A 72,089-nucleotide genomic window follows, 5' to 3' on the forward strand; every position below is an offset into this window, starting at 1 on the left:
AGTCGACCCGCTCTTCCAGAATATCAGAATTGTAATCCTCAAAGACAATAAAGTCATTGTATTGAAGATTGTTTCATCTCTTCCGGTCTTGCGGATAATTGTGTCTTTATCTAAAACCAGCGAACCCAAACAATTGCTCTGCATGGCTGCAACCCCAAGTCTGGCTGCGGTCTTTTGGCCCCGGTGTGCTCAGTTGAGTTCAGGTGGCGATGGCCTAATCTATTCAACAAACAACAGCATGTAATGTTATTTCTGTGACTGTGTCATGCAAAGGGAAGCCAGAGGTTCCCGTTCCATTGGTTAGTAGTGTCATGCGATCCGGTAATCCTGTCAATATTCTTGCACTTGCCTTGGAAGTGTGAATGTTCAACCCGGTCTCAAGGCAATTTGATCATGTGGTCACGAATATTTCATATTTTGAATCATGCTTGGGGTCACGAAAATCTCCTTTATTATGTTTTATTTGAGCTTTTCCGACACGTTATAACATTACAGCCACACAAGTCACTAATTCCACCAGTTTGCATCAATTTTGTTTTTTCTTATTCACACTCCTGTTACCAAGTGCTCTCTGCTCTGTTTCCCGACAAATTCACAGAGAGAAACGAGCACAGACTCATAATATGTGCGTGCATTTTATTGGTTTAAATTTGTCCGAATCAGTTTAGTGAATGTGCTATGGTCAACTAACTTTTAAACAGGCATTGTCATCGGCTACTGAGGTTGAGTATCGCTTTATGGACCCCAGGTACAGACAGACCAGCGGACCTACTTCTGAACAGGTAGGTAGTGCTGCCCCGATGTTAATATAAATTATTTTAGTGCTCCAGTGCGGTTGTCGCACTTTTTATATGTGTCGTGTTACTGCTTTCAGTTGATAAACACTTCAGGAAACTGACCAATGTTTTTAGACTCAATAACACGTCCAGGGAAGCTTGAAGTGTTTTATTCAGAGTGAAACAATAATACATGAGCACACTATCGATGTACAAACGTGAAAGACGTCCAGTAATTACTAGTGATGAACAAATTTCAGGAATGTTCATCTCAATCTCCTCTAACACATTGTAAATGTCTTACAGGACAAATTGTAAGACCATGACATAACATGGCCTAATTCTTGTTACATTACTTAGAATTCAGCCAGCGTTTCTTCGTACTTAGGTTTCTCAGAGATGGAAAAGGAGCAGGGAGAAGAACAGTTCTCATCATTCCTGGCCCACAACACCATTTTTCCTGAATTTTCTAATTCATGATTTTATCATAAAAGACCAGCAAAGAAAATCCCTTTTTTACACTCTGGGATGACCAACAGCAGATCTCTCCATGTGATATCACCTCAGAAGGTTTTCTTGGACCGAAGATCTGTTTCACCAACTGCTGCATCCACCTGTGAAATAATGAGAAAAAAAGTGAATATTTAAAAATGATCAGATCACCACATCAACCCTCCTCACCCTGCCTGAACTTTCCTATTCACCTCATTTAATCTGTCAATCTCTATGACTGGTCTCTAAAACTCATTTGTTTTCTCTTCTTCTGCTCCCGCACCATCACCAGTCCTTCTGCCTCGCTCTCTTACGTGTACACGCATTTATTGTTATGCATCTACGGAGCTTCATTCCTCTCCTCTCCAGCCAATACCTCCACAGCTTCTCCTCTCACCACATCATTCCTGGTGCAATCTTAGGATCCACTTGAAACCTTCCCTAACTCCTGCTGCATACCTCACCACTTTCTGTACTCATAGTGGACCTCACATGCTTCTTCTTTTCGGAAATCTGCAAAGTCTCCTCTAGAACTTCAAAGACCAGTGTAACTGCTGACCTTCTCTGTACCTTGCTATAAACATCCACAGTGTAAATGTTATGGGTCCCAGGATGGTCAACCGTAGCGAATACTGTCTGCGTGCAGATGAAAGAAGAAAACACAATCAACAGGTGTCTCGTCTGGAGTCCAAGTGGCGTCTGATGAAACGTGTTTCCACCGCGCTGTAACACTCGCAACTCCGACCCCAGACAATAATTCCGCCTCAACACCTTCTATCAGTCATTTAAAAAACTTGCAAAACTTCAAAAGAACACTGAATAGCCAAACGATCAAGATTAATAAAACAGTACATATTTGACTTATTGTGGTCACCTATTAAGGAATGCCACATACACCCCAAACAACAAAAGTGGCTCCCAACACGAACAACATCTAAACTTCAAGGGAACACTGGACTAAACACCAGACACAAACTACAATAACTGCATTGTAGGCATCCCTTAACTCAGCAAAGGCACAAAGGAAAGTATGAATAGTGTGTATGTGGTGTGTAATGGAATGGTGGATGGTATGACAGTGAGAATCTGGGATCACAGTATGGACTAAGATGAGCATTAACAGCATTCACAGAGGGGTAAGGCTGATACGTCGGTGTGCCAAGTGAGGTGAACGTCTTAGCTGGCCTTTTCTCTCTCGTGGACCTTCGTAATGGGATGGCGACGTCATCTAAAGTAACATCACTTTCTTGTGGGCATGACACTTCCAACTCCTTTCCAACCACATTCACTACAATTTCTGCTTCCAACTCGTTTTGATCATTGTCTCGTTCAACATTTTCATCAAACTCCATTTGATCAGGCTCTCCAAGATCTAACTCCGACTGTATTTCAACTGGTGATAGTCTCCCTTCCGGAGCATCTGAATTGAAATGGGCTTGTCTGGCTTGGTGTTGTACCCCTACAGATGTTCCTAAACTCGGACAGGATCTTTCCTCCACTTGGCCTATTCTGCCTGCTTGATGTTGCTGTTGATTCAATCCATTTGGAGTCTGGAAAAACACTGGGGTTGTAGAACTAGGTACACTTGTTCACCTCTTTAACCAATACCTCCCTGGTCTCTCATCATCTGACTCAGATGTGTCAGAGTTATCCACTTGAGTTATGACTGATTCTCTGTCACCATGTTTTCGCTTGCGAGGTCTTTGCTGTGTCGGTGGCTGAACTTCAATTGGAAGATCATTCACTAGTAAAAGCAAGTTCCTGTGCAGCGTCCTGGTTTTTCCTGAGGCATCATTCTCTGGTTGTATTACATATACTGGGTTATCTGTCAGTTTTCTCTTCACCACATAAATTGTCTTTTTAAGAGCGCAATTTTCCAGGTCCTTCACGTTCCCCGAGATTCTTAACTAAAACTCTGTCATCTGGTTTTGGTACAATCCCTCTCATTTTCTGATCATAATAGGACTTTCCCTTAGCACAATACTAAGGGAGCGCATACCCCTTTTGAGTCTAATTTTCTGTCTTTTCTCATAACTGAAACAATAGATCCACAGGGAGACGGGGATGTCGTCCATATAAGCGAAAATGTGGAGAGTAACCTGTGGCTTCGTAGCGCGTACAGTTATATGCATGTACTACCTTTGCACGGTGTTCCTTCCATGATTCTTTCTCTTTGTCTGTCAAGGTACGAAGTATCTGAAGGAGCGTTCGGTTAAATCGCTTAGCATGGTTCCCTTGTGGGTGGTAGGGAGATGTTCGAGAATGTCTCACTCCAGTCAACTGTCCCAGGGTCCTAAAGAGCTTGTTTTCAAACTCCCGCCTCTGATCACGATGAAGCTTGTTAGGGAATCCAAAAGGGGGAATAAAGTTTTAAATTGTATATTCTTTCCGCTGCAGTGCGACCAGCCTTCTTTTACGCTTGTGCAAATCTTGTGAAATGATCGACTATGACTAATATGTACTCATAACCCCCCTTGCTTTTCTCAAGGTGTAGGTAATCTATACAAACTAGTTCCAATGGTGAGTTAGATGTTAAGCTGCTCATTGGGGCGCGTACATGAGTTGTGGGTTTTTTCTGTCTAATACAACTGCACTTGTCCTTGCTTTTCTTCATATAAGGCCAATAGAACCTTTCACGAGCTAAATGTAACACTCTTTCTGTTCCAATATGGGCCATATCATCATGGAGATGCGTCATTACCTCTTGTTGGTACTTCAGTGGTAAGACAAGTTGTTTTCTCTCTGGTGTTTTCCTGTACATCACTCCATTTTCCAGATAAAAGCGGTTCCACTCGTGGAGCAGTTTATAAGACCCCCCTTTTACAGACTGCCAAACCTCATATGTGAGTTAAGCATTGGAGTCTTTGAGTTTCACAACATCTCCAATGACTGGATCTTCTCTTTGAGCTTTAGCCAAATCAGCATGACTGATTTGTGACAAGGGAGTTGGAAGTTGAGGCATTGCATCTGCGAAGGACACCCACAAAGCAGCAACCCAGGCCACATCTTTAGCTTGAGCTACTTGCTTTCCTTCCCAAACAGCTTTTGTCACTTCCTGAGATAACTCCTCTGTACACACAACCACGTACTTCTCAATGTCAAGAGGGATGTGGGACAACGTATCAGCATCAATATTGACCTTCCCAGGTCTGTACTAGATGTCAAACCTAAAGTCTGCCAGTTTTCCCACCCACCGATAACTGCATTCAACTTTGCTGTACTCATAGCATAAGTCAGTGGGTTGTTATTAGTGTAGACTGTGAAATGGGGTGCGTAGAAGAGATAGTCCCTAAATTTTTCACACACTGCCCATTTTAATGCGAGAAATTACAGTTTACCACTGTGCAAGCAATATTTTTTTTCTGTAGGTGTCAATGTTCTGGACCCAAAACCAATCACTCTCAGCTTTCCCTCCTTGTTCTGACGCGTCTGTATGAAGCACAAAAGGTTGTTCAAAATTTGGATATGCCAAGATGGGTGGTTGGGTGATCATTGGCAAAGCTTTGGACAAATGAACGGTAGTAGCTGAGAAAGCCAAGAACTCGTCTTAACTCACTCACAGTACAAGGGGCTTTCGCCTTCAATGCTGTAACCGCCTCCAAGTCTTTTGGGTCGACTCGTATGCCTTCAGATGAAACAAGGTGTCCCACATATCGAACTTCATTTTTGAATAGTTTGCATTTCTCGGGGCGTAACTTCACACCATGCCGCTGAAGTGCTTTTAACACTTTACGCACTGCCTCAACGTGGCTCTCAAATGATGGTGAGTAACAAAGGACATCATCAAGATAAGGTATGCAGCACTCGTCTCTGAGCTCAATTAAAATTTCCTCTATGCTCCTTTGAAAAGCAGCTGGTGCAATTAACAGCCCAAATGGGATTCTTGTCCACTCGTACGAACCCCAGGGTGTGGCGAAGGCAGTTAGATGACGAGAGCCCTCAGCCACAAAACCCTGACGGTAAGCTTTGCCTTGATCAAGGATTCTAAACCATGAATATCCCCCCAATGTGAAGAAAAGTGGGCACTGAGATCAAAAAGATTAGGAACCCCTGAACTAGACCTTGTACAAATAAACACATGCACGTACACGTTAGTCTTTCTATCTTAGTGAGGACTGTCAATGACACAACGCTTTTCCCAGCCACCAATACTTTACTTAACCATCCAAAACAAGTGGCTAACCTTAATCTTGCTAAAATTGTATTATAATAACCTAGTTCTTGTTCTTGTTGTTTCCCTTCAAAATGAGTGTGAATAAGAAAAAACAAAATCAAAGTCAAACTGGTGAAATTAGTGACTCGTGTGGAGGGGTGTAGATTAAATATTCGTAGCCACATAAACGAATTGCCTTGAGACCGGGTTGGAATGTGTTGTTCTTTCACACTTCAGTGCATGTACAGGTGATGTTTCATCTTGCGGACGCCATAGATACAGTTATTTTTAAAACATGGAAAAACATAGTTACTAGGGCCCCTTTTCAGTTAGTAATTTCAGCCCTTTGAATCAGATGAAGGAGACAAAACACTCATTCTTGGTTTATTTATTTGAATATCCCCAGAAACCCCTCATATCTTGTTCCTGAATTCCAAGCTAAACTCTAGCAGATGCAAATTCCCGGTGCGCTCACAGGAAGTTCAGAGTTTTACAACAAACAAAAAATGCTTTCCAAAGACTATATAAGTTTAACCGTTGCTTTTGTCCTCATTCTGTCAGTTCGAGATCATGGTTCTCAGTCACAAAAGGCTGGAATGCACTTGGAATGGATGAGATGCTCATGCATTCATTAAATTTCAAAATATGTTTACCCAAAATGGCTTATTGTGACGAATGTGTTCGGAAAACTTGATTCCTGATATCAAGAAGTACATGTAACACTTGCAAAGGATTATGAGATTGATGATACCCTGGATGAAACAACCCCATCGGACCAGATGAAATGATGCTGAAAGTCTTTACACTGAGCAAAAAATCAATTTATCGCTTGACAGCATAAAATTCAGCAATAAAATCTTTTTTTAATATATATTTTTTTAATTAAAATATCAGTAAGCAGGAGCTAGAAGGTCAGGAAAAAATGATAACACAATGGAGATGGTGTTTGTCAGGAAAGACACTTGAAGTCGCAAAATTGCAACAGCAACATCATAGCATTTGAAACAACCCACACAAACCCACATTCACTCCTATGGCGTAATATATCTATGTTGGGAAAGTGGGACAGTCTCTGTTTGTTATGTTCCGTGTTTTTCTTGCGTTTTTATTTTGTTATTTCCTGTCTGTTTTTTTTTTCCTTTGTTCCCCCCCGCTGCATGGCAGCGCAGGTGGAGCTCGTCCGATGCTAAAGCCGCACTGATTTCTACATCTGGATTCCAGTCTGTGCTGCCTGATGGTTGTTCCACATCCTCCGGTAAAGTCCTCCTCGAAATCAGTTCTTCGAAAATTATCTATTATTGTGCACGTCTTTGCTGCGTTGTGCGCTGTGGGAGAGTTTTTCTTACTCGTGTCTTATTTTCTATTGTTGTCTTTTTCTGCCTCGCGCCCGTTTGAGTGTTCCACCACTGAACGTTTTTTATTTTTTGGGCCTTATGTGTGTATCCGAGTGCGATTTTGGTTGTCCTCGTTAGTTGGCTTGATATTAATTCGCCTCTCTTCTGTTTTCAGGTTTTTCCCCTTCCTTGATTGTTTCCCTCGCTCCGCGTTTTGGATAGCGACGTCTTTAGTTCTTTGTTTCCTGTCTGTGCCCTGTTATTTTGTTTTTTGTATATTAAAGCTTGTTAAAACATACCTCGTCTGTGTCGAGTCTTCTGTAAGCCAGCTACAACCTAGCACTTGGGTCTGTTCACCTAAGCCAACCATGACACTGTTACTAAAATGCATGGCTGTTTGATGGGCTTCAAATTGCAATCTGACATGGCATAGAACATTGAATGAATGGGGCACCATCCCAAACACTGTTTTCACTGTCTGTTAACTTGTCACGCTGCCAATGTGTCAAATGCAGCGCTGAGGCTGCATTTGTCATCAGTATAGGAAGGAAAAGCCAAGTTTCCCAACATCAATATAGCTCAATATATCTGCTGCAAATATGAAGCTTGATGTAGTTACTACTTTACACAAGCAGAGGGTACACTCCTGTAGTTTCAATCTGAGTAATATTTCAGTGTGTGTTTATATGAAAGTTTTGCAGTAAATAGAGTTTGAATCTGGCCCCAGTCGCAGAGATGATGGCGGTAAACTACAAACTACAACTGCAGTGGTAGCCTAACTGAGAGCAGGTTAGTGAATTTGACTGACTCAAATTATGTAGAGGAATATTGAATCTCTGATGACGAATATGCAGTGAGACAGAATAGTAATGGAGACAGCAGTAGTGTTCACAGTCCCACTGTAAACGACGATGATGATGTCCTGCCATCATTGCTGCTTCAAAGATGAGGATTCTCGCTTGTGGATCAGATAAATATCTTTAAAAGTTATGTAATTCATTACGGCCGGGCGCCTGGTGACATAATGTAAGCATCCCAAACTTTATCATTTCCAGACCCCGGGGCAGAGCATCATGCAAAGACAGAGGTTGCCATAAGACAGACAGACAGTCCGACCCTCTGACAGTCTGAAGTGTCCGGTTCTGTCAATCTTGTCTGCAAGGGCATGAACCAGACACAAAATATGCAGTTTTGCCTCCTGCTCATTTTGAAGAGGGGGAGGATGGAACGACCACAAGATGACCTGTGAGTGGTACACTGATGTGGTACGCCCATGTTAAACAATTTCGACCTTTCAACATCCAAACACTGGAGATGTCTCATGTGTACCAAGCCCAGCTTCACCACTGGGTACGCCTCCAGCAGGGTCATCATACACTGGTCCAAGAGGCACACCGTCATCCTGCGAGAATGAGGATTGCAGAGCGCTCTTCTGGTAATTGACTGCGGGACCCAGGCATTTGTGTTTCAATACCAACGCTTTGTGCTTGAGCACCTCCCCCCAGGACGTGGCCAGAATGAGCCAGTCATCCAAGTAAGTCAGAATTCTTGAGAATTCCGGAGAGGTTCCAATGCCGTGTCCAGTACTTTGGAAAAGGTCCTGGGAGCCAGAGAATATCCAAATGGTAACCGGTTGAACTGGTTACCATTTCAACCTGATGTTCTCCCCCTACCACGAACATCAGGTAGCGCCTGTGACGTGGGAGGATGGGGATGTGGAAGTTGACGTCTGTTAGATCCACAGAGGTCATCCAGTCTCCCGGTCCGATACACTCGAGAAGTTGTCATATTACGATGTGAGTGTTTAGCCTCACATCGCGCTTGGTCTCATTATCATCCTCAGGGAAGACATTGAGACCCATCTCTGTTTTGTAAAAACGGCAGTCGTCCTCCTTGGTTGCGTCAGCCCAAACCAGCCCCCTCGCGGCCGGCGCCTGCGCGAAAGGACGGAACGCGGACATCGGGGAATTGGGACTCTGAGGAGTCGCGCTGTCCCACATTTGAAGCTTGCCCGCATGTGGCGAACTTGCTCAGGCAAGTCCAAACATGTGGGACAAGAGTCCAAGAGTTGGAGCAGTGCTAAGCCCAGGCATGTGACACAGGCATTGTGGTGGTCTACAGCCTCCAAACGGAAGTTACACAACTTGCATGGACGAGACATTTTCGCGAACCGTAACCGGAGGGTTGTGGCAAGTCGCAGGCTGAGTGGAAAACGAGGCTGAGCAGCGGAAGACGAGAGGTGTTACACAGACTAGGTGATAGCCAATCAATCGAAGTCTCAGGCCAAGGTCAGTGCCACGATGTGATTTAACCAATAGCGAAGGCCGTTAGAGGTCGAAGCATATATGACATGAACTGTGTGTGAATTGGTGTCTGGGAGAGGTTTTATGTATGGTTTTATGTAACTTGTCTAGCTATACTTGTGGGGACCAATTCTTGGAAACGCATTTCCTTGTGGGGACCTTTTGCTATTTGGGGCTATTGTTGGCCCCCACAAGGGTAATCCTCAATTACAAAATAACAACTGGAACATTATAATTCATTTTAAGATCGCTTTAGGCCCAGGTTATTTGCTTTGGATGGTTAGATTTAGGATGAGAGGCTAGGAAAAGCCTTATGTCAACGACAGGTCCTCACAAAACATAAAAACATAATGTGTCTGGGCCTGTTTTGCCATACTTGTGTAGGCATACAGTGAGTACCAAGTCTTTTTAATCAACAGAGTGAGGAAAGTTTTGCAAAGTGAGGACATTTTGGCCGTTCCTCACATTGTAAAGCCTCAGTTTGATGGTTAAAACTACAATACAATATTGACTTTGGTTAAGAGTAAAGGTTAAGTTTAGCATTTTTTGTAGACTTAGACTTAGACTTAGACTTAGACTTTCTTTATTGTCATTGCACAAAACATATTACTATATGATGGCAACGAAATTTCGGTCCGAGGCCTCCAGTTTCCAAAAACAAAACGAAATGTCCAAAAATAAATAGATAGATAAATAATAATAAAATAATAACAGATAAGTGCCAGTCCAGAGGATGTACAATTGAACAAATAAACAGTATTGCAGCTACTGTCCAATGTTCAGCAACCTGACAGCACCAGGAACAAAACTCTTCCTGAGAGAAGATGCTGGGGATAGGATTATATCCATGTGTGTCAGTGACGGTAGTCACTAAGATGTGAAGACAAACGTGTATGTGTGTGTGTATGCGTGTGTGTGTGCGTCTATGAGTTTAAAACTTCTATATATATATATATATATATATATATATATATATATATATATATAGAAGTTTTAACTTAGCTGAGTCATTATAATTTAATTTAAGTTTGGTTTTGGTCCCAGTTAAGGTGAGCCATTTGTTTTGGATGGTTAGGTTAAGGCTGAGAGGCTGGGGAAATGTGTGCATGAAAGCCAGTGAGAGGTGTAACAAACCTGTTTGTGTGTGTATTGCTGCGCTTTTATCTCTTTATCTCGTGGAAAGTTTTAACCAACAGAGTGAGGACATTTTTGCAAAGTGAGGACATTTTGTCCAGTACTATATATGTCTATAAAACTTCAAAATAACTAGGTTATTATTACTAGGTTTTCTTTGTGGTTAAGAATAATGCCATTAGTTTTGGATGGTTAAGTTAAGGATAAGAGGTTTGTATAGCATTATGTCAGTGTCGGTCCTCTCTAAGGTGTAGGGTTAGGTTAGAAAGTCAAGCACTTGTGTGTGTGCCGATTTTAGTCAAACACATTTTTTCACTGAAAAATCGGACTTGAGCAGTGGTGAGAAAACAACCCAACATTGGTGGCAGAAAGCTCTGCGCTAGGCTCACTGTGATACATGGATGTCAGAAGATCTTGAAAACATCGCAGCCAGGAGGATTGTCTTCTTTGAGCACTCAAATGTTGTGAATGTGTGCTGTAATGAGAAGTTGTTTTTGTGTCTCAACATCATATATTTGACCATCGAGGCCAATACTCCATTAGATAAGCTGAAAGTTCTGCATTCTTGCAGCTCTTTTTATATGGTACTCTGATACTCCCACACTTGCTCTGCAAAGGTGTGGGGTACAGTAACACAAGACCACTGCTTCTGCTACAGAAGAAGGCTCTTAGAATAATGTATAATGCAGATTACAGAGCAGATCACACATACCAATGATCTGTTTGCAAAAGCAAGAGGACTGAAGTTACCTGAACTAGTAGACAAACAAACACTGCTGGTCATGTTTAGAGACAGAAATGGACTGCTACAGGATCATATCCAAAGACACTTTTAACTAACTCCTTATAAGGAGGAGCAGAGAAGAAGAGGGAATTTCTACCAACCATATGCTAGAATCACACTTGTGGGTTTCAAGGAAATGTATCTGACACAGAAACTGCTTGAGTACTCTGGAGAAGAGACAATAAAGATTCAGAGTAACTGAAGGTTAGTAACACACAAAGGCATAAAAACAAACACATGTACAGACAAATAAAACACATTTTTCACTATCTCACACATACCCACAGGCAAACACACACATTTCATCGATATTGCAAAATTAGATGTCCATATCGTGTTACTGTGTGGAATTGGAAACTGACGATTGTTTACAGCACCAAAACAAGATCTGTTTTAAAGAATTTTGAAAACAAGCTATCCAGAGAGCATGTTGTCCTTTATTTGTGAAATGTGCTGCGATGCCATTGCAAAGTTTTCTGGACAGGAGTTCAGGAGAGAACAGTGTCATTGTGGTTTCTACTGTACATATGAGCACCCAGTAGATCTTTGAGCTGAAAATGCTCATCATCTGCAACAAACATAACCTGTCCTCCACTGTCTAATCTATGCAGATGAGTTAGAATCGATGTTAATAGGTGTACTCAGATACATTCACAGCTCACATTCCATGAAATAACTTTCCAGCATAAATGGAATGCAACAATCAATATGTTTGAAATCCTTAGACAAATGTTTAACTGGCTCAATAGTGCTGTTAAATGTGTGTCAAGTGTGTTTCAGTGTTAGTTTGTCACTAACTGTGGGATCTTGCTGATCCGGACTGGAACTTGACTGCAAGGCAGAAATGCCTCAATGATTTCTGGGTGTGCCGTTTTAGCTTCTTTGTTATCTTCATTAATCTTCTGCATCTCAAATATTCTGCGGGTTGACACATGAAGTGGAGCGCGAGCCTCGGCAGGAGAATGTCGTGAGACCTGCTCTGAAAATGAACCAAGTGACCCTCGCCTCCAAGATTTCAAAATAATGATTGTAATGGGATCCATGGAAGGCACCCAGCAAAGCTGAATAACCTTTCTCTGGAGTTCATGGTGAGCTGTTTGCGGAACTATAAGTTACTGATTTACAAGTCATGCAACTGACAAATTCTGATCAGAGTCACACACAAACTCTCAAATTACAGAATAACTTTACATATACAGATGATTTCCTTTTGATACGCAGGAAGGAGATATATATATATACAAAAAAGTGGTTTTCATTTTAGGGATGCGTTATTCATACAATATTTTAATATTGTCCATAATAAATATGAACTAAAGAGTGTGGTTGCTTGTGGGACTGAAATAAGTATTCATTCATACATGAATATACAGTAGAAAATAAATTGTTTTCAGGCGAAGCGGCGATACCGAACTGGGAGTTCTCTTCTGCCTTAACAGGTAGGGGCAGTAGGCGGAGCCGTCCAGAGGGTCTCGGCCTGTTTGGCAGCCAATCCTCGGTGAGCAGGCAGCCGCGTTACCAGCAGAGCTGCTGGTCAGGAGTGCTGCAGCTCCAGTACTCACTTGATAAACCGGCGTGTGACGACGCACTTGACGGTGACTTTTCTCCAGCTACGTCAGAGATTAGCGAGTGTTCTGCGGGGACAGGCTGTGCAATCCTCAGCAGTGTTCTGAGACTGCACGGCCGGTTCTTCTCCACCAGGACCGTCACCCTCTCTGGGCTTCAAGTGACCTTCGCTTCCCCCCGAGTTTGGACTATACGGACAAGACTTTAAAGCACTTTCTCGTCTTTCATTGAGAAATGGCGGCAGAGAAGGAAAAAAAGAGGTAACAAGTGTAACATTCGCCCTTTTTTCGCTTCTTCTGAAGACGTGCCAGAGTAGTCGAGTTAAGGTCCGAATCAGTGGCTGTTCTACAGGGAGACTTGTTGCTGCTACTGATACTTGGCCTGCTTGTATTTACTTCCTTTCCTCTACTTTAATTCATTTATCATGTTGCCTTTTCTCTCATTCCCTCCTTGTGGCCATGAAACGACTTACCTTATATTAAAGGTTGTCAAAAATAATTTAAAAAATCATCAGTAATTTCATATCGCTACGTCAAATGTGAAAGCGAGTGTATCGCTCTTGCTGCGCAATATAAAATAAGTGCCACGGAAAAGGTGTCGTTCCGATGAACGTCGTAGACAATAACAATACGCCATATAAAAACTATGAAGTTACATTTACCTGGTTTTAATAAGACGACGGCAGTGCTGAAGTACACGTAAATAAACCTTCATTTCTTTAAATTACGTATTTCGAGCCAATAGAACCAGAGTCGTTTGTGATTCGTCTTTCGTGAATTTGTAAGAACCCTTGAACCGTGTAGGTCGATTACAGCAACTGTCGAGAGTGACTGAGATGATTATTGCTTTGTTCGGTTTTCACTTGGACTATGAAAAGTGACTTGACTGACAACGTACGTGGTTCAGTTTGTTCAGAATACGCACGAGCCCTTCACTATTCCGCTTTATATTGTACACTCTGCGTGAATTTCTCTTTTGTTTGGTCGAGTTCGGGGTCCTATTTTCCATGGTGTTTACTGTTCCCGTTAATACGTTTTATACTTGACGATGACGTAACCAGCAATACTGCGTCACACGGTCCTTTAAGTTAGTCTATGCTTTTTTCATTGTTATTTTTACAGTCAGATGATGAGCACGATGGAACAAAAACAAACGCTTGCAGATGTTTATTTGAGTCTTTTTCACATCTTGTTAAGAAAGTTGAGCTGGCACGGGGACTGATCCCTTGGTCCCAGTGGGGAATACATCTCAAGTTAATTTTCTAGGAGCATAAGTCTGATTTTCCATCTATATATACAATACTTGACAGAACAGCTGCCTTTCTAAGTTGTGTTTATTAACAACAAAATGTATCATTAACTGGACTAGATATTGTGCGATCCATTAAGTTTGTTCATGTCCAGAACAGAAATAGAAAAAAGGCCTGCTTGCATTGAAAAAAAAAAAATCATTGGTCATCTGAGCTCAAATGCTACTTACTTCGATGCCACTTCCCCCACCAAACGAAGTCCTCCCACCCAGATGAGGCTTAAAATACAGGAATATTCCTTTATAGAACAGCAAGATTTTTCGAAACAGTTTCTTCTGGTCAAATTGTTGAAGTGTGCTTTACCAGAAAATTTGATTGTATGGAAATTTAACTCATTACAGCAGCAAACATTAATGGCATAATAGACCTTCGTGACAAACAAGATATACAAGAAGCACTAGTCCAAATTAGTGGATGTACTCAAGGTGTTCACAAGGAAGACAACAGCTTTTATTATGTCCGGCAAGCGGTTTAGATTTTGATGTCATTGGTTTGTCTGTCTGTGAGTGTTCAAAATGACCTCAAAATGTGTGGATGGATTTGGATCAATTTTGCAGGACATATATGAAGAGTCCACAGTTTCAAAAGGTCCTGACGGAAACCCTGTTTGTTTTCTACTGTGTCTTGACGGAGAGCGGAGATGCCAGTCTTACTCCTGTAATCACTTAACTACAGCAACTGCCTCCAAGTGGCCAACTAGAGACATGGCACACGGAGGCTTTGTAGTCCTGTAGTGGACTGGGACTGCCTTGTTTGCAGTAGTTCACTTCAAAAGTCGTTTACTTTTTCAAAGTAACTGTAGCAACATTGGAAGTTAGTTTCAAATACCGGGATTCAAAGATAAGTGCTAATTGATCAAAACCAAACTAGCTGATATCACAAACAAATGCTGTTATCTTCATTGTTTCCTCTTGTTATACAGCTGAAAGTCAGGGTATTAAATAGAACTGCTTTGTTAAAACCTAGGATGTTAGGAAACAAACTTTCTAGCTGAGGTTGAGTATCACCGCCTCGTTACAGCACTTGAGTACAGTTTTGTGCCTTATTTCTTGAGCATTAAGGTGTATGCTGTGCTGACTGTGTAAACCCAGCGGTGCAGGCACCATTTTCAGTGGAGGTTTAGAATACAGGAAAACATTTCATCGACAATTCCCACTGTGGACCCTGTTTTCAAAAGTTGTCAGAATCAGGTAGCGACTGCGCCATTGTCATGTATATAAAACACTGTTGTGTATTCTACAGTGGAACCAGGTATAGCAGCAAAAGTTTCACCTTCTCGAACACAGCATACAATACACACACAAATACAGTACAGGTCAAAGGAGGAGATTATAAGAATTCGCTCACTTTCTTTCTATACACTATAACAGTAGATCTACGGTATGTTGATGCGCTGATTCGTCAGTCAGTCAGTCAGTCAGTCTGTCAACGCAGTGCTGCCGTGGTGTGTGGTGCTCCTCTTCCCACTCACTCACAGCGAATAAACCGTTCAAATATCCATCTGTTTTGTAAACCTGGTGCGCCTCTAATTTGACCACACACCGTCACAACAGAACGGTGAAGTGTTCCTTGTCAGAATATCCATCCATCCATCCTCATTCGCTTATCCGTTGCCGGGTCGCAGGGGCAGCAGCTTCAGAAGGCCACGCCAAACGTTCTTCTCCCAGGCAACATCCAACAGCTCCAACTGGAGGATCCCGACATGCACCCGAGCCAGTGTAAAGATGTAATCCCTCCACCTGGTCCTGGGTCGACCCCTCGGTCTCCTCCCAGCTGGCCGTGCATGAAACATCTCCCCCACTGGAGAACAAGATAGTTTGAGGCAGGAACCCATTCCTTACCTACAATCCACCCTTTTCTGGTTGAGAGCCATGGCCTTGGACTTAGAGGTGCTGATCCTCATCCAGGCCTTTTCACGCTCAGATGCAAACCGATCCTGCAAGAGTTGAAGGTCGCATCGCGATGAAGCCATTAGAACCAAATCATCTGCAAATAGCAGTGACTGGATCCTCAAACCGCCGGTAAACCATCCATTCCAGAGCTCAGCCTCAAAATCCTGTCCATGTAAACCAAAACAGGATTGGAGATAAAGCACAACCCTGGCGGAGACAGCCCCTCAACCAACACCCATCGCCTTCAGCATTTTTGGACAAATCTCATCAACTTCTGGAGCCTTGCCACTGTGGAGCTTTTTTACTACCACAGAGACTTCAGCCCGAGAAATCGACAGGGACTGCCCATCATCCTCGAACTCCATCTCTCTGGAGAGTGGAATGTCCATGTTAAGGAGTCCCTCAAAGTGCTCTTTCTAACGGCCAATTAAATCCTTGATTGAAGTCAGCAACATTGCATCCTTACTGTAAACAGCTTGGCCAGAAGTCTTCCTCCATGGATTCTCCATACTCCTTCCACACCCGCTGTTTAGCCTTAGAAACAGCCAAAGGAAGTAGCCCTTCGGGCCAACCGGTACGTAGTTACTGCTTCAGGAGTCCCACTCGACACAAGGTCTCAATCAGACTCCTTCTTCCGTCGGACGGCTTCCCTGACGCTAGTGTCCACCAAGATGTCCTTGGGTTACCGCCCCTTTAGGCACAGATGACCTTCATGCCACAGCTCACCACTTAAGCTTCAGCGGTGGCGGCTTTGAACACCGACCACTCCTACTTGATGTCCCCAACCTCCAAAGGGATGCAGGAGAAAGCTTCCTTCCCATACTAACTCAGACTCCGTAACCCACAGTGAGGTGACGCTCCGTTTCCCCAGAGCTAGCCAACCCAGCACAGGCCCTGTATGCAGATGCAGCCCTCTTCCACTGCCACCCAGATGATAGCGCTCACGACTCATGATATGTTTCCCACAGGTGGTGGGCCCATGGGATGAGGATGGAATGGATGGAGCATCCATGCAGCTCCTTCAGGATGTGGTTGACGTGGGTCACCTAGCCACCAGTAGCTCACTGACAGGCCCAACAAAGAGTGCAATTTGTTTCTGCAACTACCATGGCAAAATAAATAGATTTTTAGCCTTCTTGAAATATTCCCATACTTTGGGACTGTTTGGGGTCATGATGGTCACGTAGCCTTTGTCATTTTCCCCCTTATTGCGGATTGTGCGAGAATGATGACTAGACAACTAATGCATCTGTCACAGACTAATTTAATAGTTGGTTATAGTCGACTAGTTTTTGCCCTTCTTGATTTGTGGGACAAAAATGTGCATCACCGCGACCCTTTTAGGATAATCTTCATTGTCTATTATCAGATGTCTTTGATCGTATTTCGTCCAGGTTATGGAATCAGGTTGGAATCTGTGGTTGAAGGCAAAGTGACCTTGTGTTCCCTTGTTTTCTTTTTCTTTTTGTGTAATAAACGTGTTACACCAACTTGACCTTAATATTTCTGATCAGAAAACTGTTTAATCTATTAGACAAGTGTTCTGGTTACCACACTTCTCCTGCTAGCTTGGACAAGCGGTGAATACTGACTGAATGAGTGAATAATTTATTGTGATAATTATGATGAAATGAAACACAACATTCATTCTCTCATTCATTCATTGTCAGCAGCGATGAGAAACAGCCAAATCTTGCATAATAATGCTTCCTCAGTGCAGCTTTGTCTCACAATTTGGCAGCGTTGTTTGCTGATTGACGTGCACACAGGCAAAAAGTGTTTGAATTAGTTGGTGTTTTGGGCTTTTTCTCCCTGCAGTTTGCCATCGTGACTGTTAATCAGATCAGGCTTAACAGAGCAGGTATTAACACCGGACACTGGGCGCTCTGTCCATGACCAAAAAAGTAAACCGGGCAAGAGTGTGATGCTGAAAAAACTGCTTTTAACGTAAAAGCAGAGACACAAGTGTATGTGAACAGCAGTGGTTATATTTTAAGTGAAATTTCAGGACAGTTCATCTGTCCAAAATCTGGTCGCACTGTGAGCATTTGTGGAGTTGGAGTTGGAGTTGACTACAGCTGCTGGAAGTGTGGGTGAAATTGAGAGAATCTGTGGCGAAAATGCATGGATCTTAAATACAGCTACGGCCATATATTACACAACTTCAGCAAAGTGAACAGGCATAATGTGTTGGTCACAGTGTATTACACACTTTGTTCTCAGTTTATAGCAGAAATAGAATTGTCGCTGTGAAGGCATGTTTAGTCAGTGGGACTGAGAGTCTGTTTGATGCTCCAATCTGTGATGTCAACTCAATGTGCACCAAAACAGCTGCTGACAGACTGAGTCCATGATCTGTGACTGACTACTGGTTAGACCTGCACAATAAAGAGTTAAAAAAATTGCCATTTCGATTGTCTGATTTAATTTTCAGTTAATTTCGCCTAATATTTAATTTACGAACTGACAGCATTTGCTACTTTCCTTTGCGAGTTTTACGCTCCCAAGCTGCGCTGAAAGCATCTACTTTCTGACTTCCCACGCTCATGGCTTCACCTTCAGCCAATGATATAGTGCCTTTTTCACTTGTGATGTGAATGCGGTAGTGATTGGATAGCTCAGGGACTGGATAGAAACTGAAGGAATATGGATGACAAACCGGGAACTAGTTACGAAAATCATCCCACCAATCAGTCTCAAAACTAACTTATTCCAAAAAAAGGCTAGCATTCTGTTGTGTGGTTGTATTTTGGATTCAAATGGGATGACAAGTGTCAGTCTCAAGTGATTTGCAAGACGTGCTTTTCACTCGTCGCAGCACCGCAAGGCACCGCATGTCATCTGTTTGGTGCTGCAACTTTGTTTTGTCATCGTTTATGCATGCAATAAACTTTTTTATTTTATGAGGCAGAGAATCGTATATCAATTCCTAGCTAAAAAAAATGATGATACATATTTTCCTGATATAGAACCAAATGCACGTTTTTCTGATTTTTTTTTTGTCATAACTGTTATCTCTCGTTTCTGTGCAAAATTGTGCTTTTTTATTGTGAAGCATTTAAGCATTTAGTAGTCATTTTTTTTGTGGGATCCTTTGGAGAAGAAGCCACTGCTTTGATTAAAAAACATCTATACCTGATCGCTATTTCTACAGTTTCCACAGAGATTGGTGCTGTGCATATGTTCGTGAACAGGAAATACAATATTTTGGGAGTGGTCACTACTGTATGTATATTGATGAAGTGGGAGATAGCACCCTTTTCATAATTTTGTCCAGATTCAGCATTTATTTATTTATTTTCTAGATATTTGTCATCAGGAGATTGTGCTGGGGGTGGACTGAAGAAATCTGCGCTCTCTGAATGCTTTCATACTCTAGACATACAGTATTTGAAACAGGCAGCTTATTGCCATAGAAAGAAGTAATAGTGGCTCATGAAGCAAAAATATTTTTGTTTTTTCTATTATAGCTGGGCGTTATCTGGATTACCCCTGTCACAGTTGTCACTTTATAACTGAGTCCAAAGTTGAAGACAATTGGCGTGATTCATTTGTATTTATCAGATTGTCCTATTCATGTCATGTATTGCAGAATGTTCTAATTGCCCAGACTCTGGTACCCGACCCACGAACACTGTTTCTGGACTAATTGTTGGCTTTAACTAATTTTTTGTACAGTTTGTCCTGACATCGGTTTGGGAGGGCTTGTGCGTGTGTGTTTCGTGAATGCGTGCACATGCTTGTGAGTGATGTGTTTCGAGAACGCTCTGTTCCTCAGGATCACAGATTAGCTTCTGGTTCATTGTTGAGCTGTGTTTGTGTTTGACCGGGCGCCACAGCCACAGGAAGAGCTGCTGTAAGCTAGGAATGCAGTGTGGGTGTTTGTGTAGCCATTGCAATTACAGATGCCGTACGTTTTGAATAATTGAGTCTTTTAACCCTTTAGGCGGCAGAGTTTATTTTTGCTTATGGTTATGTGTTTTCACATTTCGGCGGAATGACACTGTTAAATGACAGCCCATCGGAGCCAAATTTCGTCATCAGAGATTAACTTGGTACCTGTGCCACAATGAAACTTTCAGTCTCACTTTCAGATGCAGGGATCTCCTGGGCAGCTTGTTTTCTTGGATGTCCCTGATTAATAAAATATTTTTATAATGATATGTTCCCTAACTACCAGCTACGGTGTTTATAGTTTTGTTCATCTCCTTTCCAATATTAATGCAAGATAAGCATACAGTTGTATCAGCTGTGTATCTTTGATTGTTTTCCAAACTTCCAAACATTCATTAATGACGTTTGAGGTGCTGATAAAAGATTTGTGTTAGGGATTCTCCGATCTGTGTTATTGCTGCCGATCACCCATACCGATCACATGGTTTGACAATGAATTTGTAATCAAAATGACGAGACCTTCTGTGTACATGTTGTGAAAAAATGAACTTAAATTTTAATTCAGACACATTTTTATATTCCTCTTCAAAGTGGCAAAAAAATAGGAAAACCTTGCTGAATGCATCAATTATTCTGTCAAAAGGACAACTGAAAAACATTTATTTTGATGTGAAACATCGCAGGTGAATCTCTAGAGACTGTGCTATGTCCATGAAATACTTACATACTGTAGCAGGATTCCGAGATGGAGAGTACTGCATTTATGAACGTTTCCACTCCGGATGTTTTCAAAAACAAAACGACACCTGAGAAAGGCTGGTCTTCTAGCTTGGTGAAATTAAGAATTATTTCTTATCATTCCCAATTCATGCTTCTACCGGCGGGTGTTGCTAAGCATCAGCTGCACTTTAAACTGCTGCTGAGGAACTATGGAGCTAGATCTCTGCTCTGCTCATACGAATGTGTTTTGGTTATTGTACACACAAAATATACGATCAACCTCTCTGCCGCTCTCTCAACATAACTCAGCATAAGTCCGCGCTCAACCTCTCGCTGTTTGCTCATTGTCATACGCTCGAGCTCAACTTTCATGAGCCCGGAAAACTCTCCGTGCTCTGTCAAGTGCTGGTGCTTTAAATGGCATGTTTAATTGTGACGGGCTTCACAGCGTTATCACACACAGTAAAAAATGTGATTTTTATCTTAGTACTTTGTAATATGGTAAAGCCCAAATGACAAAGACCTTACCTTAGCTGGTGTTGAGTGGTGGATGAGTGGTGAAGGCGGGGAATGTGGGGAAACCTGAGGCAATTAAAACAGTAACCGGCAATATAGAATGTTTTCAAACAGAATTGGCATGTACGGTGTCGGAAATAGTGTTGAGAGAGATGGCTTTCGCGGTCAGCCATGTTTGTTGACTACCTCATATAGTGTTTGGGTTCTGCTTTGTAGTTCTGTGTATTATACATTTAAATAATCAGAAATTTGGACATTTATGGATCTATTCATAACAGTTGTTTTGTTAAGAATGTATTAATATCTTCATATTATAATATTAACAGTAATGTACTATTTTGCAAGTGATATTGTAAAGAAAAAGAAAAAATAAACAGCCGGGCAATTTATTTCTCATCTGTTGACAAACATTTATCCGCTTATATTTTTAGTTATTTATATTATTGTGCTGTCACTCCCATTGTTTCTTATCCTGAAATAATCTGAAGCTGGACAATAGATCCTGATTATCCAAAGAGTAGGACAGTTACAGTGATTAAGTCGTATTTATTGGCTATATATATATATATATATATATATATCACTACTTTGCTTCCTCTCAAGAATTCGTCAAGTTGGAAGATCCTCAATACTGCAGTTGTTTTACGAGGCAAATGGAAACACTCCATCTTTCTCACAAAATGTGCCGCTGCACGAATTCAACGCCTGTATCCCTTTCATTATGACACAATTTTCTTTCGAAAACCTTCTCTTCACCTCAGAGAGAAGCACATCAATAACTGGAATAAATGAACCTGTCCAAAATGACTGCTTTTCTGTGCTGACTTGTCTTACTATTGGAGTGAACAGGTAATGCCCTTCAAGTCTAGAGCTTCGACTGACCTGACAACCTGGAGGTGTAGCATTGATGTTGCATTGCTCAATAAGAGTTAGAGCATTGTCCCAGATGTCATTAAAGAGAGAGCCCTCTCTGTAACTCTCTAATGTGTCAAGAGACTCACAGCTGTGCCCAAATCAAGTTGGGCACAGCTGAGAAATATCTGACAGGATTGTGAAATATCTGACAGATATTGTATCTCACCAAGAACACTGAATGAAACATGTGAATGTTACAAGGAGGCTAACAAACTTGAGATCTATTTGGGCTAATAAACTCTGTCACCGTTTTGCTCCTTTGATATTCCTCTGATATTTCTTTCAGTAGACGTATGATGGCTGGCAATGTGTCTCTCACTGTCTTGCAAGCATCATACCTACATGTCCACTGTGTCTCTATTAGAGCTGAACGATTTTGGAAAATAATCCAATTGCGTTTTTTTTTCTCTCAATGTTGCGATTGCGATTAAATGTGCAATTATTTTTCAAGGTCCTCTTCTCATGTATTTTACAGCAAACACAACTAATAAATCAATCTGTACTATAATAAACCATATGTGATTCAGTATATATAATTGTTCTTCCTTATAGGCTATTCTTATGTTAAGATAAAGGCAAATGAAGCATGAATTAAAATGAAAGATGGTTTATTTGTCTACTTCAGTCAGTCTTACTAAACTGATAAATCACACAAACTAAAGTGCATATTACAACAATAATGCAAACCAATATGTGGCTTTACCACTCTAACACGTCCAACTCTTCATGTAAATGTAGATCGCACTTTTTAAGCACTGTCTGAACATAAACAGCCCATAATTAGTATAAAAAAAAGCCGATTGGACAAGAGACGTCACGTGACTACCGGGAACTCGCATGGAGTAACAGGCACGTATTGCCGCCACTTCTGCGAGTGCACATCAGTTTTATTTACAGGTGCGAGAAGAGGTGCAAAAGGGTGCACGCACATACGGATCATGTTCTACGAGTATGTGGAACTTATGCACCCGTTTTGGCGGTGGTTGAGGTGGAAAACTTAGCAATGTGTCACAATTGCAGTTTCAAAAGCTCGTGTTTAGCCACTTGTATCTGTGCACTTAGAAAATGAAGGCGAAATTACTTATCGTGTTTGTATGAATGTAAATCTTCTTTTTACACGCACGTGCCACGGGGTTTACAGATGCAAATGTGCAGTTACACGTATGTGCCTCTGACGCATGGATACAAGTCTTGTGTTACGGGTATGTGCCACTTTTGCACCCATTTTATCTTCATAGTCAAGCCGTAATTTAGAGCTCAATGGCTAAAGCTCACCGTTGCACTGCGCCACCACGTGAAAGTCACGTGACCAGTCAAATCGCAGCCTTAAGGTTAGAAAATCAGGTTTTATCATATTGCGGTATAATCGCAAATGCAATTAATCGTTCAGCCCTAGTCTCTATCAGTCTTTGTAACTCTCTTGGGGGCCCCCTGAAACATCTCATTCTGTACCTCAAGCCATCTTTGGTGCACATATGACCCTGACAAAAAGACAAAAAGAAGTCATTAGCTTCAGGGATGCATTTCACGCTGTCAAGTAATACTAAAAATTTTAACAATGTGCATTGCAGTGCACATAAAAAGCTAATGGGGCCTCTGATTTAATGCGTTCTTGCAAACCTTTGTTCTTTCCACTCATGGCTGAGGCTCTGTCATATGCTTGACCAACAAGGTGTTTTTTATAGTCAAGACCATGCTTCTGTAAAATTTGTAAAGTTAGGAAGCATCCAGGCGCTGTGCTGCCTCAAAGGCAAGGAAGCTTTCATACTGACCCATTGTATCTAATAAAGGACATCTGTTCTTTCTTGCTTAGTTCTTTAGTCTCATCAACCAAACTGCTGAAAGCCTCACTTTGGGTAACTTCACTAGTAATTGAAGTGCAAACCATTTCAGCTAGACCAGGGGTGGGCAATCCGGTCCTCAAAGAGCCGGGTGGTGCCCAAGATATGTTGCATTTCTTTGACTTGCCATTTTTCTTTTGACTGTGGGAATGTGTGAGCAGGTCCATTATACCGAGAAAATTTCATTTTTTCTCACCTTCTGATTCCTCTGTGCAATGTTCTGCGTAGCTGTGAGGAGCAGGGTTTTTCCAACTATTTTAGTGTACTCTCTATTTTCATTCACTAATTTATTATATTCTGCATTTAAGGTGGCTTGTGCTTGCAGTGGACCTATCATTTAGCCCATGCTAGCATCGCATAGTATGTGCTTCAGATTTGGCATGGCCTAAAAGTCCCCATCTTTGAAGGTTGCCTTTTTCCAATTTTTGAACGCCTCTTCAGATGTAAATACCGAATCACCTGAGGAGGGGAGACTGAAGAGCCGCCAGGCATAACAGATGGCAGAGTCTTTACTCTGAGAGTATTCCAGCCATTTATATATGTATGTTATACCAGCCTTTAGAAAAGCTTGATAGGGAGATATCTATGATGAAACAAGAGGCAAAATCAGTTATTCTGACATTAAAATAATGATAGTAGTGGAAACAATAATAATACTGAGCCACTCTCCATAGTAATTATCAATTATAGCTGTAATGACAGCAATGTAGGCCTTTCTATTCAGACTAATAAAACTGAACTACCAATAAAAAATTAATCAAGTTTTAAGTGATTATATCATGATTTGTAATTTAATGGAAACATACTATAAACATACATTTCTTCAGATAACTCTAGGCTGGCCATCAGTTTCATTATCAGGGCCACACAGTCATAACTTCACCAGTTGGTCCAGGAACAGGTCGAACACCTGTTTTTGTTGGTGCTGACTGTCCTTGGTTAGTGGTTGTCAGTTCCTCTCCTCCATCCTCCTCCTCCTTCTCCTCATCTTCCTCCTCATTAAGGCTCTGTTCCTCCCCTCTCGTTTCTTTCACACCTCCTGTTCGAATTTTCTTCTTAAAATAAGAAGAGATGTCTGAGGACCCTCTCTTCATCGTCTGCAAATTGACATCACATATACAAGCAGCAGCTGATGTTAGCTAGCCAACTCAGTTCTACGTGTCAAAAACATGTGTTATGACTTATTTACTTACTGGTAGTTTTCTCTGTCTTGTCTCTGAACTCTGTTCACCGCTGAGCCATTGCAGTCACAGAGTGCAACAGCAGTCAGTGGGCGGGAGCTACTGTGAGTGATGGAAGGTCAAGAGCGGCTTGCCTGGCTGGCCGGCGTTAAATGCACAGCATTTGGGATGAATCATTTGGACGAATAAATCATTTCATATGAAATGTATAACTGACGCCTCATGCGACTGGCATGGCCACCCCTGGCCACCCCCTGGTGGCGCCACTGCATACATATTACACGACGCATTCATACAATCTACATACTATATGCACTTCATTTCGCCTTCCAAGAGCGCTACATAAAACCGTGCACTCCTTTGCTTGTCACTCCAAAATTGTGATACAGAGAAGTGATTGATCCACAGGCAGAACATACATCTCTCCCTGTAAATTAGGAACGTGTGTTGAGTATGTCCACACAAGCAGTGACGCATGCGCAGGAGTATCGGGATATTGTGCTTTCATCAGCAACAAAGCATGCATAATTAATTAATTACATAATAAAAGAATGACCAAATGTCGTTCACAATTGAATGAAACTACAAAATAAAAAAACAGTGCAAACTTCCTGCCATTACACCCCCCATAAGTCCAAGTAGCGTATTCTCAGTGGATTCCTCCATGTTTGTTGTTGTTATCGTCCTAGCTCCAAGATTCAGCTAAGTTATTGTGGAAAATAGTTAATAAAGTTAATAAAATAAGGGGTCCTCATTGCATCCTGCCTAAAAGTAGGGTGTCCCAGTACAATTGCCGTATACACTGCACCCAGGTGTATAGATGCCTTTCTAGCTTGATTAAATTCTGATATGTAGAAAATTCTCAGGAAGGTCATCAGTGCAGCTGCAGCTTCTTCCCATGCTGATGTGACACTCTAACCCCGAATTTCCACCAGGAGCGGCAGCATAGTTTTGAATTTCTACCACAAGCAGTGCAACTGCGGAGAAGCGCAGCAGTTCTCCACTCAGTCAGTCGCAAGATCTTGGTGCATTAAAAGAGACCAGTAATCGATGATGAGATCGCTCAGTAAACCAGTAAACCCAATTGTGGTATCACAGACTAGAATGAAATGACTGAATGTCTGCAGCCGCTGCGCATGTGTTGAGGAAGCGCTTCATTGAGCAATCGATTATGAATAATAAAAAATACATGGCATGACAAGTTAAGTTCATAATACTATCATGCGAAACGTTGGACTAACAAACTTCGATCACGTGTTATCAAACACAGATATGAAGATCATCAGATATGAGTTTTCTTTTCATTAAACGTGCTTGAAACTACGATCATAAACATAAAATCCTTCTAAATCTCCTCAAGCTGCTTTGACTGTGTCTGTGTTTCCCTCGCAGCAGTTATGGAGCGGGTCATAAATTAAGTGATCAATTTTCTTTTGCTCTCACAGTAAAATGCGAATAACTAAAACACTCTAACTTGACGCATGTTGCTCCGCAACAAATGAAATCCTTGCCGATTTGAAGTGGTGCTGCAGCAGTGCAGTAGCGCAGAGGAGGAACAGATCACATGTTTGGTCTTGGCTGTTGTCCTGAGTGCATCTCTATGCTCTGTTAAAATGGTGTCTATTGCTGTGGTTTCGACCAATGTATTGCAGTTCCTCAGAGGCCAAAAGCATGTGGTGTCACCGTTCAATGTACTAAGAAGCGACTAAAAGTAATTTACATGCATCTATAGGTTTTCTGATGGCAGGAGGTTGTGTATAAGTGCATATCAAACTGATTTGCAGTTAGTGAGATGCATAGCACTATGGTGTTTAAATGCTGGGACTTTCTTGGCTTGCTAAGTGATAGAATCAGAGTACTCTGCTCCCGAGGTCACAGACTTTTCCACACTGTAAAATAAGCGACCAAAGAAGTGGCCTGTGCTGTGTGTTTCTTTCTCTACACTTATCGGTGTCTGTTAGAAATCCTAATTACTACATTTCTACAAAAGTTCCTTTATATCTACACTTACTGATCCTTCAGTCCACCCACTCATTCTTCGTGTAGATGTCTGATAGAGACATCTATTTGTCCCCACATTCTTAGGCCTATCCAACACAGAACTTGCACAGTAGTCAGTACACTTAACTCCTCTGTGAGGACACAGTTGTTTCGAATTGATGCTTTCTCCAAATTGGAACACTTGACTGAACACTGGTCTAAACAAATTTCTGCCAAAAGGTCAGAAATTCGGAGTGGAACTGCCATTTTAATTTTAATTTTTTTGTGAAATTTGATTTAATCAGACAGAACTCCGCCTTGCTCCATTGACTCTGCCTTGCTCTGATCTAGACTTTATGGTGAAGACACAGTGTCTGTCAACCGCATCTCTCTCTGGTCAAATATCTTTCATTTTTAGCAATGGACTTCATTTTTAACAATTGCAGCAGCACTGTAACAATGCTGTATACGTTTTAAATGTGTGTCTCTATATGTATATTATGTATGCAGAACACACACATTAAACAAGCAGGCTGATCGATCGGTGCAGCCCTGTTAGGAACCTTGTGGTAACATTTCAGTGGTGCAAACCGCTGAACCTTCCAGTCTGTTTTGAAACTTTGCAGTGTTACTAAAGTAGGTAGATCAGTCTACGCTCACTTTGATTTATGATCGGATTCAAAATCTGATTGGTTAGCTAAACTAGTGCTGGCTGGCACACCATTTCATACCAAATACCGGTGTTTTATGCTATTAATTTTTCATATGCCGCAATGAGAGTGTAGTGGAACATCACACCGCCAGAAATTGTTAGAGACATTGTTAGAGATAGGTCTGTTTTGCACTTTCACCAAACAAGCAGCATGTGGCCGCTCAACCTGTGTTGAGCATACAGGTGTTGCCAGGCTTTTTGCTCGGATTTTGAAACAGGGCGTCCAAAGCCCCGCCCCCAGCCCATTCCCCTCCCTACACGCCAAGTCATCGACTAACAAGTGGCTTTGTAATAGAAAAAGTATAAACATCTACAAAAATAACTTGAAACTGGGGGGTTACACATTATGAAAAAATAAAAATCAATATATTGCCAGTAACTTTTTTAATTCGCTGTATTAATGAACCGCTGAAGAACTCAAGTCTCACACACACAAACTCTCTCCACCTTCACCTCTCAGACACCGCTTATCCTCATGTCCTTGAGTTTCCGTCCTTGAGAGCGGAAACTACTACAGAATATGATAATAAAAAAGGCATTGTTGCCTCTATTCCCAATTGTTTCTGAAGTTGTAGAACACTGAACCAAATAAACATTGTGTTTGCTTGTGTAATGTGGTAACAAGCGCTTTTTCAGAATCATGGTGTGCAGCTCAGAAAGTCCATGACACCTGACTGATCAGGAGCCCTGATGTGTATTGTCAGAAGTGCAACATATGACTGATCCTGCCACTCTATACCTTCTCCTAATGAAGATTAACAGACAGTTCGTGTTAATTTAGGCATTTTAGTTTTTTTAATTCAGACTGAGAAACATGTCATGAAAAAATAATTATCTGCAGTGACCTGTTAGCAGAGCCAGATGTCAAGTGAAATAAACTTGAAAACACATTCTCTTACTTCCATGTGGAATGTGTGAAGAACATTTAGATTTTTGAGTGGTAACCACATTTCTGGAAAAAGTGAACAGTGTCCACAAAATTTCACATCTGTTTGATAAAAATAATGGCGCCAATGATCAATTATGACATTATATAAATATAGTCTTCACTCTTCACTTTACCGTAACTACTCACAACTGTTACCTTGAGTAGCCAATTGGTTTACTGAAGATGTCTTTTTTCACTATTTTGACTGCATCAGACATGTATTATGATTCCTTCACTTCATTAATACTAGTGTGGGTATTTGTTTTTCTACAATATTCACTCCTCATGTCATTGCTAGCTGGTGGGACTTGCTAGCTCACTGGCCATGATGCTTAATGGGAGAAACATTTTCAACTCTAGATTCAATCTTGTTTTTTTTCCATGTGACAGGGACCCAGAAGCCTCTTTCACCCGTGACCTTGAAAAATCGCAAGCCCTGGAGCAGCTTCAGGCACTATGGCCTTTCACTCACTGATAATTGCAGTAGATCAGCCATCAGAGTGAAAAAACCCGGTTCTGCCAGGAGAGCTCAAATGTTACATAAGACTAGGTGTACTTTTGTTCCCAGCCTGTGTGATATCACTGGTTCTGTTCTTCATTGATCTGTATGAAACTGAAATGATTCAAATTTTTGAAAATCCAATCCAAAGTGAGTGACAATAACACACAATCGACAATTGTGAAACGTAATTAGAATGTAGAGAAAACTAAAGATTTCCCACGTTTTTTATAAAAAAAGAAAAATGATAATAATGAATAAAGGTGGTGCAATGGCGAGCACGGCTGCCTCTCAGTTAGAAGGTTTAGGGTTCGAATACAGCTCTGGACCTTTCTTTTTCTCCCACAGCCTTAAGACATGCTCACTAGGTTAATCGGACACAATTGCGTCTTGGTGTGCGTGTGTCTGTGAAAGACGTGTGTGTGCCCTGCAATGGACAGGCAACCGGATAGGCTCCAGCACTCCACGCAACCTTGATCAGGACTAAGTGGTGGTTAACTGAAGATGTATTTATCAATAAAGAATTTTAGATGTGTGACCAACCTGAGTTCGGTTTCATCGTGCAAATTTTTATATTGGTTTTTGGTTCATTTTGTTCCAACCCCTTGCAACATGTCCATTAACGACAAGCGGCGCATATTATTTTAACTGAGAAATTGAATTGTTTTTATCCCTCCTTATATTCACATTCCCTTTCAATGATTCCAACTTTTTTTATTGTTGTTTCTTCCTTCTTGTTTTTCTGTTGCTCATTTTGCTGTACAAAATCATCTGAGTTGTTTACGGGGATATTTATGATCTTTGCCGTTGAATATAAAATTGTATAAATGAGGACCATTAATGAATGTAAATGCACCTTATTGTTGCGTGTGTGAACTTCATTCTATTTATGCATTTAATTATAAATCAGAAATCATCACTGATCTTTGAAGCCACGTGTCGTCCTTACACTACTGCTGTTTTCTTACTCGGGTTAATTTATTTAAATACATACAGTCACATGAGTGAGGTCTTTCATTGTTACACACCCTGAAGCCTGCTAATGGAACTTTTTTTTTTATGGTTGTACGGTTTATCGAAGCTCACTCTCCTTTGGTTCCCATCCTCCTGTGATTCAAGATCAAACGGCCTTTGTAGATTTTCTGGTAGTGATCTATTTCTGGCTCTGGACATGACAAACAACGTCTGGCATTCTCTTAGAACTCATAAACCTGTCTGGCTTCTGTGAAGAACATCAGAACACAGTGCACGATGGAAGTTAGATGATTGATCGTAATTGAAAATGTAGTGGCCATCTGTTTTGACTGGACTTTGCATGGTTATAATCCACTCCATAGCCCCTGTCTGACTGAGGAGACGAAAGTTCAAAGTTGAAATTTGGCTTATAACTGCTACATATACTAACGTTTTTTTTTTTTCACCTCCAGGAACAGCTCGGAGCGACGCAAGGAAAAGTCTCGGGACGCAGCACGTTGCCGTCGCAGCAAAGAGACTGAGGTCTTCTACGAACTTGCGCAACAACTGCCTCTGCCTGAAAGCATCAGCACACACTTGGACAAGGCTTCCATCATGAGACTGGCCATCAGCTTCCTGCGGACGCGCAATCTGGTTGCAATGGGAACAGGTTCGCCTCCATATACCAGATGCACATATCACAATGATGTATTCAGCTGCTGTTTTTCTTGCATTCAACGGTTTGTGAATAATACGTATGTCTGCTCAAATTTCCTGCGGTCTCCATTAAATTTAGAAATAGAGGAAACTGCTAAAAATGACTCCATTGTTCAGAAATTCGCAGGCAGCATGTCGACAAAGGCAAAAGAAAGTCCAAAGACAGTCAAAATGTCCACAAGATAGTTGAAGTGTCTCTCGCATCATGAAGATAAATTAAATGTCTATGTCCTTGTCTAGGTATCATTTCCCAAAAGTTTATTAGCAGCTGTTTCACCACTTTTCCACTTGACTAGTTGAAAGACACCAGCAAATATGTATTCAATGAAGATAATATATATACTATTTTAACTGCAGGCGAATGTTTTATAAAAATCTGAGGCTACAGCTGAATAGATTTATCATGACAGTTATGTCTGTTGAAATGGAAAAAGCCAAGTCTGTGTATAGGTCACCCATGGTGAGAATCTGAGGGGGGTGCAATTTTGGAGGCACATTCGCGGGTACAGGGTCTGATGCAGCAGCAGATTGACTCTTATCAAAAAGCCTTGATTGCTCTGAGATGGACAGAGATATTTTGGAGGAAACTTGGACCCACTGCTGTTAGCCATAACAAATGATCGCAGTGGCGCCACACACACCCACACATACAGCACAAGCACACACCTCAGTTGTGTAACAAACCTTCTGATGGTCTGATAATACAGCATTGAAATATGTTTTAGTACGAGTTCACTGCTTGTTATTTGTAGATGGTAGTAAAGGATTTTAGTGGAAACAGATTTCCCCTCAAATTGGCTCTATTGTGCATTTCTTGTTCCTCAGTAGTCAAATCTCACGCTGATTTACATCTAAATAAAATTCAAAATGTTTTTGTAAGTGATGTTTACAAAATGCAGCCTCACTCTGAATGCCCCAAGTTACATTGTAAGAGCAACTAGGACCCAGGAAAATGGTGGATGAACTGCTCAGGCAACTCTCTTCTGGTGTCAATTGATCAAAAAAGTCAATCACTGGAGCATTTAAAGTAGACACACTTATAATGAAGTTGAACCACATGTCGCCACACTCCCGATTGAGACACTGATTTGAAGAGCGTTGCTGTTAGTGTTCCTCCTTCCTTTTTTCGTCCATATACAGAAAACTGGTGGCTCTCTGTGTATGCGAGTGTGAATGAGAGTGTGTGAGTGAGTGAGTGTGCAGTACTTAACACTATGCTCCTTCACCGTAATCGGCATATGCGCAAGTCGAAGAGGTTTTTCTGCAACACAGCAGGGAACCCATACTCATATATAAGCACTCATATAAATCATCAAATATGGACTCATGGGTGCAAGAAATGCAGCACCACAAGCTCATCGACATTAATGAGACCAATGTCCCTGGAAAAGTTGCTTGACCAGCAGGATTTTTGGTAGGATTTTGCAACTGGGCGTCCATAGCCCCACCCTCAGTCCATAACCCCATCACTTCCGATTCCCCTCCCAACACACCATGTCAACTACTGACATAACAACATTCTTTTGAAAAAAAACAAAACAAAACAAAAAAAACCCACTATTTATACATAAATACATAAAAGCTCTCAGTCTCATGGAAGGGTCTCCTGGCCTGTTGCTTTTCTTGCACTTTTACATAATTTATATAATGATTCTTTCCCTTACGTCAATTTATGCAAGATACAATTCTTCATCTCACGATAAATTCGATAAACACGCATCGCACTCACCCCGCATCAGTTAGGGACCATCACCAAACGGTCCAAGTTCAATAGTTCAATAAGACAATGAAAAACAACCATTTTAGGAGAGAGAATTGTGAAAAGGTTTTTCATGACACAAGACAAAGGACTGACAATTTGTATAATGATATTGAGAGTAGAATATGACTAAATGAGCATTTATTCACATTATTTCTAATATTTCTTAAATAGCATCCAGGAAATGTGTCCACATTGGTCCATAGTTCAAGTAAACTGTTAAGAGACATGAGATGCAGCAAACACACAACTCAGTTTAACCCCTGAATAAAGCTGGCAGAGCAGTCTGTCAGACACGACCGGGTTCTACAAGAGATGTGAAACATCAAATTTCTCATCTACATAAACAAACACTGATGTTGGAGACAAACTCCACCAATAAGTTTCATCATAAAACAGTTTCATCAGAAACTGTAGTGTGTCCAACACATGGAATAGAATGGAAAAAAATGTTATTATTGCTGAAAAGACATTTACCGTGATCAGCTAAAAGCCTTAGTCTGATGTATGACTCTGACGAGCTTGTTTCACATCTGTTTTTTTTGCATGTACATTTTGAAGTATTATATGATTTATGTTGAGATGTTTTTAATCAGAATCAGCCATATTGCCATGGCCAGTGGGGATCCCACCAACTAGGAAAGTGCTTTGGAATAACGTGCAGTGAAAACCATAATAATGGTAGTAATCATAATAATAATAAAAATAAAATAAAATAAACAGAAACAACTAATAAATAAATAACCCACAAACAACAAGAACTTATCACAAATTCATCAATCTGACGACTGAGAGGAAGAAGCTGTTCCTGTGACAGGAGGTTCTGGTCTGGATTGAACGCAGCCTCCAGCCAGTGGGAAGAGGTCCAGACCATGTCATGGAACAGTCCATGACCAAGGTGAGAAGAGTCGGTTCTGATCCGTCCTGCACATCCCTCGGTCCTGGAGACATACAGGTCATGAAGACGTGGCAGTCTTCAACTGATCACCTCAGCAAAATGCACTATGTGCTGCAGTCTGCTCTGGTCTCTGGCGGTGGTGCTGCTATACCAGACGGTGATAGAGGAGGTGAGGATGGACTCGATGATGGCTGTGTAGAACTCCACCAGCATCTTCATTGGCAGTCGTAGTTTCCTTAGCTGCTGCAAGAAGAACATTCTCTGCTGGGCCTTCCTGATGAGGGACCTGATGGTCAGCTCCCATTTGAGGTCCTTCGTGATGCTGGTTCCCAGGAAGCAGAAGGAGTCCACAATGGGAATGGGCAAAACTGCTAACATGAGAAGGGACAGAGGAGCAGTCATACTCCTGAAGTCCATGATCATCTCCACTGTCTTCTGGGTGTTAAGCTCCAAGTTGTTTAGGTTGCACCAGGATACCAGCCGGTCCACCTCCCTCCTGAAAGCCAACTCCTCTTCATCTGAACTTGATGATGGTGGAGTCATCCGCAAACTTGATCAGCTTCACAGACTGGTGGCTGGAGGTGCAGCAGTTGGTGTACAGGGAGACTACATAGCCCTGAGGAAACCCGATGTTGAGCATCAGGATGTCCGAGACAATCGTCCCGAGCCGTACACACTGACTCCGGCTGATCAGGAAGTCTGTAATCCAGCTGCAGAGAGTCAGGCACATTGTGCTGGCGAAGCTTGTCTTCAAGCAGAGCTGGGAGTGTTAAAAGAAGAGCTGAAGTCCACAAACAGGATCCCGGCATAGGTCCCTGGAGAGTCCAGATGCTGCCGAACGAAATGTAGGCAAACTGGCTCTGTAGGCTAAACTGCACTGAGTCTAGGAGGGGAGCAGTGATGGATTTCAGGTGGGATAGAACCAGGTGCTCAAAGGACTTCATGACCACAGATGTCAGTGCTGTTGTTGTTCAGTAGCAGAGAAGAAAGACTCTGCTCACCTTTAATCACAAGAGTTGGGTAGTTTGCAAAAGTCAATTGGCCGCAACAGGTGTTCACTTCAGGGTGTGTTAACTCTTTCTTAGGATATGAAGGGAAGCTCAGCTTAGAACTTTTGGTCTCCCCAATTATAAGGCCACAGACTTGACCAACTGGGAATATAGCCACAGCAAACTTTTTTTTATATATATATTGTTGTGTTCTACTTTGAAATTAGTGCTACCCCCTGCTTATGGTTCTTAATATCATATACAGTCACAAATGGTGGTCTGGAACATATGACAATCTACTGTCAGAAACTGGACCAGTTAGGGTTCAGAAGCAGCTGTCACATTATTCTGAAAAGAGGACACTTGCGTAACCAGGAAACAGTCAGTCTGATAATGACAAGTGAGTATCCGGGCCAAAGGTGGATCTGGACCAGTTGGCCTGTGAGAATCTACCGCCCACAGGAAGCTCCGGTTTCCCTGCAGCAGTTGAGACACAGTATCTGGCCATGTGTCCACGTCCACTGACTGAGAACCTTTATCAGCCCCTTTAGTACTTTGTTGGACCTGATCTAGTTTACTGGTTCTCTGTGTACAAGAGTAAGCATTTTTAATGGAAATATTAATAGAATATTTTTAGACATTAACTTTGCTTTTTGTCTACCTTGTTTTTGGAGAGAAGAAGTTGTTAAATGTGTCAGTCTTGACCATGTTTGCCAAAAACAGGAACACCTACGAATGTACTGGACCACCACTTTGTAAACATGGTCAAATATTTGATGTCATTTTGGTTTGGCCACATACCTGCAGCTGTGGCATCCAGAATTTATGACACTAAAGTTCCTTGCTGCAATTTTGATATTTGAAATTTTGCTTCACAGATGGCGAGAAAGACACTGAAGACATGGACTCTTTGTACCTCAGGTCTCTCGAAGGTTTTATAACCGTGGTTACAGCCGATGGCGACATGATCTTCTTGTCAGAGAACATCAACAAGTTCCTGGGCCTAACACAGGTGCCACCAGCTGCTTCAGCCACTGCTGAAATACTTTTCGTCTCACTTAACAAAAATAGTTTTTAGTCATTCACGTCTCTTTCTTTTATTTCAATACATAGACAAGCATAGAGCAGCTAAAATTGTGATTTGGTATTATTTATTATTTATTATTTATTTTATTCCAGGTGGATCTGACAGGTCACAGCATCTTTGACTTCACTCACCCATGTGACCATGAAGAAATCAGGGAAAACCTGAGCCTTAAGATGGCAGGTGAGATCACATTAGGATTAAACAGACCTTTAACAGCACATACAATACAATGGTTTGTGATCCAGGTGGATGAAGATTGCTTTCTTCTAACGTAACATTAACATACTTGTGTAACTTCTTGCTGAATTATTCTTGTCCTGATTTATCTGTGTTCTCTTGAAAAATGGTTACATCATAATCCTGTCACATGAGAGCAGAAGCTCAGAGGTCATTTGGAAAGGAACCAGGAGAGAGGGGCGTGCGTACGTGCGAGTGTGCGTGTACCTGCTGGCATGTATGTAAATGCATTTTAAACAGAAATATATGCTTTTTCTAATCAAACCTGAGCTCCAGAGATTTTTACAATGAATTAGGATGTAAGCTATTTCTTTTTTGCCAGGTTTAGGGAACATTCCAGGTGAAGAAGCATTCAATTTGAACTCTGGCCCTGTGATGTAACAACCATCCAGATTGCACATCCTGCGTGTCTACTCATGTTTGCATGTGTGTGTGTTTCAGGGGATGCCTTTGGGAAGCAGAGAAAGGAGCTGAACACTGACCGAGATTTCTTCATGAGGATGAAATGCACAATGACCAACAGGGGGCGCACTGTCAACCTTAAGTCAGCCAGCTGGAAGGTGACAACAAGATGCACTAAACAAAAACACATTCCTGCTGTAAACCTTAACTTAAGATTTTTACGGAAACAGTTCAAGAATAGCATTGTACCTCATGCTCAACACAAAATAAAAAAAGAACGAATAACCAATTTGCATGTTCTCTCTGTTTACATGCGGAGGAAAGTGAGCTACTGAATAAAGATGACTAGGGTGAATAAAATTAAATATCCAGGAGTGTTTTCTTTGTGCTGCAAGAATAATAAATGCATGTGAAAAAAAGCATGTGATCACCAGCAAGAACCCCCGACTCACTTAGTAATCATGCTAACTGATGCTAACATGGTGGTGTTGTCGAATCATTTGACCAACAAATCACGTACTCTGATCTTCTTGAAAAAACTAACAATCCAAGTGACTCGATTGAAGGTGGTTGAAGAAAAATCTACAAATCCAGAGTATAGCATCATCACAAATGACGAAACAGCTACTATCAGGTTTATTATGTGTTCACTGTCGATATCAACAAAGACGGAGGAAGTCGCACACAGTTGCACTAGTCAATTGTAAAATGTTTTGTTATTACTCTTCATGTCCTAGGAGCAGTCTGTTTGCATCTGCTGCGTTGCTGAAGCTCGCGCAGCTGCACATCACCCATTCCGATAATAGTCGAGCTACATGGCTATCTGCAGGCTTAGTGGAGCTATTACATTATCCAGGTTGTGTAAATGTAGTGTAGCCTGAGATCTATTTGAATTTCTTTCTCAAGGTTGGACTAAGCTGTTTACATGCATTTTAATTGTCCAAACTTAGCTGGACTAACACAATTGTTGGTTTTTCTGGCCCGTCATGTAACCGTGCTCAATCTGGTGTGCCCTGCAGGTGCTTCATTGCACTGGACATTTGAAGACATTCAACGGCCTAACACAGGTTCTGCACAGTCTGGCTGAGCCTCCCCTGGCCTGCGCTGTCCTGATGTGTGAGCCCATCCCCCACCCATCCAATATTGACATACCACTGGACAGCAAGACGTTCCTGAGCCGTCACAGCATGGACATGAAGTTCACTTACTGTGATGACAGGTACTGGAACTGCAGTGGGTCTGACCCTTGTACCCAACCGAGTTGAATCAGTGGTCATAAGTACAACCTCAATTGAACACACATACTGATATCTTTGTGGGGACATTTCATTGCCATAATGCTTTCCACAGCCTCTCCCCCTAAACCTAACCATCCAAAACACATAGCTAACCTTAACCAGGACTTTGGACCGAATTTTGACCTAATTATAATATAATAGTTGTTTTTATTTGTTATTATTGTTTTTATTTATTTATATCATTTCATCCTCTAATTGAAACCTAACCTTGTTGAGACCAGCGAAATTATCCTCATGAAGTACAATGTCCTCACAACTAGGTGTGTTTCCAAGAATTAGTCCCCACAAGTACAGCTATACAAGAACATTTGGTGAGCAAACACGTTTGACAACAGGTAGAAGATGCCAAGCCATCTGATTGGAAGAGTCCATTTCACAAAGCAGGTTTAATGAAAGGTTTTCCCAGAAATGTGGGGAAACTTGATTGCAGCATAAAAAAGGGCGCAGAATGCTAAGACTAATTTGGTTCAAGACACCAAATTAGATTACATTAGATTGCGTTTTTTCTTGAGTAATGTTGCCTCCGTGACAAGGGATGGTTTTATGTGCTCTTGAACTCTGAACAGATATGAAGGAGACATTCATACATGGTTACATTGGACTCTGCACGCAGCAATTGTGCCAGATGATAGGCTGGTTTAAAGGTCGCAAATGATGTCAGTTTTCGACATCCATTGTGTGAGTCCCTAGCATGGTCCAAGTCTATAAACGTTAATCAGTTTTGTCTACTTCTTTTTGCTACTTGGTATCACATTACGTTTTCGAAGTCTGATGCCACATGTCATGTGTTCCAGGGTCACTGAGCTGATGGGCTACAGTCCTGAAGATCTGATTGGTCGATCTGTATATGACTTTTACCATGCCCTGGACTCTGACTGCGTCACCAAGAACCACCAAAACTGTGAGTCCCATGCTCAGTCTAACCCATCATCGCAGTCTACATTTGACAATGTGGCCCTGGAGCCATAAGGTGGTACCCATGTATATAGACCAGTGTTGTTCAGCCTTTTTTAAACCATTGCACTCTTCATTCATTGAAAAAGGCCTGAGGCACACCACCAAAGGAACCTCAGTCAAAGCACAATTGTGCTTAGTTGAAAATCTTGGAGAAAATCCTTTTTTGTGAAAAAATTGTAGCTACTGACACTTGGCTATTTTGCAATGAATGTTTGCAGGAACAAATTGCAAAAATATATATTTTGGTTTAAAATGTCTTGATAAATAGGCGGCCAATGTGGCAAAAATATATCATTATTTATTTTAAATAACTTTTGATTTTATCACAAACTCTTTTGCATGGTTTTATTGTAGACTAGACAATTACCTGACAAATCTTTAACATTCAGCGCAAGAAAACACTGGTTTACAGATAAGTGTTTTCAGATATATAAATTACATTGATTAACAGGCATTGACCGGCAATTGCTGAAAAAAATAACTGTTTATTCCGGTAAATGTACCAGATTGAGGGCTGCTCAAAAGTTCACACCTTGGGCTCAAAGGCTGGGGTCAGTTGCCATGGAGACTAATCCCCTGACTGCTCAGACCCTGGACACCATCCTTTCACTAACAACAACCACTGCCACCACAAACAACAATACTACGTGTCAAAGCGAAAACATTTAATTTGTGCAGAAAGGAAAATAAATACATTCTTTACAAGTACATTACAAACATTCCATGCAACTCTGGTGATGAACTCCAGCGTATTTTGTGTCCACCATGAGCCTCTGTTGCTGCCGTCCACACAGTACTGATAATGTGCTGCTCCTGAATGTTGGACCCACACGGTTTCTGGATGCGTCCTTCTTTCACAGTAGGTCCACTGCAACTGTTTTCCACACAACCACTTCACGGAATAAGGAACGGATTGTACGGCACTGATCACAGAGGATAACAAAACATGGAGATGTTGGGTTGTCTTACACCAGCAATACTGTACCTGCTCTTCTTTCAGGACTGTCACCATGTGTCTTTAAAATCCGTCAAACATACCCTAAATAAGTTTCCTAGCAGACTAGAGGAAAGAGTTAAATTAATAATTAAGTAAACAATGATCAGAGTTTGAAAAGCAAATGAAAATGTTGCTCACATACTATGGTCTCAGGCTCCAAAGCAAAGAGAACAAGGAAGGTCTGCTGTTGTGAGATGAGACGCTGGAGAGCAAAGACATTCAGCATTTAGAAAAACTGCCCAGTGAAACAATGATAGAGTTCAAAACAGCCCACAAACAAAATGTTTTCTCACCATGTTGGTGAATAAATTGTGTTGGTTGGGTCCTGTTGAGTCTTGTGGAGCCTCCTCAAAGCTGCATGTAAATGAGAAATGTGTTCCTAACAGAACAACAACAGAACATAGTTCCTAATTTCCTAACAACATAGAATGACATTTCTTATATGTAGAATTCAGCAAATGTGTCTTAAGTGAAGACCACTTGCCGGCGAACAGTAATTAGATATGTTCTGCAGCAGCTATAAATGAAAGGGTTTCATTAACCAAGACTTACGTGGACACGGTAAAACAGCTCAAGACGAGTTTAGAATTCCCACTCGGAGACTGAGACACTGCTCTCACATGACACCGTCTGACATTTGCGTTTTGTTCATATCAATCCGAAGAACTGCGCACTACGACTTTGCCGAGTCTGAGTTTGAAGGGGCGTGTTACTTTGTGTTTGAAGGGCGAGTTTCAAAATGATAGGATGCAACCAACAAAGCAGTACCAATTAAACTATCAGAATACACTTGTGAAAATGTGAAATCCTGAACCGGTAATAATGGTGCGTCTATACATGACTTGCTGCAGTATCCTTGCTAAAGAACAGCTGTTGATTGTTAAACACCATGGTCCGTGTGACTGAACTCTGTGTAGAATTGTGGGAATAAAGCACATTTGAACAACACACGTAATACTTAAGTGTCCTCTCAATAATTAATCCAAGTAAAGTGCTGATATTCACTCCACCGCAGACACAACCATACTCCCTCGACTAAATAATCCAAAATGAAATGAAGCCAAGATCAAATTAGCTTTCAGCAATTTTCCAGTACTACTATATATTTACAGTTTAGCCGTGATCGTTAATAATGGGATGGTTGAGAGTTGATTATAAAGAGCATGTCTTCAATTTTATCTCAAATACTCCTTTGGAAAGGAGTACATGTGGAGGGGGCTCAGCTACTCGGCCTCATACTGACAGACATTAGTATATGAAAGATATATGGGAGTCTTTTGTTTTGGGTTGAGTTCAACCCCCTTGCTGCAACTCAGCAAATAGAACCGGAATAAACCACTCCCATAAACTCTGGTAAATGCACCTTTTCATGCAGTCATTCTTTGCCTCAGCTTCAAAACAACAGTCATTCTTTATCTCCTCATTATTTGGTTCTGAATTTAGTTTTTTCTTTTAAACCACAAAGCAAATTTTGATGCTCTACGAATGTCAATAAAGTACTCCATTATTCTGTCGTTAAAGTGTGTGGTCAATTTTCCGAGCGCATCAGGTTTAAAAACAACTGAAAGTTGCGCATTGACCACCTTCTTTCTTTGCTGCGAGTATGTGGGAAGAGGAGTACCATTTGCAGCACAGCACCCCAGGAAGATTCTTCACACTGATATCTTGTCTCTGCGCAGCTCATCCAGTCTTTTATTTATCAAGTTATGCAATTTTTTATGCATTGCATAAACATTCATGTACACAAGAAGCATAAATCCCCCCAAATTTAGGGAATAATTAAACAATGCAATGATTTGAAGTCTAATGTGGGTTCATGCAGGACATCAACTTGGTGTGTTACAGCATTGTCAACGCTTGAAGGCAGTTATCTCAGTGAAAATGATTGTCATCACTCAAATTCTGTGATGATGGTGTACACTGCGGTCCCAAGCTCTCAGCTTCATCCACGCCCACTGATCAAGCACTCTTGCCACACAGAATGAAGCAAACCAGGTCATAATTTTGCTTTTGTCTTAAGTTTTCTCAATTTACTGCCACTCGTCTGGCATCCTTTCCACTGAAAAGCCACTTCATTTCTTTGAACCAGGCTCATCATAAGGTTGCATTCCAAAGCTTTTGCTTCTTACGGCTTTTTATTCCCAGAAAATTCCGTAGTCTCTTCCAGATTGACCTTTGGACCATTGGTAGCTTCTGCTGGTCAACAGATTCTTCTTGCTTGGTGGGTCTCGGGACTGACAAAGGTGTATCAGCATGCCGCTCAAAGACAAGGGTGGTCTTTTCAAGGTCAAGGGTTTTGGATGCCAAGTGGCTGCAGAGGGTCTGATCATGAAGTTCCATCTTCAGCTCCTTCACCTCTTTCATAATTATAATTTGGAAGCACTGTAGCTCAGCCTTGAAGGTCTGGATCAGCTCTTTGTCTTCCTCCACGGTGGAACCTTGTTCTGGTGTTCCAGTTGTTTGTTCCACTATCTGGTGTTTTGGCTTGCCATCTGAGACATGCAGAACATGTTCGTTTAGGATTGGGACTTTCTGGAGTTTTTCAATCTCTCGAAGAAGAGTCATCTGTTTCTTTTCTGAGTCTTTCTGCAATGTCTCCATTTCTTCATCCATCATTTCTCGCTCAGCAGCATGCATCACCCGCATAGCTCCAATTTGGTTAATGGTCATGGTGTGAGACTTAATCTCTTCGTCAAGTTTCTGCTGTAGGCCATGAGCCATATGAAGTGCATTATGATACAGTTGGCTCACTTGCTTGTGAAGCAGAGTCATCTGGTACAGCTCCCTGTAAAGAATATTTGACTTCCGGTGCTCTATTTCCAGGTCCACGTGGGACCAGTTCGCTTTTGTTGCATGCACTTGGTCAAATTCTGAAACAAAGTTTTGGAGCTGAAGGCTACTCTCCATTTTGACTGCAATCTCAGTATTTCTGATGCTTCTGGGTTCCGAACTGTCTTCAGTCAAGAGCTTTTTTATTTTTTGGTCATTTTGCTCTGGATGCATTTGGTTTGCCTCTGGGGTTCCATATGATGAGGAATCTGGTTGGGTCCACTCACTTTGTATTTTGGTGCTAAAACATTCCACGTGTTCACGCTGTGACTCAGTCTGTACATGTGGTTTTGTCTCACAGTAGGGATATGGCAATGGACAAGTCTGACCCTCAACATCCAGCTGGTGTTCACTCTTGGATTCAGCCTGGACTTCTTGTTTCTTTATGGTGACATCTCTGATATGATCCGTGGTGGTTTGAGCCTGCTCATTTGGTAAATGCTGACACCAAGACCCATTTTGTTCTTTATGTCTGTGTTTGTGATCAAATGTCTGACTATCAATTGCGGGCGTGTGATCTCCACACTCCAGACAGGAGGCTAAATGGTCTTTGTCATCAATCTGACCCTGAATCATGGGGCTGTGATCACCTGTGGCATTCTGATAATAATGATTTGAATTAGAATCCATCACCTGCTGTGACACACGAGACTGGTGAAACTGATAAAGTTATAGCTATTTTGAGGAAGATATTTTGAAAGGGATGCAAACAATGTGATTAGTTCTATCTCTGGGACAGTTGACACAGATGTGCAGAAGGGTTCAAGCACTCCTGTGTTTATGCTGTTTCTAATATAAGGTGTCTATTTTGAGCCTTGAAGATGCTTCAAGGGCTCGCAGTTGTATGAAGGTCTTTAACCTTTGATGGCTTTCATGTCTTGTCACAAGCCACACCAGTGTGGTATGGCTAATAGGGTATTGGTACACAAGTGCAGGAAATAACATCAGGTCTAATGCACAGACTGTGATCGCACATGCTAGGCTAAAATGATGTAGAACTTTGTATCACATTATATATATATATATATATATATATATATATATATATATATATATATATATATATATATATATATATATATATATATATATATATATATATATATATATATATATATATATATATGCATACACTTCTGTGCATGAAACAAGCTGCAGAAAAGCATTCAGAGATATTTGTCCTCCTAGTGAGAACCTTGTTAGAGCAGACCCTGACCTCGCTATAACTTACTGCCTTCTCTTCCTTCTGGTAAACAAACATCCTCTTTCTCTCTCACGACCAGCATGACCAGAGTGTCAATCAGGACATGCTAACTGTGCTCCCTGCAACAACATGGAGACACACGCGTACATGTCCTGATGTGTTCCACCATTTTCTCATGACTCTCTTGAACTGGAGATGGATGCCTCACAAAATAATCTTCCTTGTCCGTGACAAAAAATATTGTTTATTTTTGAGAAATGAATGAGTCTATTGATCTGAATACCATTTGCTTACTTTTTTAATTGAGTGTTTGATGATTTTAAATTGTTTCTGGAGATCCGTCACACATGAAGCATTCCATCTTATGGGCTCAGTTGCTAGTTTTGTTAGGTGGCAGACTGCCTATTCCAGCTGCTATCTATATGCCATGCTCCATTCAGAACTAGCAAAAGACAGGTGACATGACGGGTCTTAAATTGCACAAATGAAACACCCAAGTGACTGTGGTGTCAAAATGTTGTTCCTCTGAGTTTGTTCAAGATGACACAGACAAAGGCTGGCCTAGAATTTTTGTCTGTTATTTTGATTGTTTTTATGTTTTGATGGTGCATTCATGTGTTCTTAGACACGGGATGAATTGATGAATATCAGGGCTATCCCTCCGTCTTACCTATTTTTGGTGTCAGTTTCGAGATCCACCTTTTGGCTGGACGGAAGCGACTGAGGAGAAGAGGGAAACGTGCTGGTGAGCTTGTCCGCCTTCGCCCAAGACGATTGTGCACGCGGCTACCCGGGATATTCCTCCCTCAAGCGTTTTCTCGCTCAACAATAAGATGGATGAACTGGTGCTGATGTTGAGAAGAAACAGAGACTTTTCCTCCTCTCGTGTTTTGTGTTTTACGGAGACGTGGTTGCGCGAACTCGTCACTGCTCCCTCTGCAGGTGGATTACAGACTTCCTGACCGGCTGGAGCCAATGCGTGGGGCTGGGGACGACTGTTGTGGACACTCTGACCCTCAACGTTAGGTCTCCTCAGGGCTGTGTTCTCTCGCCATGGCTGTTCTCCCTGTACACCAACTGCTGCACTTCCAGCCACCAGTCTGTGAAACTGATCAAGTTTGTGGATGACACCACCATCATCGGGCTCATCACAGATGGAGATGAGCGGGCTTACAGGAGGGAGGTGGAACGGCTGGTTTTCTTGCGCAGCCATAACAACCTGGAGCAACCTGGAACGCCCAGAAGACATTGAAGAATTATCGTGGACTTCAGGAGAATCACACTTCCACCTCCATCCCCCCTCTTGATGGCTGAGACGCCCATTTTCATTTTGGACTCCTTCCGTTTCCTGGGAATTCTTGCTGTAGCTAAGGAAACCGCGACTGCTGATGAAGATGCTGGTGGAGTTCTGCATAGCCATCATTAAGTCCATCCTCACCCTCTCTATCACCGTGTGGTACAGCGGAGCCACCTCCAGGGACAAAGGCAGTCTACAGCACATTGTGCACTCTGCTGAGAAGATGATCGGTTGCAGACTGCTTCCTTTTCATGCAGGGCATGTCTCCAGGATCCAGAGACGTCCGTCTTGTCCCTCTTCAGTCTGGCAGGTGGTTATGGTCAACCCAGACCAGAACCTCCCGTCACAAGAACAGCTTTTTCTCCTTGGCCGTCAGACTGATGATGTGGGTTATTTATTTATTTAGTTACTTCTATTATTATTTTTTATTCACTTTTATTTTTTGTTTATTTATTTATTATTATTGTTATTGTGTTTTGTTATTCCGAACCTTCCCATCAACTAGGAAAGTTGGTGGGATCCTCACTTACCTTGGCAATAAATCTGATTCAGATTCTAACATTGTTTTAGGGTTGCTAACGCAAATTGTTTGCTGCTAAACAACATAACAGGCTGACATTCCTGGTCCGATTGTGGTTAAAATTCAGAGCTTTCCCTGGGTTCGTTACCTGGTATAAGTTTTCCTTCAATTGAGTGATATCTATTGAAAAGTCATGCAGCTTTAACTGCATAACGGCCACCTACACGCAGAGTTTTACCCCGACACACGGGGTTCTCTTCCGTCAAATCCCAGCATTTTTGGCTGTTTGTGTCAACAACAAGGGAAATGTTACACAATGCCAGCACTCCACACTTCTGCCAAGCAAGATTCCGCCTCTTAAGGACTGTTAAGGAGGACTAAGAAAGATGTACAATATGCTCTGTCGTCTGTCCAATCTGGCTCAAACTCTGACACATCTTCTCTGCCTCCAGCAGTAGCCTTCTACCACACCCCAGCAGAGACACCCCTATGCTGGGGAAAAAATCCTAAACCTTGTCATGTGAAATGTGCTCCTTGGTGTAGGCCTGCACTTTCTTAATGCTTTCTAAAAATGTCACTCTCATTCTTATTATTTACTGCATTAGTCATTAGCTCATCCTTGCCAAACCGAACCACTGGATTATATATCAGCAGATGTTCCATTTCTGATGCCCAATTGTTTTTTCTCTGTCAGTGTGCACTAAAGGACAGGTGGTCACTCGTCAGTATCGCATGCTGGCAAAGACAGGCGGCTACGTCTGGGTAGAGACTCAGGGTACTGTTATCTACAACAGTCGCAACTCTCAGCCACAGTGCATCGTGTGTGTCAACTACGTGCTTAGGTGAGTCCAGTAATGCCAAATCCAAATGACCATAGTCAAAGTTCTCAAGTTGTGCTTTTTGCCGCTACAGCGATGTGGAGGAAAAGTCACTGGTTCTGTCACTAGAACAGACCAAGTCTCTGTACCAGCCCAGCCATGTGCCCGGATTCTTCACTGCTGGTGTTGGAGAGTCACTCTTCGCCAAACTCAAGGAGGAACCCGAAGACCTGACCCAGCTGGCCCCTACTCCGGGGGATACCATCATTAGCCTTGACTTTGGTATGCCTTTTTTTTCTTGCTCCCTGGGGTGGTCAATGCTTGTGTTATGTACATTATGGATGTATAAGTATGGAAATATGTTTGATTAAATTAATTAATAATATTTTACAAACGCTAAGTAATTCCATTACCATGCATATGGCTTTAAATAACAGCCAGCAACTACTAAAAAAGATAATAAATGTGAATGTAAGTGATGGGAAATTAATTCCATAGCATACTGACATATCTAGAGGATCGTGAATGGGAGGTCTGTTACCAAGGACTTCAGGTTCTATGTGATGATTAACAGTGAACTAGAATGTAGTACACAGAAAATTGCAGACTAAACTAAATAAACACTCCTGTCCATCGGCTGAGGGAATCTCACTGATGGGAGTACAACCAATTAGGTTCGTGGAAATGGTGCATGAACATTAGTGGTATGCAAGGGAGCAGAGGAGGCTCTACATAGTTATTGTTCTTCTAACAATCCTGGTCTCCTTGGCAGGCCATCCTTCTTTCGAGGAGACCCTGCAAGGGCCAGCATTTTCCTTCCCTCCTCCTTCATGGAGCAGTGAAAATAATAAACCAGCGTCTCACCCAAGAACCTTCACCGTACAGCAGAAGCCTCCACAACCGTGCAGCACCACACCCAGTCTAAGCAGCTGCTCCACAGTAAGTTCAGTAAGGAATGGAGAATTAGGGTGTCTGCCACGGGTCATGAGCAGTGAAGAAGTACAAGCAGTCACCCACCTCTCTGTGTCTGAATGTAATATCCGTCCTCTGCTTCCTCACCAGCCCAGCAGTCCAGGCGATTACTACTGCAGCAATGTAGAGAACGATCTGAAGGGGGAACTGTCTGAGAAGCTGTTTGCTCTGGATACTGAGAGTAGCAGTCAGGTATTTGTGGCCGTGCGTGTGTGTACTGTGCTCATTGACTTTTGCACTGACATCTGATGCCCTTCTGCACTTGTGTGTAGTTTGACTTAGGTGAGCTGGACCTTGAGACATTGGCTCCCTACATCCCGATGGATGGTGAAGACTTCCAACTCAGTCCAATAGTCCCAGAATCTGACACACTGGAAGGAGTCCAAGCCGGGTCCATGGAGACCAATATCAACAGTGGCTTTGCCTCTCCGGCACCCCAGCAAAGCTTCAACGACATTGCTAGCCTTTTCCAGCCGCTTTTAAACCCCCCACAGCAACAGAGGCAGTTCCATTCTCCACCCTCTGCTTCCTGGAAGGCTTGGGAAGATGGAGGGTCTGACCAGAGGGCTCTGTACCCGAGAGGGTGCTCTTTTGTGGTTACTCGCATACAAAACCTTCCGTACCAGGCTCCGGCCAGCACCCCATTGTCCTCCATGGGAGGACGCCAGAATCTGCAGTGGCCCCCAGACCCACTCTTAACATATCAACAAGAATATCAACCACAGCAACAACAGCACAGCAGCAACTCCAGCATGTCAGTCCTGAACGAACTCAGGTGACTCAACACATTGATCTAGTGGTGTAGACATACAGAAACCAGGACAATGAGGTGGGCGAGACCAAACTCAATACAGAATGATAGCATTTCAGTCCTTCATTTATTTTGAAGTCAGAATTTCTATTGCCTTAAGAAACAAATGTAGCATCTATATGACTAGTGGACTGTATATGATATGCTTTTTGGTTTCGGTCTCTGTATGTGCAGTTCACAACACAGTCTTTACAATGCTATTCTTGACCACTCAGAAGTGAGTTTTGATTTGCTTGCTATTGACAACGACCTTCTGCAGGCCCATGGACACTTTCTCCAAGACCTTCAGAGATAGGAGTCCGCTTGGGAACCCGATACATGTCAAGCGCTCCTTCACACAAATGACTGTGAGTAGTCAAGTCAAATCCTTGATGGCAAGTTAGCCTTTACAAATCAAAGCCAATATTTGTGACCTTCTAAATGCAAAAAAAAACTTGACAATGCCAATAGAGAACACTGATATGTGACCAAGAGATGACACACGTCTTTTAATGTGCAATAAAATCTGAAGCACTGGGTTTTTTTTTAATTGCTATGATTTTACTAAACACTATGTGAGAACTTGTAACTTCGATCACAAGTATACATAACATGATATTTGGAGTATTATCTATTTGTCTCTTAGGAAGAAATCAAGTCATCAGACGTGCCCTGGAAGAAAATGAGAAGCGACGGTTGTTCCGGACAGCGTTCTCACGACTGCAGATCTCTGCCTGCTTGTACGAACCCTGGCCAGTAGCATGCGTCAGTGTTGTCTCTGTGAAAGGTTTCAGTTCCTCAATGTTTTGTCCACAGACTCTGTGATGGCCAGGATGATGCAAAATGGCACTTCCCTGCATCCAAGCCTGCTTCCACATCACAGAAAGTCTCAGTATCAGGGGGTGGTGAAAGGTATGCCTTGATTTAGAGGACTTGTTCAGGCCTCTTTTTTTTTTTTACCAAAATCAAGTGTAGTGTTCTTTACTCTAGACTCTGAAATCCACTTTATTCTGTAATTTTTTGGCCCAGTTTCTCTCAAACCATCACACTGAGGGTGCTTTCTCACTGCAGTGTTCTGTCTCGGGAGCCTAAATCCGAGTTGCACCCCGTTGAGATTCTTCACACCTCTGTCTAGGCAGACGATATCGTCCAAAAACAAGTTCTCAAACTCTCAGAACACTGAGGTGTGCAGACGGGAGCTGCAGGACAATTGTGCTCGGGGACGGGAGCACTGCGGAGTGATCCACACGACTCTCGCAACACGTTGAACACAGCGAGAGAGATTACTGACGATTGAGTAGATTTTAATCAGTGAAGTTCAGATCCGGACATCATAAATGATCAATGAATAGTCTGGTGGTCTTCAATAACTCTTCACTATCATCATGCAGACCGCTGCGCTGCAGCGAGACCACAGCACGGGAAATGGTTTCTGAAGAGTGCGGCGTTATTCATTTCAGCAAATATGTCTGTCAATAAAATCATAGCACAATTTTCCTGCAGCCTCCGGCTGGACTACTCAGTGTTCTGGGAGTTTGAGAAGTTGTTTTTGAACGATGTCCGGCCAGACAGCGATCAGACCCTTTACTGCCCGGCATTTATCAGGTTTGTGTGGAGCATCTAGCACTGAGTCGCCAGAGGTGTGATGCTCACCACCCGCTGAGAGTTTCACAAGAGTGCATGTCTCCAGCGGGGATCAGGTCCGCGGCCAAAACCCGTTTGTGTTCACATCTCGGACTTCTGAGACGAAAGTGCTTTGTCTCGAGACAGAACGCCTAGTGTGAAAGCACCCTAAAACACCACTCTGTCACTGGTTCTGCAGAAGAGAGGAGTTACCTGCTGGGCCCGACCATGGATGCCTTTAATCTACCACGACTGACCCACCATGATTGTGAGGTGAATGTGCCTCTGCAAGGAACCTCGCACCTGGGTTTGGGTCTGATGCCTGCTCTGAACCAAGCCACCTAGAGGGGCACTGACTTGGACCAAGACCAGCTCTCCTTCCCGATCCTTCTACTGAATGCGGAAGCTTCAGTGGAATATGTTTAGTCCCTAAACTTCGGCCAATTTAAGGTCTATATAACCTGTAGACGACTGGATCGTAACCCACAGTCATGACCAGGTTTTGAAGGTTTAATTTATAAGCCGGTTTTCAGCTCCCTGATTCCTTGCATCAAACTCACAACCGTCTCTCTAGCTGAAGTGCATACATTTTTGGAAGCTAAAACCACAATGTTTTCTATGCAGTGCTGACTTCACTGAGCGTTTCTGCTTATTGGTGCAGAGCAGGAGGAACACAGAAAGCTTGTGTATTATGACAACCATTAGTTTTCCTTACCGTTTAAAAACAATTCAGGATCTGCCGATGCTTAGTGGCAAACTTGAGCTTTCCTTGAGACAATTTATTAGCACTTCAGCTGTGTTACTGTAGGTGCAAAAGTGTTCATAAATTGTTTATTGTGAGCATAAACTTTGTTAAGCCTTATATGAAACCAATGAATATACAGTTGCCGCTTTTTTTAGCAAAATATTAACTGGGTCCTTCTCAGTCTGTTCTACTTTTATACCTCCCAGTGTTTGCGGCACGAACATTCGCTGATTGGCTGTCCTGCGCAGTGATGCGATCAGCATAAAAGAAATACTGGTTCATGTATGAACACCTCAAGATGGTTTCACTATTGAATCTCCAGAATAAGGTAAGGATTAAATTGCTAAATGATGAACCCTACAGATTTAAGTGTTCTCATGTGCTCTCATGTCAATCCATTTCTTTAGTCATGTAAATAGCTAGCTTTCAGTGTATGAGGGCTAGTGTTCAGACACTCAGCTTGTCTGAAATGGAAAAAAGCATGTTATAGCAACCAGCTGTGTAAATAGGCAGGTATTGTTGCGTTCAAATGAGGCTTTATAAACAAGTAATCTGTGTGAAGTGTCCTTGTACTTCAAAAATAGTTATTGCGTGAGGACGACAAAAGATGCACACTGACACTCACGCACACACCTGCTGTCTTAAAACAATCCAATCCAATGTGCCTTTATGAGCATCAACTTCGTTTTAGTGGCATTATCAAACACTTGCTTTTATTTCATTTACTGTTATTTAACAGTCACATGCTAGCTCATTCTATATTACCCGAAACAGCAGTAAGTGTACTCCTCTCTGTTGATTACTTTTGTTTTCGTGTGTGGGTTTTCTCTGTGAAAGCCGTGTAGTGGCAGGGTTTTATTTGTGTGCAATTATTTTAGTCAACTAACCTGAACTTCACTCTGCCTTTAACAAGTTCTCAGCCTTTTATGTAGCTTTACGCTAACTCGTCAGGTGTGGTGGGAAGTCGCTGCCAGTTCCTTCAACTGACCATAGCATTGCTTTTCCTGCTTATGAACAGTGGACAAATGAGTGGAAGTCCTTCTCCTTCTGAAATTCCACCTTTTCAGCTGGTGCACTTTCTTTGAGGACTTCCACCTAACAAAACGTCAGAACGACCTTGTGGGCTCGTTGTGGGCTGACCTCTTCACTGCCATGTAGACGCTAAAAGAATTATAGGAGATGTAGCCACTCATCCTTCTGTGCCAGTATGTCTCATCATTGCAGACAGCCGAGTTTTTGTAACCTGGTTCCTTCCTCTAACAGAGAACTGTTAACAGTGTCAAACTTGTGTTTTGGTTTCCTTTTCTGTCCTTTGATGTTTTCCCACCTCTGATTGTTGCCAGACACTGAATTGGTGATTCTCTTTCTTGATATTCAATTGTGTCAGGGCTGCTGAATGATGTTGTGGTCTTGGACACTTCATCGTGACACGTTGCCTTGTCTTTTAGTCTGTTAAACTCACCACTTTTTTTCTGGGACACCTTCTTCGTCCCTTGCTGAGCTGTATGTTTCCATGCTTTGCAGTCTCAATTTGATTCTGTCACCAGCGCCTTGAAGGGTTCTCAAGTCTGCCCCATCGTGCGTGTCTTTCATAGAAAGCTCTCTCAGACCAGGTGCACAACTCTTTTGTGAGCTGTATTTTCATCAAACACTCCAGATGTTGTCAATAAGCTAACGGTAGCATTTAAGCTGTTCTTCAGTGCCTGTTCAAGCATCCAATGCAGGATTTGGTTTGATGCACAATTCTGACATTTTCCATTCGTCATGCAGCCCTACTGTATATAGATGTATATAAATATATATATATTGAAAAACACATCAGATTTGCTTTTATATGTAGCATACTCACTCAAGTTAAGGATGGGGCTTATCGCAACGTCACAAACAACTGTGCTGCTGCTACTGCAGCGCTGTATTCACCAGGACGTTTGAATGCACGTCTTTGTTGGGCTACCACTGTTACGCCTTTGTCTTTTAAAGTTATATCCTCTTTCTCCATCTAACTGTGCCTTATCACATCAACGCTATTAACCCTCCAAGTGCAGACTTTGCCTCCACGCTGTCTCACTTACTGTAGCTGTTTCCAGTAAAGGCTTTATATTATATCGCTTCCTGTTGTGTCTGGAATAGTGTGTAGCATGAAGTCAATTATAATTATTTTAAAACATGATCATTTATGATCTTAGACTTGCCATCCTAACTCTGTGTACTACTGGTTGATTTTTATTTCTGTCCCACGTGGCGCAGTGAAATAAATAATCCCTGTTATTGACATCCTTTTACAGTCTAGACTTCACTCCTAGATAGCTGGTGATGATGAACTTAAGATAGTGAACTTAAGAGAGTGTTGTGGGAAGGCTGTTTGACGATGATACTTGTGGTTGTGGGTTCTGAGGCCTGCTTGGTCAGAAGGTTCTCATTGGGCGTAAATCACAGGGTTATTCATCCGATTTTATTATCAATAAATTACGAAGTAAATGTCAAATATTCTTGCGCTAACTTAACATGACAGAGAATGTTGAAATGATACAAATGATAAACTATGTGTTCTTCAGCTTTCAGTCAATTGTGCAATTTGAGTAGCATGTTTGAACCGTTGAAAAAACTCCTACATTCACATAGTTCATGGCTTGCGGCCTATGACTTTTTTTGATATCCTGCCATCTTTGGGTTTTTTTTTCGACCATAATTTCCACCAAGCTGTATTTTTTTATATGAATATGAATCTATAATCTGTCTAAAATGGTTTAAAAAAATGCCAATAATAAACAATTAAGTGTTCAATTCCAGCATTGGACCAAATGTATGTGTTGAATTACTGCATTTGTCATAGAAACAAAAATTGGACAGTAAAGTGAACAAATTTTTTTGCTGGAATCTTCCACTTATTTAAATGACCAAAATGGCTCATTGTATAGAAAATGTCGAGCTCAGTTGTGTATATGTAAGTAAAGATAGCTGGCTAAGTGGAAGTTGATTTTGAAATGTACGCAAATTAAAATTAGCTAGTAAATGTCTATGGTTCACTGACATTGTGTGCAGTCGAAAGCTCTTTCTCAGTAATGTTGTTGCCTAAAGGGTTAACATCTGCTTCTAAAAGGCAACGTTCCCTCTCCCACTGGGTTCTATTTCCTTTGTTGAGATTTGTGTATTCATGCTTCTGATATTATCCTTTCTGGCTGATGAGCAGGAAAACTGTCAATATTGTTGTCAGACATTTTCTTTTATCATTAAATATAAGATATAATAATATAAGATGTGTTTCCTTATTTTGTTGTTGCTGCTCTTATCATTAAAGAAATCTGACTTTCACCACAAACTACATGTGTGTTTTTATACGTGTGGTTCCTGGTAATTCCTATCTATATTTACTGTATACTCACTGTGAGGGCTGCTTACGGATCCCCTGGTTTCTATGACACGCTGGAATACAACAATGGTTCCATCCCCATTGCAAATCCTCCCTTGGTCTTCCTCATGGTCACCTCCCTTCACCACCTCCTCCCTGTGTGGATTTAGAAAGTGGAAGTAAAAATACTTATTTACTGCAATTATTTCCTCCTGCCTGCTGGGGGTGTTTTTTTTTTTCAGTGCTACAACAAGGTTCTAGGGTAACAGCGAAGCCTCTGATGAGGACACCTGGTTTTGTTTGCAATGTTGGTTGGGAAATCTGTGCACGTACATCGTAATAGTTGACTAAACAAGCAAGACATTACATTGAAGATTCTTTCATTTAATTCAATTAATTCCAGATGTTATTCCACACACTTAATTTATAGTTAAGCTATGGAACACAAACACAATCTCTGAAATGAAAAGAAAAAGACTAAAATGTTAAAGCTCAACTTTTAATCACCTAAAACATCCATCCATCCATCCATCCTCAACTGCTTATCCGTTGTCGGGTCGCGGGGGCAGCAGCTTCAGAAGGTCACACCAAACGCTCCTTCTATCTGGGCAACATCCTCCAACTCAAACTGAGGGATCCCAAGATAATCCCAGCCCAGTGAACAGATATAATCCCACCACCTGGTCGTGGGTCGACCCCTCGGTCTCCTCCCAGCTGACCACACTTGAAACACCTCCAAAGGGAGGCATCCAGGGGCCATCCTCATGAGATGCCTGAACTCCTCTCAACGCGGACAAGTAGTGTCTCTCCCAAGTGACAGAACTCACCCAGGAAGACGCCTGTAACCCGTCGGAAAAAACGCGTTTTGGCTGTATCCAGGATATTGTTCTTTCGGTCATGACCCACAGTTCAATACCTTAGGTGAGGGTCAGGATGAAGATTGATACTTGAGTAAGACCCCAAGATACTTAAACTTCTCCTCTCGTGGCAGGAAATCAACCCTCAACCGGTGAGAGCAATCCATCCAGTTCTGGTTGAGAACCATGGCCCCAGACTTACAGGGGCTGAGTCGTATCAACATCAAGACGGAAACTGATCCAGAGAAAACCGACGGTCGCAACGTGGTGAGGCCACAAAACAGACCACCAAATTTCAAACCCTCCCCACCAGAGCTGCACCTGGAAATCCTATCCTTGAAAAGCAAAAACGGGATTGGAGACAAAGCACAGCCCAGACGAAGAACAACCCCCACCGGAAACACAACGGTCACTCCCATCACTCGAGAGATTGAATGGCACCCCATATTGCTGAAGCACCTCCCACAACTTGTCCCTTGGCACCAGGTCATTTGCCTTCTCCAAGTCCACAAAACACGTCGCCTTAAACATGACAAAAATGATATGTGAATGACTGTAAATGATTCTTATATTAGTGGCTCGTCGCTGGACTGACTGTCTTCAGACATCTGACTGATGAACTGTCTGCTTGACAGCCTGGTATTGAAACCTTTAGACCATGATGAAAAAGTTCCACTGCTGTGAAAGAGCTTGGTGGTCATGAGGATAGCAGAGAGACTCCCAGGCATGTCACCCAGGTTAAGTTATGTTGTCCAGATGTTGGTCAAAAGAAGTTAGGAAGCCACACATAGCAATTGATGGGTGTTTAATATCATGTAAAAATGGAGGCTTAGTTGCTCCGAACAGTGTTGTCCAAAACACTTCATTGTTGGCATTTCAAATGAGACACCAATTACGCAATATGAAGCAAACAAAATGTTATCTGTGAACATGCCTGCACGTTGTGCACCAGATCTGTGTCAGGCCATCTTGCTGCACAATCAGGTGGATATAATATGAAATGACGAGAACAGACTAAGTAAAACAATTCTTATCTGTTCATTTATCTACGTAATAATTGTATTTGCTTTCGCCAGCAGGGAAGGCTTGCTGACCCTGACGGGGCACCACTTCCCTAAACCCGCTCAGGAGGCCACTGGTCATGTTTCGTTACTGACACCTGCTGGTCATTTGACGCACAGCAGTCCGCTCAAGGCGTCAACTCGAGGCGTGTTTAGCAACAAATGATCGCCTGCTTAGAATGGATGTGCAACTTGCTTGAAAGGGCTCTCACATTTTTGTAGTAAAATGCAATACCAGTATCAATAAAATGCTTGCTTTGTGGAGAAAACACTGGTAAATGGACGTGTGTGTGTGTGTGTGTGTGTGTGTGTGTGTGTGTGTGTGTGTGTGTGTGTGTGTGTGTGTGTGTGTGTGTGTGTGTGTGTGTGTGTGTGTGTGTGTGTGTCATTTCTCTTAAGCCCAATTGGTATAACACATGTTGACCACACAACCTCTATATATACCCTCGGTCAGGTAATTACCCATCATACCTCTGGGTGAGAGGCCACACCTCCCCAATGCATTTCTGATTGCAAAATGCCTTCATTGTCACTGGTGTAAGGAGAAAGACCTGCGGGTGCTCACCCTTGTCCCAGTTCACGCAGATAAAACCTAGATAAATAGTAGCTGACGGACTCAAGCAGACAAGCCCTGAGATCAATGATCAGTCTCGCAAGCAAGGATGTGCATGCCTTGGAGATTCTGTTGTCTAAACCACTGTTTTTCATCCTTCTATAAGTCGTCATAAGGCATCGTTCATTGAAAAAAAATACTCGCCACATATACCACCAACAGCACGTAGGCCAAAGCCAGATCATGCTTTAAGTATTAGAAAATCTGGAAACAGTGCAAATACACCTATGCTAATCAAATGTAAGATGAGAATTATTGAACTGATCATTTGGCACGTTGTCTGAATTCAAACCAACCTTACCCTGCTATTATTTACTATTGCTGTGGTTGGCAAGCCATTCCAGAGACTATAAAAGCTTTTAAGCTTAAGATGTTACCTGTTAGAAACAGGATAAATAATGAGACACGCAACAAGTGCTTCTGTTCCATTCAGCAGACTTTATTTGCACATCTGCAAAATATTCATATTTTGTTTCTTTTTGCATTACTTCACTATTTACAATGGCTCCTTAAAACAAAAATGAATGAAATTAGTTTCACTCTTGTTCCCTGAACATAATTTACAGTGGGTACGGAAAGTATTCAGACCCTTTTAAATTAGTCACTCTTCGTTTCATTGCAGCTATTTGCTGAAATCAAAAAAGTTGCACACAAAACCCCATCTTGACAGAAAAAAGCAGAAATTTTAACAGATGTATTAAAAAACTGATACATAACATATTCAGATTCATAGTAAGTATTCAGATCCTTTGTTCAGTATTTAGTAGAAGCACCTTTTCAAGCAACAGCCATGAGTCTTGGGAATGACAAGTTTTTCACACCTGGATTTAGGGATCATCTGCCATTTTTCCTTGCCGATCCTCCTGGAGAATGTTTGTGGACAGCCACTTTGAGGTCTATCCAGAGATGTTCAATTTGGTTGAGAGGTCAGGGCTCTGGCTGGGAGCGTTGAGAACGTTGAGAGTTGTTCTGAAGCCCCTCCATTGTTATGGGTCATTGTCTTGCTGGAAGGTGAACCGTTTGAGTCTGAGGTCCTGAGCACTCTGGAAAAGGTTTTCTTCCAGGATTTCTCTGTACTTGGCTGCATTCATCCTTTCTTCAATTGCAACCAGTCATACTGGTCCTGCAGCTGAAAAAACATCACTACAGCATTATACTGCTGCCACCATGCTTCACTGTAGGGATGGTATTGGGTAGGTGATACAAGTAGGTGCCGGATTCCTCCACACAGTACTGCTTAGAATTGAGGGCAAAAAGTTCAATCTTGGTCTCATCAGACCAGAGAATCCTGTTCCTCATAGTCTGGTAGTCCTTCATGTGGGCTTTCATGTCTTACACTGAGGAAAGGCTTCCGTTGAAACACTCTGCCATAAAGCCCCAATTGGCGGAGGGCTGCAGTGATTGTTGACTTTCTGGAACTTTCTCCCACCTCCTCACTGCATCAGCTGGAGCTCAGCCACAGAGATCTGTGGGTTTTTCTTTACCTCTCCCACCAATGCTCTTCTCCCACGAGAGGTTTAGCTGGACGGCCAGGACTAGGGAGGGACCTGGCTGTATTTCAGGATTATGGAGAATTAAGGAGGCTACTGTGCTCTGAGGAGCCTTGGCCAGATCTGTGCCTTGCGCTCTGTGAGCGGCATATAGACAGGTGTGTGCCTTTTATAATGTTAATTTAACACAGCAGGACTCCATTGAAGGAGTTGAACCATATCAAGTAGTAGCAGAAGAAATGGAGAGCGTGAGTTAAATATGAGTATCACAGCAAAGGGTCTGAATATGTATGACCATGTCATATTTTTGTTTTTATTTTTTAATAAATTTGTTAAAATTACTGCATTTCTGTTTTTTCTGTCAAGGTGGGGTCGTGTGTGGACATTATTGAGAAAAACTGCTTTGATTTTAGCAAATAGCTGCAATGAAAAAAAGAGTAAAAAAGGGGTGTGGTCCAAATACTGCGTACCCAATGTAACTTCAGTGAGAAATGCAGCTGGCAGATATCAAACACTTGGAAATCCTTAAACAAGAAAGATAACTAGGCTAAGTGAATCATTCATTCAGTGAACTCTGGAACCATAACTGTAGTATAGTGTTTTAATCATTGCTACTTTACAAACCTCAAAAACTGTCTAATGAAATTCAAAAGTGTGTAGGTTTTCCCTTGTCCTTCCTTTGAAGCAGATCACCTTCTCTGCAACTTAGACCCTGCGCTACAGTCTGCTGTGGTGTGTTACAGTTGCAGCAGAATACCCCACAGTGATGGAGGAGGTCACGGTAGACACCACAACAGCAGCGTAGAACTGCACCAGTGTCAGAGAGGCGGAATTTCCTCAGTGGACACAGCGAGTACATCTGCTTCTGGGCCTTCTCTAGGTCAATGTTCATCTCCCACATCATCGGTTCTATGTCATATGTGCTCTGCCCTCTAACGGCCTTCGCTATTGGTTAATCCACATCGATGCACTGGCCTTGGCCTGAGACTTCGATTGACTGGCTCTCCGCCCAGGAAGGCACCTCACACCACTTGTAACACTCCCCTGCTCCCGCCGCTCGGCACCTTTTTCCACTCAGCCTGCGACCATCAGGTGAACATGGATCATTCCTGTACATCCTGCGCTGATACAAGCATGACGCCTGCGTCGTCTGCTTGGGCCCTGATCACCTGAAATTGCGAGACTCCTGCCCCGCCTGTGTGGCTCTCCCAGGAGAAGAGCGCCGGCGGGCGGGCCTAGCACCCAGCCTGCTCAACCCGCTCCCAAACTTGCTCCAGCGTAGCTGGTTTGGGCAGACGTCATTGAGGAGGACAGCCGGCAGTTTTATGAGCAGGAGGTCCACCTGAAGATTTTTCCAGAGGACGACAACGACGACGACGATCTGGGTGTGGTGGACGAGGGCGAGAGTACTCCAAGCCAAGCCAGAGCAGGTACCCTAGGGATGATGCTCCAACTTTTCCGCGAGGCAGCGGAGACACTAGTGGTGTTCCTCCATGTCCAGGCGGAACCGGAGGAGGAGGATTTTTCGGTGCCCTTGTATACAAGGGCCTCGAAGAAGGCGACAAGACCCTTGGCCTCGGTCCCCAAGATGAGCAGGCTTTGGGCCCCCTCTGCGAAGGACCTTCAGGCGCCCTTGACAATCAAGGCGCCGCCCAGAGGCTACACTGTGCATTCCACCAGGGGGCTGCCACCTCTGGGGCACACGCTCGGGTTTTGTCTGGCGCCGAACACCTCCCTCTGCACTGGAGCGAAGAAGCAGCTCCCTGAGGAGAAAGACCGCACTACTGTCAAGTAGCGGACTTCATCTGCTGGCTTCCCTCGCTGATGACGTCTCCAATATTGCCAGAAAATCACGGCTTACAGTGACAAAAGCGAACCGGGAGGCCGACACGCCGCCCTTTCGAGCGGTGCCCCCCGCACTTACCAGACGTGACGGGCGGGCTGTCTCTTTCTCTGGCCCCACCTCTCACACACTTCCACTCAGCGTGGGTGGATCTGTGTGGCCCCCTTGCCCAATGGTTAAACAGAACACTGAGCAGGGGCTACACACGTCCGTATATTGCCACGCCACAGGCGCTTGCATTTGGGGGACAATTGTTATCTGTTCGACCGGTTGCCCTTTGGGTACTCTCTGGTTCCACAAACCTTCTCGAAGGTGGTGGATGTGGAGCTGGAGCTACTCAGATTAGCAGGCATGAGGATCCTGACTTATCTGGACGACTGGCTCATTCTGGCGGCTTCAGAGGGTGAAGCGCCGTCATATGGCGATTGTGCTGCAACACATCAGGCATCTGGGCTTTGCGGTCAACCTCCAGAAGAGTGCGCTACGGTCCAGCACTTGCGCTCAATATCTGGGGATCCTCCTCGACTCTATGCATGACAGCGTGTCTGTCAGACGAGAGACTGTCGGCAGCACACTCTGTCGTCAAGCTGGGTCTGTTACACATGAGACGTCTTCAGCGCTAGTTTGCGTGTGGACGATGGATCCACGCCGCATATAAACCAGTTGGAGCTGATGGCGGTGGAGAAAGTGCTGAAGCACTGCGCCACGTTTGGAGGGCCATCATGTGATGGTAAGGTCGGACAACTCCACGACGGTTGCTTACATCAACTGCCAGGGGGGAGTAAGAGCTCCTTCTTTGCACAGAGTGGTAGCTCGCATACTGACGTGGGTGTCTTCTCACCTACTGTCTCTGAGAGTGCGTCACGTTCCAGGAGTGCTAAACGTGGACGCGGACAGAATGTCCAGAGGAGGCGTGTTGGCGGAAGAGTGGGATCTCACGCCACACGTGGCAGAGGCGGTTTGGGCTCGCTTCGGGGTTCCAGTAGCGAAGGGCGGAGCACATATGACATAGAAATGATGGTTACTCATGTAACCCAGCCCTCTAACTGGCAGCCCAGCAGGCCTGTTTCCGTTGAGTTCCAAAAGGAGCAGAGCGGCGGGAGCAGGGGAGGGTTATACGTGGTGGGTGGTGCCTTCCTGGGCGGAGAGCCAATCAATTGAAGTCTCAGGCCGAGGCCAGTGCCTCGATGTGGATTAACCAATAGCGAAGGCCGTTAGAGGGCTACTCTAACACAAGAACTTGTGTTAGAGTAACCATCATTTTTTGAGTATGTTCATTCAAAACCGAATGATAGCAGCCAATTCTTCAGATCCACATTCATGCACAACCTTCCTTAGAATCAATAGATCGTAAAGCTCACTGTCTCTCTCCCTATAGGCAAGTATTAGGGCTAGGGCTCACATCTAGTATGAAGGTGAATGCACTGTAACTGGGATTTGGAGTCAAAAACAATGAGTGGATACTTGTAGCTCTAAATGTCTAAATTGACCAGCAAATAAATGTAAACGGGGAGCTTCTTTTGTTTGTTTTACATTTTAAAGGTCATCCTCTTCTCAAGCTCCCCCTTAGTCAGCTGACTCGTGCCGGCAGGCTCACAATGTTTCCAACAACAGCTGATATCTAAAATAGCTTCTGTGTCCTTTCATGAATGACGGTGTCACCATGATAACGGCCCCTTTTACAGCTTTCTTTCATACAGTACAAAGGGCAGGTGTCAGAAGAACAAAGACTCCCCCCAACACCATTTATCAAATTCAGATGAGCAACGAGAAGAGACATAATTCGAGTGGCTATTTCATGTTGTTTTGTTGTCTGTTGTCATTCGCAACTCTACAACATGAACATTAGTACAGCAATATTTAGGTACGTCCCAGAATCAGTACTGTTTTCACACAGTCCTTGACTGTTTTGGTTTATGTTTCCGTTGCATTACTCAAGTTACTGCAACAACTGATTGACAAGTAAATAGTATAGATACCGTAGAGATGGTCACATTTTCTGTATGATTTGAATTCTGCCAAATTCTGTGCACACTGATATAGAAGATGCCTTCATTCGGCATGGTATCAGGCAGCTGCATGTCCAAAGGTCTTAGGAAGCTGCAAAACCACTAAATCAGATGCCACAACGAAGGAACAGATAAGAATCTGAAGGGAAAAATACAGTTGTCAAACAAGGAGCAGCATCATCAGTGGTGCCACCATAACATCAACCCTGCCAGTTGCCCTTACGGTTCTGGTCGGAGCAACAACATCATTCACCTTCAAAACACAAGGGCAAAGGTGCAGGAACCAGGAGCACTGATATATTTAAAAACCAAAGGTTATGCAAAAGTCATGATCCAAAGGGCTTCTACAGTCCTAAGGTTTTGCCACAGTTCTGAAATAGCCGAAGTTGCTGGCTTACCTTTGAAAGTACATTAGTTCCTTATTAATAATAATATGTAAACAGAAATGCATACACATATATACACACGCACATATATAATTTTAAAAAATGTTGTAATTAATTACTTGTATAATAGTGTATAAATGTAATTAATGTATCTTTAGATGAAGAGGAAGAAGTTACCTTGAACAGGTCCTAAGAACAAAACAGAACAGGTCAGAACATGAACATGCTCTATAATTCAGGGTTGTTTTTCTTGGCCAGCCTCTTAGCAGTGACACCCCTGTTTCTTTCTTACAAAGCCCTGGATGTTTTGAACCAACCGTCCAAAAGTGGGGACTCGGTCTGTTTGTAGTGTCTGCATTCATCTGTAGTAGCCAGTTTTCCTGCATCAATGTGGCGTTTAAAGTTATGTAAGACAGCTGCCACCTCAGGGCTCTTTCTTCACTTTTCTTTTTTTCTTTTTTGACATTGCAACAGTTATTAATCTGTGGACACATTTATGTTCACCTGACTACAGCTAATGGAGACAGGAATAAAGGATTAGTGAGTCCAAGATGACATGGTGAACGTTTGTTCAAAGAGAAGCTCACAGGGCCTGAGAGGTCAATCAAGATCATGGTAATGGAACTACAAAGAGGGTTTAGATCAGCTGTCAGAGATTAGGAAGGAGGAAGAAATCTGGTGGTTAAATGATGAAGAAAAAGGAGGAAAAAGATGTGACCTGCTCGCAGAGGAGAGAAGACAGCAGTGTAGATGCTAAGCAGAGGGAGAAGTGCCAGAGACTTCGTTGAATGAGAAACTGAAGAATAGAGGAGCGATAGGTCTGTTCAGGAGGACCACACTGGTTTCAGGCATAGAAACAGCAGCACGTATTCACCATAGAAGTATGTGAGGGTTGTGCAGAATATTTATATAGACAGTGAGGCAGCGAAGAGTCATATAGGAGGTCATATAGGAGTGATGGGCATCTTCATGGTGAGAACATCAGGGATCAGGTCTCAGTCCATTCCTGTTTGTTAGTGTCGCATACAGGCTGACAGTTGAGGTCAGGGAAAAAAACAACAGAAAAGAGGAGGAAGACTGAGGAGACAGGCAGGTAAAGTAGAATGGCTGAGGTGATCTTTGGAACGTTGAATGAGGGTACCATGACTGGAAAAGGTAGCGAGTGAGCTAATATGATGCTGAGTCGAAAGGCAGACACATTATGTGTGCAGGAGACCAAGTGGGCAGGAAGTAAAGCCAGGATGTTCACTGCTGCAGGTGGAGTGCTGGAGGTCCACCTCCAGCCCTGGGTTTTAACCGCATTGGTCTGGAGGTGGTTTCTCAGGCACCAGTCCACTAAGTCCTGTGTCAGCTCCCTGGATCCTCTATTGTTTCTGTCCTTACTGATACCTGACAGTGGTTCATTTGAATACACAACAAACCTATCATCTGGAGTAGAACCAAGAGAAGGAATATGTGGACATTCAAAAGTTGCGTGCCAAAAAAGAAAGACAAGATTGCATGGAGAGCATCCACTCCCAGTCCACCAGAGCCCGTGTTGAACTGGAGGTCACCATGTATTCACAGATGCAAGTGTCCACAATAACGAATGATGAATCCTGTCAGTTATAAAAATGCTATTTATACATTAAACATTTATACATTATACATGAAACACATACATCCAGTGTTTCATTTGTAGCTTCAAATAAATGGTTCTCTTCAGAAAAGATAGTTTTTAGATTAGATCATTCTTTATCATTTAAATGTATTATTATAATACATTTCAAAATGTTTGGCATCCCAACATCCCATCAGTGGCCAGGCTAGCCACAAGGGACTTGTGCATTCCAGTCACTTCAGTGCACCTTCAGTGCAAGTGGAAATACAGTTACATGTAGGAGGTCATGCCTCAAGCCTATGAGAGTCGACCAACTGTGAATTTATCATGGTTTATTTTACTACCTCAGAGCAATTTAGGCAATAATGTAAAAAAATGCTTGTCAAAAAGAATAAAAATGCACTTTTTTCACAAACGTATTCCTTGTTTATTATGAGTAGGAGAAACGCTTTTACCTCAATATCAAGATGGAGCAGTGCCGGTTTACTTTGGTTCCATTTTAAGTTTAAATGGTGAAGTTTAGTTCATTGCAAAGAGAAAACTGATGTCCTTTCATTTCATCACACTGCTGAGCTACATCATTTAAGAGCAGAGGGAACATATCATGTTCTATCAAGTCAGTTCCTTATGAATCAAACTCAAATCGATTTTGAAAATGGACAGTGACATCCAGCCCGAGAGGTGACTGACTGGTAAATATATTGTATTGATTGCAACAGAATGCTTATCTATTATCTGTCCCATTTTAGGTGCCGTAGCATGAAAATAATTGCTTCCTCTTCAGTTTTCATCCTTCGACAGATACATTGCTACTGCAGAAAACAATTCTGGTTGCATCTGGACTGGAGAGTGCTGGAAAATGCACTTTAAAAGTGCTGGAAAAGCGGTTGAATTTGACATGGCTGAGTCATGCTTTTTGCTTTCATTTTGTCACTTTTCTTCCCTGACCAACTGGTCTCTTGCTCCTCAGTTCATGGGACATGGCTGAACCTAATCCACTGATTACACCAGTTTTCCAACATAAGAGCCAAACTTCCACTCCTGATCATCCACCTTCTATTCCAGCGTGCTTAGCCCTCTGACCGGGCTTTGCTATCGGTAAAACTCCTGTTTTGCCCATGAGTAAAAGCAATCAACTCACTGCCCAGAGGATCTGCAGCAGAGGGCGCCGCCCCCTCTGCTATAAGACGCCGTCCAACCAGGAAGTCGTCCTCCTTTTTCCTCTCAAGCTATCGGTTACAAGTGTAACACGTAAACGTGAGTAGAAGATGGATTCATCAAAAATTCGCATTTGTGCATTTGGCATGTCTATTCTGTCATATGATCAGCATGAGAAATATTTCATCTGCCTGGGGTCACGCCACGGCATGGACTCGAGCGGTGCTTGCAAACACTTGCCAGACGCTGAAAGGATCCATAAGGCATCGTTTCAGTCGGCCTCTTCCAGCGTCAGATCCACTCTTGTTCGCTCTGAGCAGAGGAGAGGCCGGGCCGACACCAGCCAAGCAGACATGGACAGCTTTTTTGACGAGGATACCGGCGTTTGATTCCCCAACAACCGCGTGGACATGGAAGTGGAAGACCTGGAGCCAGTTGACCCACTCCCTCATTATTCCATGGCAAAACTTCCAGCTATAGTTGCCAACGCTGCGTGCCACATGGGGGTCGAGTTGCCTCCAATGGATGATGTCAATTCACTGCAGGGGTGGTCATGGGCCAGCTGCAGCAAACCAGGAGGGATAAGTTCCGTCCGCAGCCGTATCTGAAATTATCGGATGTTTGGTCGTTCGGAGAGAGGGAGTTCTTGGCTCCACCGAGATGGCCACCACCCGCGAGGTAATACATCCTGCACTCACTGGTGAAAGGTGTCGATCTCTCAACAAAGGTGCCTCCTCCGTCAGACGCCATGCGAGCCACGTTGATGCATCCGTCCACAACCAGGCTGGGATGCTATGCCATATGCATCCGATTGCTTTTACTCACGGGCAAAACAGGGGTTTTACCAATAGCGAAGCCCGGTCAGAGGGCTTCACTATTTTAAATCCTCCCTGCAGGGAATATAAATAATCTTTCAGGGCAAAGGTGACGCTGTATAAGGGATAAACCAATAGCAAAGTCCATTAGAGGGGTTATCATGTATTCCGAGAACTGCAGTTCTCCTATGCATGTTGAGCTGCATTAGTCATGATAAAATGAGGTTAAGTACGAGAACAGGGACAAGAGAACAACAATTTAAAGAAAGAGCTTGCCAAATGCCATGATTGTCACTAACAACTACCAAGAGAAAACAATTGAATATATCAAGAAAGCTGCAGTTGAGACCGAGGATACACTCGCACAAGGAAGCCAATGCAAGAGAGAGTTAAGAACTAGTGATGGGAAAAACAGTTCATTTTAGTGACTCAGTTCATTAACTCTCGTTGAGTAAAAAGAACTTCTTTTTTTTAGTCATACAGCTCTTTGTTTCACCACCTAGTGGTGACATGCAATACTGCAACTGAATTGGTATTGCAGTTAGATTTAAACAATTAACTCCATTTTTCCTGTTTGCAGACACGCTGTATGCAATTGACTGCTTGAATGAAGAAGTGGTTGGACACCATTGCATGGTATAAATGTCCTGATGCCTTCATTAGTTAGATTTATGCAGAACAACAATATTAATCATGAGGCACAGTCTAAACCATCTTGAAGAGTTTGTCTGGTGTTTGACACCATATGAACAAGTAAAATGTCAGCAAAATATCACCACTGAGGGAAGAATGAATGCACTCTAATCAGGGTAATGTTAGAAGATAAATAAAATAACAGAGGAACATTTTAAAAACTGGGGTTTTTTTTTCAAAATATAAGAATAACGTAAAACAAATGACTCTCTCCAGCACATGGAACAGGTTCCTTGACACCCCACAGGAACAGGGTCTGAGAGACAAGAATGTTAGTGGTCACACACACACTGCACCAGCAACATGGTTTTAGTATACAAAAAGTACCTGCAATGGGATCATACACCCTGTAGTGCCCACATGTATTTTTGTCTGAGGTCTGGCGGGACGATAGGGTTGAAAGGGGGAAGAGAGCACCCCGGTGCTGAAAGGTAAGTAGTTTAAAGTTTTGAATGAACGTCAACTACTGAGGTCATTTTGATGAGAGGAAAACAAAGCCCTCAAACTTAAACTGCACCTGTAAAGAGTCTGGTCGACTCTCTGATGTCAGAAATGAGCAGGCGATTTGGCAGAGTGGAGTCCATCGACAAGCTTGCTGATGCAACTCTCCTGGATCCCAGAGCAAGCTTTTGTCAACCAGCAGAAGGCAGGGGAGACGGCAAAGAGGGTGATAGCAGCTGCAGCAGCGATGACTCCCACTGAAAGTCATGCAGAGACAGAGGTGGCATCAGGTGCTGCAGTCGGCACAAGTGCAATGTTTTGGAAGGACTTTGATGGGAGAATGAGAATGTAGGAGGCCTGGAACAGCATCAACTACATCAGACCTCATAATGGAGATGATACTTGGCAGAGGAACACCTACCTTGCACGTTGGACCCACTGTCATGGTCAAAGAGATGCTCCCCAGTTTATGAACGGCTTGCTGTGGTGATGAAGGCCAGGTTGTGCATCGTGGCCACATCTGTAACATCAGAGAGAATCTTTTCCATGACTGGGCAGATCATCTCTGACCGGAGGAACAGGCTCAGTCCATCAAGGGTACGCCAACTTCTTTTTGTAAACGCCAACCTGCCTTAAAGACGGATTTGTAAGTTCACAGTTCAAGTTTATGACCCAATAAAACGGTTTCGCATTCACAACTATATGCTCTACAAGCCATAGAAGCCATAGAAATACAATCGTGTATAATCATACTGTGATAAGTGTCAGAAACAATCGTATCAATCTGCATATCTATGTAGATAGATACAATTGTTACTCCATATATATACACATACATACATATATATATATGTAACGCAGCTGCTTTAATGATGTTTATAATAAAGATGGAGGACGGAGTGAATTAAGTGCGACACTAGTAGATCTGAGCGAAGAATGAATCGCTCCCTGTTCCGTTCAATACTGTTTCCCGTTCAAAGAGCTAATCGTTCTGGAAGGACAAGGTGTGATACAAAGAGGAATGTGTTATCAGAGTATTATGCGGAGACAGAACACGCCCACTGGAACACAACTGAAGCAATATGAACAGAGATGAGGATTAGTGACTGAGAGTAATACATCAGAAACCAATTGAAGTCAGAGAAAAATGGACAGAGAAGAACAAGTGTTCTTACAGTATCTGAAATGCTTCACTAAAGTTCACTTACTGTGAGGGCTCAGAGGTGGGCGGAGAACAAGGAGCAGGAAGTAAAAGCAAAGTAAAAAAAAATGCTCAATTTAATCAAACAAGGCTAAACCAACACAAATGGGATGTGACAAAGGGGAACAAAACTCAGAGCACTAGGTTTACAGAAAAAGTTACTAAAAGGAAGTCAACCAACAGACAAAAGAACAACGGAATGGGAGCAAGTGAGGACAATATTGGGTGTATTAGCCACACCCAATATTTACCAGGGATACAAATGAACTCAACTTTTAAGCTCTTGACGCTGCGAGATAATTAGCTCCAGCCATGTGCCATTAACCAGCAAGGAGGGAAACACAAAACGGAAGTTACAGAGCCCAAAATAAAAGTGAATCACGACATGAACAGAAGAAAAACAAATTGAGGAAATTGACTTCAAGAGAGTAACAGTTTCTCTGTCCCTTCTCATGTTGGCTGGTTTACCCATTCCAATTGTGGACTGCTTCCTAGGAACCACCATCACTGTGGACTTCAAATGGGAGCCAACCATATGGTCCCTCATCAGGAAGGCCCAGCACAGAATGTTCTTCTTGCGGCAGCTACGAAAACTACGACTGCCGACAAAGTTGTTCATGGAGTTCTACACGGCCATCATCCAGTCCATCCTCACCTCCTCTATCATGGTCTGGTACAACAATGCCACCTACAGGGTCAAGAGCAGACTGCAGCGCATCATGCATTCTGCTGAGAAGGTGATCGGTTGCAGCCTGCCACCTCTTCATGACCCGTATGTCTCCAGGAACCAGAGACGTGCAGGTCGGATCAGAGCCGACCCTTCTCACCCTGGTTATGGGTTTGTTCCTCTTCCCTCTGGCAGGAGGCTACGGTCGATCCAGACCAGCTTCTTCCTCCTGGCCGTCAGACTGTTGAACTTGTGATCAACCTTTATTATTTTATTTTATTGACAGCACTTCATTCCGGAGCACTTTCCTAGTTGGCGGGATCCCCACTGACAATGGGAATAAATGTAATTCTGATTCTAATTAATCTGATTTCCGCCTGTAAAAACCCATATATAAGCCACGCTGTTGTATAAGCCGCAGGGCTCAGACCGCGAGAAAAAAAAGTAGTGGCATGTTGTCTGGAAATTACGGTACAACACCTCCACTTTTTCAGGATCTGTCCCTGGTGAAGGTGAACTGGCAAGAAGCCCCAGGGCAGATCCAGTGCAGAGACTGTATCTCACCTAGGAAAGCCCCTATATTCTCCTAGAACCGGAGGTCTCTGAGGAAAGTTAAGCTTACCTTTAGTGCCATCCCTGCAATTGAAACCAATATTAGCATAGCCGAGTGTCACTAACTACAATCTCAAATTAAACAGGAATTACTACATTTTTGATAAAGCACATCTCTTCTATGGCCCAGGTTCCATTGGTGTACCTACCAGGATTTTTTCAATCAGTGAAGTGTATACATAAATCATACTTGTTTATTATAGTCAAGTATTGGGTGGAATGTTCCACATTGTGAGAAACGTGACATGCATTCCTCTTCATCTGTGGTTGCCACAACAAGTCAGCCTGCTCCATCTTGATGGGGCCCTATTTCCCGATATTTATGAATTTTCCAGTTAGATATGAATACATCTTTCATTACCACCATTCCCCCTTTAGCCCAAGTACTTGTAGCCCAAAACCACTATACCAGAGTCAAATACTTCCTTTTTCTTTGCTTCATCATGCAGTTGCTTCATTTCTAAATTGTATCCCATTCAATTTATATGCTCCAAAGACACCAACATCACCTGAATGGTCACTGCTGCGGCTCACAACATGAAGAGCAATTGCTACCAATGTTTACAGCAAGTCTGAGGGCTGGGTAGCATCAGTCATCAGAGCCTTTAGGCCTGTCAAGTGGATAGAGTGGCCAAAGAGGTAAAGAACACCTTCATCACTCTACTCAGGAAGAGGCAAGCACCTTACTATCCTGGGAAGACTTCTGCGAAATGCATTTAAAGTGAGCTAGGAGGTGTGTCTGGCCACTTGTCACCATGTTTGAGGACTTGCTGTTTGGCCTGGAGAAGGTGATTGCTGCGAGGTAGGAGGCAGCCCAGAAGCCATTGTCCACCCTGACTGAGCATGCCCATCATCTGTCCACTTCAGTTCCAAGATCCAAGTTTGGCAGAGGGTGCTACCAGTTGAACCAACCACTTACTGAGCTCTCAAAGTGAAGACACTTTCATGAAGCCTCTTTACTGCTGTCAACCGTGCTTTTGCGCATGACACCATATTGTTTCAGGCGTCCGATGGCCACATCTGAGAACCGAGGATCAACGCAGATTTTACTGCTCAAGGAGGTCATCTCGCTAGTGCCAACCTCAGTGCTGTAAAGCTCATCTTACTCCCAGTACTTCCTGGTGATTAAGAAGACAGAAGGTCCACCCAGGGCATCGGTTATCTGCACTCTTTCTGCATGCAGTGCGTTCTGCAGAGAGAATGGATGACTTCAATACACTCAACAGACGCATACTTCCATGGCCAAATCAGGAGACATCAGAAGTTCCTCAGGTGTTTCAGTATGCCTGCCTAACATTTGGTTTCTCATTGGTGCCCAGGACCTTCAATAGCGTGGTGGAAGCTGCATCTGGCAGGCCTGAGGAAGTCCCTGAGTTGCTTGTCCTATGCAGTCAGCTGGTGAGCAGGAGACCCACTTCATAAAGCAGGGAAAAATATGAAACATTTTTTGACAAGAACAAATGCTTTTTAAAAAAAGGGAGGGGAGACAAAAACAATGACAGGAGTTATTTCCTGTGCCTCAATTCTCAATCCCAGCATTAAAGAAAAATGATTCTCTTCACAAAAGTGCAATCTCATATTAACAGAGTGCTGCATATTTCAAGATGAAACCCTGTCAATGGAACAATGCAACGACTTTACTGGTCAAGACAAAGAGTCATTGTCTTTCAAATATTCAACATGTCTTCACCTCATTAACTTCACTGTTTGAAGCCACCTTCCCTCCCCTTCTTACAAACAACCACAGGAGCTGCTCTAGCTCATGTGCCTCTGTCTCCAGAAATGTTCAGGTCGGGCTAAAGTTTACCAGAGACCAGCAGGGAGCTTGGCTATTGTTTCTGTAGAGAAGAGGAGGAGTGGTTGAGGGCGCTTTCACACTGCGGGTTCTGATGGATGGTGGGAAACTCAGCAGGACTTTCAATGTGGATTAACTCTGGAGAAACTTCCAGAGATGGACCTAAAAAGTTCAGCTCTTTCGAAACAGTTGTGGATCAACTCAGATGCCACGAGTGTAAAAGAAGGCAGGAGGTCTTTTAAAATGCTGAGACTCAAAGTTCAGGTCTCACTGGCGCGTATTCAAACGTGAGCACCATGTTACTTTGAGATTGGATTGTCATGAACAGACAAGATTCACAATGGTTCAGCATATGATTTAGAATGGTGACAGATTTGTGTGCTTTTCCTTTCACAGAGAAAACATTTAAATAACTTTTTTTCAAAAGCCGTCTAAGTGACAACACAAAACTTTTGCAAACTTTTGCTCTCTCTCACAAGGTATATAACATCTGCACGGAGAGCACTGTCTTACCAAGACATATACATTTCTGTTTGCTCAGAAATAGAAGGAGCACTGGCTTTGCGCTAAAGCTTGCATGGAACTAACATTCCTCCAGACTGAATGCTGTAAGTGTGTTGGCTCTCTGGCCCACACATGCATTTCCAATGCTGGTGTTCAAACTTTCAGTGGCATCAATATTTCTGTTGAATGCTCTCTCAACATGCTGCAAAGCAGTTGTGAGGGTGTTCTTGGCCCCTCCACTGAAAACTCATCTCGCATCTTGGGTCAAGGTCACATCTCCGAGGCACTGTACTCATTTGTTTCCAAAGCAGCGTGACGACTAGACATTCTCATGCTGTGATGTTTGTGCAAGTCCACGATTCTCATCCTGATATCTGGCTTTTTTTTAAAAACTTTCCATGATGTCACGCAAAGAAGCAGCATGTTTCAGGTGTGATTTACTGCACATGGTGTGCCTCACATGAACTATTTAAGTGTCAATAAACCTTTTTGAAGCTTCAGAAACAATGGCAACAATCGTAGTTTGAGCTTGAGTCTTGAGATTTACTCTGTCTTACTTTGCCCCATGAGATTTGCACAATTTTACTTGATGGTCACATCAATACAGTATCATTTAAAGGTATCACTGTCATCTATGTATAATAAGGCAGATGACACTGTGTTGTCAACTTCATTCATGTTGTGGGGTAGGTTAAAATAAAAAAAATGGTAGCTTGTGGGCTGATTCACAACCTTAACTTTTCTCCTTTACATTCTTTGTATTTAATTCAGGAAAGGTTTCAAATTGCAGGTGTATACTGTCCTTAAAGGTTTTAGCATTTCTGGAGCTGGAGCTGTGATGGTCAAAGTAATGCAATTGCTCACTAGGGATTCAGAATTCTGACTGGCTTGCGCAGGCTTCAGCTTCTCCTCACACTGCCACCTACAGTTTTGGAATGAGCAAGCAGCAGACATGAACGGGTCAGTGTGAAAG

At 42.6% G+C, this 72,089-nt stretch overlaps 1 protein-coding gene across 1 annotated transcript; it reads left to right on the plus strand.

Moving 5' to 3' along the window:
- Positions 1-12,509: 12,509 nt before the first annotated feature.
- epas1b (endothelial PAS domain protein 1b) lies at positions 12,510-55,537 on the plus strand. Its single transcript, XM_053875587.1, has 16 exons — positions 12,510-12,802; positions 30,357-30,553; positions 35,125-35,258; positions 35,426-35,513; positions 36,012-36,130; positions 36,992-37,191; positions 38,065-38,171; positions 45,769-45,916; positions 45,987-46,174; positions 46,665-46,831; positions 46,955-47,056; positions 47,137-47,639; positions 47,935-48,022; positions 48,301-48,394; positions 48,471-48,566; positions 49,477-55,537. Exons 1-16 carry the CDS (start codon positions 12,777-12,779, stop codon positions 49,620-49,622), a joined length of 2,403 nt encoding a protein of 800 aa, XP_053731562.1. The 5' UTR covers positions 12,510-12,776; the 3' UTR covers positions 49,623-55,537.
- Positions 55,538-72,089: the final 16,552 nt, after the last annotated feature.

Source organism: Synchiropus splendidus, chromosome 9 (assembly GCF_027744825.2).
Source record: "Synchiropus splendidus isolate RoL2022-P1 chromosome 9, RoL_Sspl_1.0, whole genome shotgun sequence".
Classification (NCBI taxonomy): domain Eukaryota; kingdom Metazoa; phylum Chordata; class Actinopteri; order Syngnathiformes; family Callionymidae; genus Synchiropus; species Synchiropus splendidus.

Bases quoted from the DNA above. Each gene is read 5' to 3' on its own strand.
- epas1b (XM_053875587.1), top strand. From the start codon at position 12,777: ATGGCGGCAGAGAAGGAAAAAAAGAG. The intron at 46,832-46,954 runs GTAAGTTCAGTA...CTTCCTCACCAG, and splicing joins GTCTAAGCAGCTGCTCCACA to CCCAGCAGTCCAGGCGATTA. The intron at 47,057-47,136 runs GTATTTGTGGCC...ACTTGTGTGTAG, and splicing joins ATACTGAGAGTAGCAGTCAG to TTTGACTTAGGTGAGCTGGA.